The sequence below is a fragment of the Oncorhynchus clarkii genome, chromosome 22 (genome assembly GCF_045791955.1).
Source record: "Oncorhynchus clarkii lewisi isolate Uvic-CL-2024 chromosome 22, UVic_Ocla_1.0, whole genome shotgun sequence".
Taxonomy (NCBI): domain Eukaryota; kingdom Metazoa; phylum Chordata; class Actinopteri; order Salmoniformes; family Salmonidae; genus Oncorhynchus; species Oncorhynchus clarkii.
Window position 1 is genome coordinate 5058636 of NC_092168.1, and position 60948 is coordinate 5119583.

The 60948-nt window shown below is 44.2% G+C and overlaps 1 protein-coding gene and 1 pseudogene across 1 annotated transcript; both read right to left on the reverse strand.

Annotated features, from left to right (window-relative positions):
- Positions 1–41594: 41594 nt before the first annotated feature.
- Positions 41595–60707, reverse strand: LOC139380212 (COP9 signalosome complex subunit 8). Its single transcript, XM_071122705.1, has 7 exons — positions 60423–60707; positions 58447–58517; positions 58293–58341; positions 56631–56763; positions 44243–44350; positions 43950–44012; positions 41595–42333 (listed from the first exon to the last, which is right to left on the reverse strand). Exons 1-7 carry the CDS (start codon positions 60516–60518, stop codon positions 42254–42256), a joined length of 600 nt encoding a protein of 199 aa, XP_070978806.1. The 5' UTR covers positions 60519–60707; the 3' UTR covers positions 41595–42253.
- On the reverse strand, positions 48624–50435 carry LOC139380211 (E3 ubiquitin-protein ligase TRIM63 pseudogene; annotated as a pseudogene).
- Positions 60708–60948: the final 241 nt, after the last annotated feature.

Below are 60948 nucleotides of genomic sequence, written 5' to 3' on the forward strand. Positions count from 1 at the left end.
CCATGTAAGCCGGCCCAAGGAGACGCACTGGGGACCAGCTGCGTAGAGCCGGCTTCATGGCATTAGGCTCGACGCTCAATCTAGCCCGGCAGACACGCGGAGCTGGAATATACCGCACCGGGCTATGCACCCGCACTGGAGACACCGTGCGCACCACTGCATAACACGGTGCCTGTCCGGTCTCTCTAGCCCCCCGGTAAGCACAGGGAGTCTGCCCAGGTCTCCTACCTGACGTAGCCATACTCCCTGTTAGCCCCCCCCCCAAGAAATTTTTGGGGCTGCCTCTCAGGCTTCCATCCGCTACGTCGTGCTGCCTCCTCATATCTGCGCCTCTCAGCTTTCGCCGCCTCCAGTTCTTCTTTGGGGCGGCGATATTCTCCTGGCTGAGCCCAGGGTCCTCTTCCTTCTAATTCGTCCTCCCATGTCCATACCTCCTCTTTGGGCTGCTCCTGTTGCCTCTTCTCCTGCTGCACCTTTGGGCGGCTACACTCCCCTGGTTTAGCCCAGGGTCCTCTCCCGTCGAGGATTTCCTCCCATGTCCAGAAATCCTTATTGCGCGTCTCCTCGCGCTGCTCCTGCCTGTTGACACGCTGCTTGGTCCTTTTGTGGTGGGTGATTCTGTAACGAGTTTCGTCTTCATACGAAGGAGAGTCGGACCAAAATGCAGCGTGTGGTTTACGATCCATGTTTATTAATAATACGAAACACGAATCTCCAATACAATACTACAAAACAAAACGTAACGTAACGAAACCCTAACAGCCTATATAGTGTGAACACAGGGACACATAGGACAGGAACAATCACCCACAAACACACAGTGAAACCCAGGCTACCTAAATATGGTTCCCAATCAGAGACAATGACGAACACCTGCCTCTGACTGAGAACCATATCAGGCTGAACATAGAAATAGACAAACAAGACATGAAACATAGAATACCCACTCAGATCACACCCTGACCAATCAAAACATAGAAAATACAAAGTAAACTATGGTCAGGGCGTGACACATTTTGGATTTAAAGACCCCTCTTTACTAGAACGCATTTGAAAAAAACATTTGTTCCACCCTTGTGCTTTGGATTCTGCCTTTTCTATCTGGAAAAACATAGGCTTGATAGGGTTTATCTCATACATGTACTTGTGTCTTATGTGCTTCAAAATCACCTCCCTTAACAGAACTAGGGAGAAGTGGTGAGAAGTTGAGTTGAACATAGAACTTGCAGAGGATTGGTGGGGAAGCGTTATAAAAAGAGTAAACTCATCCTCTTCCTGTGCTCGATTTAGACCCATCCAGTTTAAGGTGCTCCATAAAGTGCTCCATAAACAAGTCCAGATTAGTAGAGATATACCATGATTTAGACGACACACATGTTCTGGTCTTGCTCCAAACTGATAATCTTCTGGACTTCAATCTTTGAAACCTTGTCACAGGTCTAACCTATTCAACTTCAACCATCACCCAATGTTGCTATTTTTGGAGCTGTAGAAGACTCCCTCTAATATTGTGTAAACACTCTCATATTTTTTGCATTCACAACTCTTCTGGCTCATCACTGGAATCTGGAAATCCGCATCCCCTTCCATCACTGGCTGTGTGTCTCAAAGACATATTATTTCTTAAATTAGAAAATATAAAATTCACTTGAGAGGATCAACAGTCAGGTTCTGCTCCTTTTGGCAACCTTTTCTTTCACTCGCATCTACTACTTTTTCTTCTTTCTTCTTTTCATTATTATAAACTTTTACGGTCTGTTTAATAAATATTTTTGCCTGCAGATGTGTATTTCTACTTATAGACCATATATTCACTCATTTATCACATGAAGATTATTTTTAAACCATGATCCAACATGTAGCACCTTATATACATTTTAAAAAGTATAGCATTATTCCCTGGGATGGAAAGGTGGGTGGGATTGGGGTGCGTGGGGTGGGGGGTTGGAGCTGTTCTTTGTGAGAGAAAAAAAACTAACAATTCTGCAATTGTATATTTGTATTCTATAATAAATATATATATACTGTATATAGAAAAATCTGTGATTTGATATTGAGATAAAAACAACTGCATTGGGACTTTAAATATTGGAAAATTCCTTTCAATTAAACCGAGAGGATCTTTGTCAGGCCGTGGTTGCATGTAATTGCTCTCCTCTGAACTTAAATTAACTCAAGCACACTCCAACTCGAGAGTAGCCCTTGCGGCAAGCATTTCTAAAGCCCCTGTTAAAAAGCTCCTCACTTTAAGCAAATGAGTCAGGTTTACAACAACAACAAAAAAACACGGCCAATGTGGCCAAGTGACGATTTATGTATTCTGTAATTGCCTTCAAATTGTTTCATCATGAAGGTGAATGTTGCCTTCCCACTGTGACTAAAGTCTCTCCGAAATGCATAATGATGTACTTTAATGCAAAGTTAGCACCCTACAATCTCATGGTCCATTCTAAATGCATTAGACCTAGATGTAACCATTTCTGAGGATGTTTCTTTCGATCCACCTGTTACTATGGGGCGGCAGGGTAGCCTAGTGGTTAGAGTGTTGGGCTAGTAACTGAAAGGTTGCAAGTTCAAAACCCCAAGCTGACAAGGTACAAATCTGTCGTTCTGCCCCTGAACCGACAGTTAACCTACTGTTCCTAGGCCGTCACTGAAAATAAGAATTTGTTCTTAACTGACTTGCCTAGTTAAATGAAGGTAAAATAAAAAAATAAAAAAACTATGAATCCATTTAAGTTTGATGAGCTAGTATAGTGAGATTTCAGTCTCAACAACAGTTACAAGATTACATTGGGTGGATTATGAGAGCAGAGAATAGGAGAGGAGAGTGAGACAGTATCATGGCATACAGATCAATGGAAGCATTTAACGACCACCAAGACACCCTGACAATTACAGAGACAGAACATTTGACGATATCAACAACACCACAATGCGTATCCAGACAAACTGTCTGACCATGCAAACATAGACCTCAAATACCTCAAAGAGATGCTGGAATGAATGGATTGGAGTAAAAGTCTGGGTTGGTTTGATCACGTGAGAAGATCACTTACACAGAAATTGGAGCGAAATGAAACACTGCACTCTAAAAGGTGACAAACAAACATTCGCTGGCTTCAGAAGTAGGGGAGGACTACTTTCTTATATAGATATCATGTTTATGTGAGTGCAGAATAACAGCCAAAAGACTATAAAACATTCTGGTCAGTGTCTTGGTCTTCCATCTACTCAAACATCTAGAAAATGTCATAATTCAAAAATTGCAGACAGTGCAAGAACAAGATGTAGGAGTATGTCAGTCCTGGCTTGTTTCAAGCAACAAGGAACTGTTTTGATTAACCCGGCAAGAACAAAGCTAGAAGGTCAAATTTCCTGTGGAAGAAAAACTGACTAGTTCAGGTCTTGTGACAGCCTTTGCACAGTATTACTTCACTTCTTGTGGTCAGCAATATTTGTGTTGGGGTAATTCAGGAGCGTCCAGCAGAGGGTCTATTATTTTTCCACATGAAGCAGACACCCTGAAACAAACAACTGAATACCGCATATACTTCACGCCACGCCTTCTCAAAGACAGTCTCTTGTAATGACTGGTATACACCCAACCAATATTCCAACAAAGAATGATGCTTTCAATATCATTATTTTTTACAAATTGTAGGGGAAAATACTTCACTCACATTCACAGAAATCCGTAAATATTGGGCAGGTATTTGTAGTTGTCCACATATTCTAAGTCAGAACCGTCCAGAGTAGTGATGCTAGTCGGGCGGGAGGGTGCGGCCAGCAATTGGTTGAAGAGCATGCTCTTAGTTTTACTAGCATGGAGGTTTGTTAGCACAGTCTCCAAAGAAGGGCCAGAAGTATACAGAATGGTGTCGTCTGCGTAGAGGTGGATCAGAGAATCACCAGCAGCAAGAGCGACATCAATGATATATACAGAGAAAAGAGTCGGCTCGAGAATTGAACCCTGTGGCACCCCCATAGAGACTGCCAGAGGTCCGGACAACAGGCCCTCCGATTTGACACTGAATTCTATCTGAGAAGTAGTTGGTGAACCAGGCGAGGCAGTCATTTGAGAAACCAAAGCTGTTGAGTTTGCCGATAAGAATGTGCTGAAAGCCTAGGCCATATCGATGAATATGGCTGCACAGTATTGTCTTTTATCGATGGCGGTTATGATATTGTTTTGGACCTTGAGCATGACTGAGGTGCAACCATGACCAGCTCGGAAACCAGATTGCGTAGTGGAGAAGGTACGGTGGGATTCGAAATGGTTGGTGATGTGTTTGTTAACTTGACTTTCGAAGACCTTAGAAAGGCAGGGTAGGATACATATAGGCCTGTAACCATTTGGTTCTACAGTGTATCCCCCTTTGAAGAGGGAGATGACCGCGGCAGCTTTCCAATCTTTGGGGATCTCAGACGATACGAAAGAGAGGTTGAACAGGCTAGTAATAGGGGTTGCAACAATTTCGGCGGATCATTTTAGAAAGAGAGGGTCCAGATTGTCTAGCACAGCTGATTTGTAGGGATACAGATTTTGCAGCTCTTTCATAACATCAGCTATCTTCTGGATTTTGGTGAAGGAGAATCAGGGGGGGGGGGGGGGGGGGCAAGTTGTTGCAGGGGGTGCTGCGATGTTGGCCGGGGTAGGAGTAACCAGGTGGAAAGCATGGCCAGTCATAGAAAAATGCTTATTGAAATTATTGATTATCGTAGATTTATTGGTGGTGACAGTGTTTCCTATCTTCAGTGCAGTGGGCAGCTGGGTGGAGGTGCTCTTATTCTCCATGGACTTTACAGTGTCCCAAAACTTTTGGGAATTAGTGCTACAGGATGCAAATTTTTGTTTGAAAAAGCTAGCCTTAGCTGACTGAGTAAATTGGTTCCTTACTTCCCTGAAATGTTGCATATATCGGGGGCTATTCGATGCTAATTCAGAACACCACAGGATGTATTAGGGCAGTCAAGTCTGGGGTGAACCAAGGGCTATATCTGTTCTTAGTTCTACATTTTTTGAATGGGGAATGCTTATTTAAGATGGTGAGGAAAGCACTTTTAAAGACCACCATGCATTTAGCCTGAAAAAGTACCAAATACACAACAACAACCTATTTGACCACATTTCAGCTGAAGTTTTTTACCACGGCAATGTCCATGAATCAACTTGAGAGCTAGTGATAAGCAAGTTAGTACTCCCATGACTAGTATTACAAATAAAACAAATCATATTTGAACTCAATATTTCTGCTTTAGTGTATCTATCTCTAAGCTCTGCAACACATGGACTGTCCTTAACCTCTCAAAATGTGTCTTGTACACAGTTGTCTGTATGAAAGTGTACATCCTGTGCAGCATCAGATTGTAAGAGGTCCCAAACACAAAGTGTGTCTTGAAGAGCTCATCAAAGGCACCAAGAGTGCTTGTAGAGTTGCATGGCAGAGCTTGCTTGTCCAGGATGATGAAGTAATTATGGATGCTGCTCCTTTTGGTCCCGAGAGCAAGGATGTAGACTGCTTTGGACAATGGCAGAAAGGTGTTCCTGGATACTAGTTCTATCAGGTATGAACACTCAGGAGGTGTCTCACCGTGTACGCTGGATGGGCATTCATGACACAGGGAGGAGAGTTGGTTCTGGAAACAGAAGACAAAGAGCTGTGAGACACGGGCTTAATTCTAGACAAATGGAAAGTAGGGTGAATGCAGAGGGTATGGGGTACAAAAGATGAACAGCAGTGGAGCTAATGTCTCTTCAGATGGGGAACGGGCCGATGAAACTGGGGGAAAGTTTACGGGACGAGCCATACCCTCTGCGAGCCATACCCTCTGCCAGAGCCGATAGCGTGGAGCAGGAGTCCGGTGGCGATCCGCTTGTCGCCTATACCTGGAAGTGGTCTGCAAAAGAGCGGCCCAGGCTCTCTTCCAGGTACGGCGACAGCGGTGGATGAACATCTGGGCAGAGGGATTGCTGACTTCCTCCTCTTGCTCTGGGAAGAGTGGAGTCTGATATCCTATGGAACACTCAAAGGGCGAGAGACCGGAGGCAGAGCAAGGAAGGGTGTTGCGGGTGTACTCAACACATACCAGTTGCTGTGATGACAGATGAAAGGCAAGCCTGGAGGAATGGGCCCACTCCAGGACTGCAGAGCGGACAGCGTCAGGCACAAACACCCGGTTATCTCACTTGCCTGGAGTTGAGGTGCTTGGTTGTGCGGAGATACTTTAGGTTTTTGTGGTCTGTCCACACAATGAATGGATGTTCCACCCCTTCTAGCTAGTGCCTCCATTCCTCCAAAGCCCACATTGTAGTTCCTCTCCGTGGCATTGAGGCGCAGGGATGCAGCTTAACATCACTAGGGTAGGGGGCAGCATTTGGAATTTTGGATGAAAAGCGTGCCCAATTTAAAATGCCTGCAACTCAGTCCCAGAAGATAGGATATGCATATAATGACTAGATTTGGATGGAAAACACTCTAAAGTTTCCAAAGCTGTTAACATAATGTCTGTGAGTATAACAGAACTGATATGGCAGGTGAAAACCCAAGGAAAATACTATTATTTTGAAAGGCTGTTTTTCCATTGAAAGCCTATCCCCAATACAAAGACTTAGGACCCAGTTCACGAGCTCTATGGCTTCCTCAACATGTGACCAGTCTTTAGTTTCAGGCTTTTACTCTGCAAAATGAGGGAGATACAGCACTTTCAATCAGTGGAAATTTCCATTCATCAGCCATGCGCCCTGATCGTGAACGCACCTTTCTTGTTTCTACTTTCCTATTGACGAAGCTTTTGTCCTGTTGAAATATTATTGATTATTTATGACAGAAGGCACTGGAGAACCTGTCGGACGTGGACGTGTTCTTGGGGGAAGCGGGAGAAGACGAGGATGTCATCAATGTAGACGAAGACAAACTGGTTCAACATGTCGTGTAGAACATCATTCACCAGAGACTGGAACACGGCAGAGGCGTTGGTGAGACCAAAGGGTATGACCAGATATTCATAGTGGCCACTGACCATGTTGAAGGCGGTCTTCCACACGTACCCCTCTCGTATCAGCACCAGGTGGTAGGAGTTTCGTTTATCCAGCTTGGAGAAATCAGTGGCCCCCTGGAGCGACTCGAATGCAGAGGAAATGAGTAGTAGCGGATAACGTTTCTTCACAGTAATGTCATTGTCCCCGGTTGTCAATGCACGGGCGCAGGGTCTTGTCCTTTTTCTCCACGAAGAAGAACCCTGTTCCAAGCGGGAGAGGAGAAGAGATAGATAGATCCTGAAGCTAGGGAGTCCCTAATGTAGCCTTGGTCCCGACAGAGAGTACAGACGTCTCCAGGTTGGCGTGGTGCTAGGGAGAAGTCCAAACGCGCAGTCATAGGGGCAGTACGGCGGAAGTGAAATGGCCCGGGACTTGCTGAAAACCTCCCGGGGATTGTGTCGCTGGAGCCACGAGAATCCCAAGACCACAGGAATCTGGCGGGACTTGATGAGCAGGAATTGAATGGTCTCGCTGTGATTCCCTGACACACGTAGGTTGATGGGAGTGCTGTTATGGGTGACCCAACCTATAGAACGCCCGTCCAACTCTCTAACATCAAATGGAATGGAGAGGGACTGAGTGGGGTTGTTCAGCTTGGAAGCCAGTGTGGCGTCCAAAAAGCTCTCATCGGCCCCAGTCAATGAGGACCCAGAGAGATTTGGACTGGTTTCCCCACAGCAATGACATGAAAAGGGGTGCGAGTAATGGAAGCAGAAAACTTCTCCATTTGGCCCACCAGAGTACTCGCTCCTACCGGTGAGCCTGGTCTTTTACCGGGCAAGAGGACACAAAATGTCTCGCAATACAGACAGCTCCTTGTGTTGATCCTGTGTTGCCGTTCCACTGGCAACAGCCCAGCTCTGCCTAGTTGCATAGGCTTGGGAAACAGTGCCTCGGCCGTCATGGGTGACTCTTGAGGAAGGTCAGGAAACCTTGGTCGCTCTTGGCAACGGGACCGTCGGGGATGACTCGGAGGCGAGGTGGAATTGCTGGACGAGCGAACGAAATCGAATTTCCACTCCATCCGTCATTCCCGCAATCGCCCATCGATGCGGATGGTCATAGTAATGAGGGAGTCAAGATTCCTGGGTAACTCCAGCTTCTCTCCCAGAGAATGTGGCATCAAAAACCTTCCTCACCTTTCCCACGAACCCCTCCAGACTCACGCACATGGCCGGCTATTGTTCCCATATGGCAGTAGCCCAGGTGAGAGCCCTCCCAGACATCCGCAATCCGAGGGGAAGGAGGAGGGCTAAAGCTCGAAAATGAGGGCACACAGCTAAAAAACGCCCGACAGGTGCTTGGCTCCCCATTATTAAAGCGTTCCGGGGGAGGTAAACGGGGCTCCTGGGAAGGTGGAATGGCCGGTGGTGCGAGTTACTGAGGGGCGGTGGGGTTACCACCGTGGCAGGCTGCCCCCAGACAACCCGCGGAATTGCTCCAGCAGAATGTCCAATGCCCGGTCATGGCGCTCAGCCAACGTTTGGACTCCCTCCATAAGACCACGAAGCAGGGGCAGGAAGAGTGGGCAGGCAGGTGGGCTCAGAGTTAGGACAGGCAAGGGTCAAAACCAGGAGGGCAAGAAAAAGAGAGACTGGGAAAAACAGGAGCTGAGACAAAACCACTGGTTGACTGGACAAATAACACAAACTGAAACTGGCAACAAACAAACAGAGAACACAGGTATAAATACACAGGGGATAATGGGGAAGAGGGGGGTGGAGACAATCACAAAGACAGGTGAAACAGATCAGCGTGTGACAGGTTCATTTGAGACAAAAACAACAAAATAAACAACCATTATTTCCAATTCACCAATAGTATAGTGGGTTGGATTCAAAAAACCATGACACTGGGTAGTCAGATAAGGAGATCAATGCACCTTGTCAGACACCTTGCCAGGTCTTTTGCAGCCTTGTGATGAAGGGGGGGGGGGATCAAATGGAGCAAGAGGAGGAGGGAGAAGAGGTCACTGTCCCATCTTAAACACATAAAGATACTTAGCCAAATGTAATACAGTAGCACATTTTTTCATTCAAGATAGGATGCTGATAAGGGGATGCTGTTAGAAATGTTGAATTTGAAAAGCTGATCAGGCCCTTCATATCCATGAACCGTAGAAATTCAGTCATTAACTCGCAGCATTTTCTCATCTTCCGTCTCTATTCAAATGTCCAGTGCTGGAAAAAGTATGCAATTGTCATACTTGAGTAACAGTAAAGATACCTTCATAGAAAATGACTCAAGTTAAAGTCACCAAGTAAAATACTACTTGAGTAAAAGTCTAAAAGTATATGGTTTTAAATATACTTAAGTATCAAAAGTAAATGCAATTGCTAAAACATACTTAAGTATCAAAAGTTGAAGTATATATGATTTCAAATTCCATAAATTAAGCAAACCAGATAGCACAATTTTCTTATTTTTTTAAATTTACGGCTAGCCAGGGGCATGCACCCACACTGTTTTGTGAGTCAGTAGGGATGACCAGGGATGTTCTCTTGATTCACCCATGAATTGGACCATTTTCCTGTCCTGCTAAGCATTCAAAATGTAAGGTGTACTTTTAGGTGTCAGGGAAAATGTATGGAGTAAAAAGTTAACCATTTTAAATTCAGGCTGTAACACAATAAAATGTGGAAAAAGTGCTGTGAATACTGTATGTCCTTGAACCGATTACATTTTTAATCACACACAGAAGAAGTTATGAGGATAATTTAGTTGCTAATGGCAGCCTGCAATACCCCTGGTTGGTCTTCAACTTGAGTTACTCAATGAGAGGTGTCAGCACTGAGCTAACCTGCAGTGTCACGTCCTGAAGTAGCTCAAACTGCGAATGTAATGTCTCCATGAGACGCCATCTTAACCAACTTCATTGGCTTCAATGTGCTATTGAGTCTTCACATAGGAATGAATGGTGTCACGTGATCAATGGATTTGTCCATTCATATATACAGTCATTGTGGCATAGCCATGGTAGCCAAATTAATGGCCTGTCAAGCATTTTTCTACATGACCTTAAGCATGATGGGAGGTTAATTGCTTAATCAACTCAGAAACCAAACCTGTGTGGAATCACCTGCTTTCAGTAGACTTTGTTTACATTATTTTGACAGTTACCTGTATGTTGTAATGACAAAAACAATATATAAAAAAATGCCCCTTTAGTGAAAATCACTCTCAAGAGTTTGGAAGTATAACCTGGTATTTCAACGCCCTTTAGCAAGTCCCTCATACTAACTTTTTGTGCTACTACCGGGCTTCTACCCAAGATTGTGCTCCGGTACCCTGTAAACAATGACTACATATGTTAGTAAAACAAATTAACAAGGCATAGCCGTTTTGGCTAAAAACAATTTATTTTAGTTTTGCTTTGTGCAACATCTGCATTGGTTAAAGTGGAACACTTCAAAGATCCTGTTCCACACAGTGCACAAATTTCCCCAGTCAGAACCAACAGCTCCCTCGGATTACAGCCACATAAAACTGACCCAGTTGCAGCTCTGAGGCCAATGAAGTCCTGCTACTCCCACTCCCTCTCTCTCCATTTCTCTTTCCCCTTCCATCATTCCAATCAGTGATGTTCTCCCCTCCCTCTCGCCACTCATCCATCTCTCCCCCTCTTCCACCCACTGCTTTCTCTCTCTCTCTCTCTCGCTCTCTCTCGCTCTCTCTCGCTCCTAACTCTAGCCTTTCTTTTCTCTTACATTCTTTCTTTTTTCTCATCATCTCTCCATTTCCAATCTCCCACATCCTCTTGGACTCTTTGTGGTCCCAGTCTCAGCGTACCCTATGACTCACCATCCCACATGGAAACAGTTTCACTTCGGATGTGCAGGGGCTTTTTTATGATTAACAAAAAATTCAACAAAACCTTCCACTCGGGCAGACCTGGGGGAAACACAAAACTGTGCTTTCAGAGTCTTGCTCCTCTTACAATGGGGTCTGAAATTATTGACAGTGTTGATAAAGGTGCGCAATAATGAATGCAGAAAATAAATCATTCAAATACTGAGCTATATTGTATGCAAAAAAAGGGGGAAATGATGTTATACTAATACAATTCCTCAGAGAAAGAGATTTGGTTTAACAAGTTACAAAAATTATTACATTGCTCGCTTAACCCAGAAGCCAGCTGCACCCATGTGTTGGAGGAAACACTGTACCGGCTGGAGACCGAAGTTTGAGCTTTCAGGTGCTGGCCTGCCACAAGCAATAGCTAGAGTGCAATGGGACAAGGAAATCTCAGGCCCTGACCCGGACGACTCTACGCCAATTGTGTGTCGCCTCATGGGTCTACCAGTCACGGCCAGCTGTGACACAGCCTGGGATCGAACCCAGGTCTGTAGTGATGCCTTAAGCACTGCAATGCTTAGACAGCTGCGCCACTCGGGAGGCCCGGGGGTATGATCTTTTACCCTCATTCAGGATTATCCGTAATCATGGTAGCATCCACATTAGTGTAGAAACATATTCTATTCTGTTTTACTTACCCCAAATGAACATCTTTGTTTACAGCACAATCTTGGGTAGAATCCCGGTAAAAGCAGAAAAGTGAGTATGAGGGACTTGCTAAAGGCTTGAAAATAACAGGTTTTACTCCCAAACATGAAAGCGTTTGAGAACAGAGGGTTTTCCTTAATAGAAGCCTCTCTAATGCAAATTCTGATGAGTGTGTTGTACCCCAGGGTAGCCAGCTGGCTTGGACCATTGTTGTTTTTTGTGTTTACTAAGACCTTCCACTGACCTGTGTGTCCATGTACGCGGATAACTCAACAGTATACACGTCGGCTGCAAAACTAAAATAAATTACTGACACCCTTAATGTGGGGGCGGCAGGGTAGCCTAGTGGTTAGAGCATTGGACTGGTAACCGGAAGGATGCAAGTTCAAACCCCTGAGCTGACAAGGTACAAATCTGTCGTTCTGCCCCTGAACAGGCAGTTAACCCACTGTTCCTAGGCCATCAGTGAAATTAAGAATTTGTTCTTAACTGACTTGCCTGGTTAAATAAAGGTAAAATGAAATTAAAAAATGTAGAGCAGCACATATTGCACTTAAATGTACACAGAGGGCAAATGTCAATGATATGCATGACTGCATCGCTATTGGTCTTTGTGCAAGGTGCGGATGTGTTGAAGCTACCGAACCGTCTGTTCAAGCAGTTGGCACACAGTTTGGACACTCATCAGAGTCTCTTCACAATTCCCAGGTCCAGAACAGAGGCACAGTATTAAATAGAGCCATGACTAAATGGAGCTCTCTGCCACCCCAGGTAACTCAAGCTAGCAATAAAATTTGATTAAATCAACAGATAAAAGAACACAGATCACATATATTTTTATGTTTTTGTATTGTACACTGGACAAAAACATGTTTTGGTCCCATGTTTCAGATGCACAAAAAGCTTATTTCTCTCAAATATGGTGCAAACATTTATTAACACATCCCTGTTAGTGAGCATTTCTCAGTTGTCAAGATAATCCATCCATGCGACAAGTGTGGCATATCAAGAAGCTGATTAAACAGCATGATCATTACACAGATGCACTTTGGGCTGGGGACAATAAAATACCATTTTAAAATATGCAGTTTGTCACACAACACAACACAAACACCACAAATGTCACATGTTTTGAGGGAGCTGTTGCCAGAGATTTTAATGTTAATTTCTCTAACATAAGCCGCCTCCGATGTAATTTTGAAGAATCTGGCGGTACGTCCAACCAGCCTCACAACCGCAGACCACGTGAATGGGGTCATGTGGGCGAGCGGTTTGCTGATGTCAACATTGTGAACAGAGTGCCCCATGGTGGTGGGGGTGTTATGGGGTGTTATGGTATGGGCAGGTATAAGCTACGGACAACAATTTGAATGCACAAAGATACCATGACGAGATCCTGAGGCCCATTATTGTGCCAGTCATCCGCCGCCATCACCTAATGTTTCACCTAATGTTTCAGCATAATGCACGGCCCCATGTCATACGGATCTGTACACAATTCCTGGAAGCTGAAAATGTCCCAGTTCTTCCATCGCCTGCATACTCACCAGACATGTCACCCATTGAACATGTTTGGGATGCTCTGGATCAACGTGTACAACAGTATGTTCCAGTTCCCGCCAATTTCCAGCAACTTCAAACAGCCATTAAAGAGGAGTGGGACAACATTCCACAGGCCACAATCAACAGCCTGATTAACTCTATACGAAGGAGATGTGTCGTGCTGCATGAGGCAAATGGTGGTCATACCATTTTCCGACTGGTTTTCTGATCCACAAATACCTTTTTTTTATGGTATCTGTGACCAACAGTATCTGTATTCCCAGTCATGAGAACTCCATAGAGTTTAGGGCCTAATACATTTATTTCAATTGACTGATTTCCTTTTATGAATTGTATCTCAGTAAAATCTTTGAAATTATTGCATGTTGCGTATATCTTTGTTCAGTATGTTTTGCATTGTATTATGTATGCGATATATGGTTGTCTTAAAATGAATGCACTAGCCATGGGTCGCTCAGGATGGGAGCATCTGCTAATTGGCAAAAATGTAATATAAATGTTGTGCTATGTATATTTATGTATATTATGTTGTTTCGTGTTTGGACCCCAGGAGTAGTAGCCGATCCCTCAACAGCAGCTAATTAATGACCGAATAAATACCAAATCTTAACTTATTTATCCAATTATTCCAAAAATAAATTCTCAACCAAATGAAATTCTCAACCGACTTGAAATTAAATGTTTATCTTAAAGACATTATCAACATAATAAATATCTTATGCATGGACTGTTATCCACATTCTATGGTAGTTGATCTAAGAATATGTAGCCTATTTCCGAAAAAGTTATAATTTTCATTCGCTATAGAAATACATGTAAAAACTTAAATATTGAGGATATGGCTTTTGCAAGCGCCAACATCCCCTCTAAAAAGTTTAGAATTCCAAAATGCATGCATTCATTAACACACATGTAAAGAACAGCGGCGCAGTTTGGTCAAACTAACAGAAAGCATCTCCATAAAAACGGACAAATCCACTGACACCAATATGTTCTTCATATTTTGTAGTAGAGCTGTCAGGATTTGGCCAGGATTGTTCCGGTTTTGGCCACTAGATGCCCCCATTGTGCTTTTTGACCCTTTTGTTTTCCCTTGTTTCCCGTTATTATTTGCACCTGTGCCTCGTTTCCCTTGAATGTATTTAAACCCTTAGTTTTCTTCAGTTATTTGCTCTGTGTTTGAATGTTAGCACCCAGCCTCAGCGATGCTGTAAACATTTGTTGCTCCAGTTGGTACTCTGTTTTTGTTCTCGTATATTTATTTTTGATTATCTTTTGAGGCTTTTATTCTGCTGTACCTTGTGGATTTACCTTTTGACTTATCTTTTTCTCTTGGAATTACGTTGTGGATTATATATTTATTCGCCAAAATAATATATTTTTATATTTTTGCCTGAAGAACTTTCCTTTTTACTTTTTTAAAACACCATCTCAAGTACTGCTGTGTCTGCCTCATCTTCTGGGTTCTGCCAACTATTAGTGGCTCAGTTTGTTAAGTGACTGTATCTCACACCGGAGACCCGAGTTCGCAACTGGGTCTTGACAGAAAAACAGACCCAATATGAACCCAGAGGCAGCCAGTTCCCAGGACCTTTTTGCCACGCTGTCCCACCATGAAGGGACTGTCCAACGCCACGAAGCCGCTCTGGTTTAGCAAGAGGCCTTAATAGCTAGACATTCTCAACTTCTGTTGGAGATGCTGACTTCCATAAAGCAGATATCTGATCAACTTCCCCCGGCAACGCTCCCGCCCCAGTACCTCAGATTCAAGTGCCCGTGGCAGTTAACCCCCTGGCTGAACCTCGTCTTCCGCCTCCTCAACGGTTCTCAGGTGATCCGAGTGCTTGTAAGGGGTTTTTCACCCAATGTTCTCTCTCCTTCGAGCTACAACCCTCGTCGTTTCACACCGACCGGTCCAAGATCGCATATATCATCACCCTGCTGTCGGAAAAAGCCGACTGCGGATTAACCTTTTGTGGTGGAGGTAGACGCATCAGAGGTTGGTGTTGGAGCTGTCCTGTCTCAGAGGGGTGAAGACAAGAAGCTCCACCCTTGCGCCTTCTTCTCACACCGGCTTACCTCGAGAGGAACTACGATGCGGGGGATCGTGAACTCCTAGCGGTTAAGATGGCATTGAAGGAATGGAGACACTGGCTCGAGGGGGCTTCTCAACCGTTTCAAGTGCTTACGGACCACAAAAATCTGGAGTATATCCAGCAGGCGAAGCGGTTAAACTCTAGACAAGCTCGATGGTCTCTTTTCTTCAATCGATTCCAGTTTATCCTCACCTATTTTATATATATATATATTTTTTTTACCTTTATTTAACTAGGCAAGTCAGTTAAGAACAAATTCTTATTTTCAATGACGGCCTAGGAACAGTGGGTTAACTGCCTGTTCAGGGGCAGAACAACAGATTTGTACTGTACCTTGTCAGCTCAGGGGTTTGAACTTGCAACCTTCCGGTTACTAGTCCAACGCTCCAACCACTAGGGTACCCTCACGCCCCTATCAAACCGGGCCGAAGAATACTGAGAAGATCGAGAAGATACTGACAAGCCTGTCCTTCCTGCCGCTAAGATCGTGGCCCCGATCTCGTGGCAAGTTGAGGATGCCGTGAGACAAGCTCAAGCTATCGAACCGGGTCAGAAAGGAGGTCCTGCCAATCGGTTGTTTGTCCCCAAGGCAGCGAGGACCCAGGTCCTTCTGTGGGGGAACTCCGCTCGCCTCACCTGTCACCCGGGCGTAGGTTTCGTCTTTTGTCAAGGCCTGTCCCATGTGCTGCCAGGGCAAATCTTCTCACCTCCGCCCTCAAGGACTCCTTCCTCCTCCACTGATATGTCCCCGCACGAGAGTCAGTTTGGCTATGCCCTTCCATTGTTCTCGGACCAGGAGGCAGAAGTCGGAGTGCCTTCAGCCTTGAAGTTCATCAGACGCTGTCGGCTTAAATGGAGGAAGACCCGTCTTAATCTTCTGCGTTCCTCACAGCGGTACCAACGACAAGCCAACAGACGTCGATGTCCTGGGCCTACCCTGTGCAGGAACTGGATGAAGACATTCACATTGTTCTGGCTTATACTGTGTATTTACAGGCAGTGAACTAGGCAATTGTGTCAAAAAATCATTCTGAGTATTGTAAAACTTAAATTAAACACAGAGCCACCTGTCCCTTTTAATAGCCGAGCAATGGCACACATTTCAGCAAATAAATGACTGTTTTAAATAACCGTTGGGTCTAATTTAGTTGTTTATGAGGTTACCATGAATTACCATGAATTGTTTGAGGTTTAATGTTTGATTTGGTACATTAAATAATTCAGCAATTCAGACCCAAATCCCTGACATTCAAAGGAGGAAGAGGCAGCATTATAGAGACTGGTGTGCAGGATACCTGACGAGACTACTTTGGCTGAGGCTCTACCCTCTGTTCTATTGGTGAATGTGCAATAACTGCAGAACAAACTGGATGAGCTCCATTAAAGTCTATCCTATCAACGTGATCTTAAGAACTGTAATACTCAATGATTCTCTGAGTTGTGGCTGAAAATATAAACCTAGCTGTTTTTTCTATACATTGGCAAGACAGAACGGCAGCATGTGCAGCCTGAAGGGGGTGTTATGTGTCTCTTTGTGCGTAATCTCTAATATTAAGAATGTCTCAAGGTTCTGCTCGCCTGAGTTAGAATACCTCATGAAAAGCTGTAGACCGTACTATTTCATCTATATTTTATGTAGCTGTCTACTGACACCACAAACAGATGCTGGCACTAAGACCGCACTCAACCAGCTTTATAGTGTCATAAGCAAACAAGAAAACTCTCCCCCAGAGGCGGCGATCCTAGTGGCCTGTGATTTTAGTGAAGGAAACTGAAATCTTAATTTCTACCAGCATGTCACCTGTGCAACTAGAGGCGAAAAAACTCTTGATTATCTTTACTCCACACACAGAGACGCATACAAAGCTCTCCCTCGTCCTCCATTTGGCAAATCTAACCATAACTCTATCCTTCTGATTCCTGCTTACAAGCAAAAACTTAAACAGTAAGTACCAGTGACGCGCTCAATACGGAAGTGTTCCAATTAAGTTGTTGCTAAGCTGCAGGATTGTTTCCCTAGAACAGACTGGGAATAGGTTACGGGATTCATCCGATGGCATTTTGGAGTTTACCACATCAGTCACCGGCTTCATTAATAAGTGCATCGATGATGTCCTCCCCACAGTGACTGTACGTACATATCCCAACCAGAACAGGGATTACAAGAAACATCTCCACTGAGCTAAAGGCTCGAGCTGCCGCTTTCAAGGAGTGGGACACTAATCCGGACGCTTATAAGAAATTCTTCTATGCCCTCCGACGAACCATCAAACAAGCAACAGCTGTGCTGAAAGACTGTGTGATCATGCTCTCCATAGCCGATGTGAGTAACACCTTTAAACATGTTAACATTCACAAGGCTCCAGGGCAATTACCAGGACGCGTACTCAGAGCACGCACTGATCAGCTGGCAAGTGTCTTCACTGGTATTGTAAACCTCTCCCTGACCCAGCTTGTCATACCTATAGTGCCTTCAGAATGTATTCACACCCCTTGACTTTTTCCAAATGTTGTTGTGTTACTGCCTGAATTTTAAATGGAAAAAATGGAGATTGTGTCACTGGCCTACACAGAATATCCCATAATGCCAAAGTGGAATTCTGTTTTTACAAATATTTACAAATTAATAAACAATCGCAAGTCAAATGGAACAAGACAAAACAAATGGACATATGAAAAATGGAGCGGTGATGGCTAGAAAGCCTGTGACGCCGCCCGAACAAGGAGGAAGTCGTGACAGTACCCCCCCCCCCCCCTTGACGCACGGCTCCAGAGGCGCGCAGACATCGGCCTCGGGGACGACCTGGAGGGCAAGGCACAGGGCGATCCGGCCGGCGATGGTGAAACTCCCGCAGCAGATCGGGATCCAAAACAACCGGAACCCAACACCTCTCCTCCGGACCGTACCCCTCCCACTCCACGAGGTACTGAAGGCCACCTGCCAGACGCCTCGAATCCAGGATGGAACGAACGATGTACGCTGGGGCTCCCTCGATGTCCAAAAAGAGGGACCTCCCGCACCTCAGATTCCTGGAGCAGACCAGCCACCACCGGCCTGAGGAGAGACACATGGAACTAGGGGTTAATACGATAATCAGAGGGATGCTGTAATCTGTAACACACCTCGTTCACCCTCCTCAGGACTTTGAAGGGCCCCACAGATCGCGTACCCGGCTTCCGGCAGGGCAGGCGGAGGGGCAGGTCTCGGGTCGAGAGCCAGACCCGGTTCCCCGGTGCAAACACCAGGGTCTCACTGCGGTGACGGTCCGCGCTGGTTTTCTGGCGAAGCGCGGCTCGCTGGAGGTGTGCACGGGTGGCCTCCCATGTCTCCTCCGCGCGCCTGAACCAGTCATCCACCGCAGGAGCCTCGGTCTGACCCTGATACCACAGCGCCAGAACTGTCTGGTACCCCAATACGCACTGAAAGGGGCAGAGGTTAGTGGAGGACTGGCGAAGCGAGTTCTGCGCCATCTCGGCCCAGGGCGTGAACGTCACCCACTCCCGCGGCCTGTCCTAGCAATAGGACCGCAGAAACCTGCCCACATCGTTACGCTCCCCTGGGCTGAGCTTCTTGGTGGCGTACCCGAGCACTGTGAAAGCACGGCTCCTATCCCAGCCTCGGATGTGTCCACGCATGAACGCTAAAGAGGGATCCGGATGGGCCAGCACGGGAGCCGAAGTAAACAGAGCTCTTAGCTGCCCAAAAGTCCTGTCCGCCTCAGCCGACCACTGCAACCGTACGGGACCCCCCTTCAGCAGTGAGGTAATGGGAGCAGCCACCTGGCCAAAACCCCAGATAAATCTCCGGTAGTAATTGGCAAACCCTAAAAATTGCTGCACCTCATTTACCATGGTGGGAGTCAGCCAATTACGCAGAGCTGCAATGCGGTCACTCTCCATCTCCACCCCTGATGTGGAAATGCAATACCCTAGGAAGGAGACGGCCTGCTGAAAGAACAGGCATTTCTCAGCATTGACATACAGGTCATGCTCCAAAACTCGTCCAAGTACCCTGCGTACCAAGGACACATGCTCGGCGCGTGTAGCAGAGTATATCAGAATGTAATCGATATACACCACTACACCCTGCCCGTGCAGGTCCCTGAAAATCTTGTCTATAAAGGATTGGAAAACTGATGGAGCATTCATCAACCCGTACGGCATGACTAAGTACTAATAATGCCCTGAGGTGGTACTAAACGCTGTCTTCCACTCGTCTCCCTGAGATTCAGAAACATATGTCTCCATAGCCACCGTCTCCGCTTGTGACAGGGGATACATGTGACTCCTGTGAAGCACAGCGTCTGCCAGGAGATTTATCGCACAATCCCCCCATCGATGATGTGGTAATTGAGTTGCATTCTTTTTACAGAAGGTGAGAGCCAAATCGGCATATTCTGGGGGGATGCGCATGGTGGAGACCTGGTCTGGACTTTCCACTGTGGTAGCACCAACGGAAACCCTTACACACCTCCCCGAGCACTCTCGCGACCACCCCGTGAGAGCCCTCTATTGCCAGGAAATAGTGAGGTTATGAAGAGCTAACCAGGGAAGGCCTAGTTCCACGGGAAACGCAGGACAGTAAATGAGAAAAAGACAGATTTTTCTCCTCGTGACCCCCCCTGCGTCTCCATGGTCAGGGAGATGGTGGCTTCCCTGATTAGCCCGGACCCTAATGGTCGACTATCCAGAGTGTGAACCGGGAAAGGTCTAACTTAAGGAATAATGGGGATCCCTAAACTAAGGGCTAACACTCGGTCGATAAAATTCCCAGCTGCGACTGAATCGACGAGTGCCATATGCTGGGAATGCGGGGAAAAATCAGGGAAACAAACAGATACAAACAGGTGATCAACAGAGACCTCACATCGGGGCGAGCTTCAAGTTCCTCGGTATCCACATTACTAAGGGCCTATCATGGTATGGTAACTGCTTGGCATCCGATCGTAAGGCACTACAAAGGGAAGTGCGTACGGCCCAGTACGTCCCTGGGACCAAGCTCCCTGCCATCTAGGGCCTCTATACTAGGCTGTATCAGAGGAAGGCCCTAAACATTGTCAAAGATTCCAGCCACCCAAGTCATAGACTGTTCTCTCTTTTACTGCTTAGAAAGCGGTACCGTTGCGCCAAGTCTGGGACAAAAAGGCTCCTAAACAGGTTCTACCCCCAAGCCATAACACTGCTGAACAGTTAATCAAATGGCCTCCCTGACTATTTGCATTTACCTTTTCATTTCCACTAACGCTCCAATGCACCAGCTCTCACACACACATAGACACACACTGCTGCTACTCTGTTTATTATCTATCCTGATTGTCTAGTCACTTTTACCCCTACCAATATTACCTCAATTGCCTAATTCCCCTGTACGTTGACTCGGTACCAGTACTGCTTGTATATAGTCTCATTGGTATTTCAACAGATGAGAACTGCTAGCTAACTGGCAAGCATAAAAACAAACAACAACTTCGAGAGTACAGACCCATACACGGAGCACTACCAATCCAACACGACTGCTCTGCCGACGTAACCGTCCGAGGGGGCTTCAACAGACTTCTTCTGTCACGACGTCCCCCCTAAGGCCCTTCTGCTAGCCTGCTAGCCCCGCCCCGCTAGCTGTCTGATTCGCCGTGTCTCCAGCTCACCTAGCCTCCCACTGGTCCTTATGATCACTCGGCTACGCATGCCTCTAACCTAATGTCAATATGCCTTGTCCATTGCTGTTTTGGTTAGGGATTATTGTCTTATTTCACTGCAGAGCTTCCAGCCCTGCTCAAGATGCCTTAGCTAGCCATTTTGTTTCACATCCCACAAATGCGGTGACCTAATCTGGTCTAAATGATGTCTCTAGAGACAAAACCTCTATCATTGTCACTCAATGCCTAGGTTTACCTCCACTGTATTCACATCCTACCATAACCTTGTTTGTACATTATGCCTTGAATCTATTCTTCTGCGCCCAGAAACCTGTTCCTTTTACTCTCTCTTCCGAACGCACTAGACGACCAGTTTCTATAGCCTTTAGCCGTACCCTTATCCTACTCCTCCTCTGTTCCTCTGGTGATGTAGAGGTTAATCCAGGCCCTGCAGCGCCTAGCTCCACCCCCATTCCGCAGGCGTTCTCATTTCTTGATTTCTGTAACCGTAAAAGCCTTGGTTTCCTAGCCGTGCCTGAATCCTGGCTTAGGAAGGCCACCAAAAATCCTGAAATTTTCATCCCTAACTATAACATCTTCCGACAAGATAGGACTGTCAAAGGGGGCGGAGTTCCAATCTACTGCAGAGACAGCCTGCAGAGTTCTGTCATACTATCCAGGTCTGTGTCCAAACAATTCGAGCTTCTACTTCTAAAAATCCACCTTTCCAGAAACAAGTCTCTCACCGTTGCCGCTGTTATAGACCACCTTCTGCCCCCAGCTGTGCCCTGGACACCATATGTGAATTGATTGCCCCCCATCTATCTTCAGAGTTCGTACTGTTAGGTGACCTGAACAGGGCCATCCTACAATCTAAACTAGATTCCCTCAATCTCTCACAAATGATCAAGTAACCTACCAGGTACAACCCTAAATCCGTAACCATGGGCACCCTCTTAAATTTCATTCTGACCAACCTGCCCTCTAAAAAATATCAGCTGTCTTCAACCAGGATCTCAGCGATCACTGCCTCATTCATTGCCTGCGTGCGTAATGGGTCCGTGGTCAAACGACTACCTCTCATCACTGTCATACTCTCACTAAAACACTTCAGCGAGCAGGCCTTTCTAATCGACCTGTCCGGGTATCCTGGAAGGATATTGACTTCATCCCATCAGTAGAGGATGCCTGGTTATTCTTTAAATGTGCTTTCCTCACAATTTTAAATAAGCATGCCCTGTTCAAAAAATGTAGAACAAGAAACAAATATAGCCCTTGGTTCACTCCAGATCTGACTACACTTGACCAGCACAAAAACATCCTGTGGCATAATGCATTAGCATCGAATAGCCCCCACAATATGCAACGTTTCAGGGAAGTTAGGAACCAATATACACAGGCAGTTAGGAAAGCAAAGGTTACTTTTTCAAACAGAAATGTGCATCCTGTAGCACAAACTCCCAAAAATTCTGGGACATTGTAAAGTCCATGGAGAATAAGAGCACCTCCTCCCAGCTGCCCACTGCACTGAGGCTAGGAAAAACTGTCACCACCGAAAAATCCACGATAGTTGAGAATTTCAATAAGTATTTTTCTATGGCTGGCCATGCTTTTCATCTGGCTACCCCTACCCTGGTCAACAGCCCTGCACCCCCTTCAGCAACTTGCCCAAACCTCCCCCATTTCTCTTTCACCCAAATCCAGATAGCTGATGTTCTGAAAGAGTTGCAAAATTTGGACCCCTATACAGGATACATGGTTGCTCTTTAAAAGCGCTTTCCTCACCATCTTAAATAAGCATTCCCCATTCAAAAATGTTTGAACTAAGAACAGATATAGCCCTTGGTTCACCCCAGACTTGACTGCCCTTGAACAGCACAAAAACATCCTGTGGCGTTCTGCATTAGCATTGAATAGCCCCCGCGATATGCAACTTTTCAGGGAAGTTGGGAACCAATATACTCAGTCAGCTAAGGCTAGCTTTTTCAAACAGAAATTTGCATCCTGTAGCACAATTTCAAAAAGTTTTGGGACACTGTAAAGTCCATGGAGAATAAGAGCACCTCCTCCCAGCTGCCCACTGCACTGAAGAAAGGAAACACTGTCACTTCCGATAAATCTACGATAATCTATAATTTCAACAAGCATTTTTCTATGGCTGGCCATGATTTCCACCTGGATATCCCTACAGCGGCCAACATCTTAGCACCCCCTGCAGCAACCTGCCCAAGCTCCCCCTCCCCTGCTTCTCCTTCACCCAAATCCAGAAGATTGCTGATGTTATGAAAGCGCTGCAAAATCTGGATCCCTACAAATCAGCTGGGTTAGACAATCTGGACCCTCTCTTTCCAAAAATTATCAGCTGGAATTGTTGCAACCCTTATTACTTGCCTGTTCAACCTCTCTTTCGTATGGTTTGAGATCCTCAAAGATTGGAAAGCTGTTGGGTCATCTCCCTCTTCAAAGGGGGATACACTGTAGAACCAAACGGTTACAGACCTTTATCTATCCTACCCTGCCTTTCTAAGGTCTTCGATAGTCAAGTTAACAAACACATCACCGACCATTTTGAATCCCACCGTACCTTCTCCACTACGCAATCTGGTTTCCGAGCTGGTCATGGGTGCACAGACACGCTCAGCCACGCTCAAGGTCCTAAACAATATCATAACCGCCATCGATAAAAGACAATACTATGCAGCCGTATTCATCAACCTGGCAAAGGCTTTTGACTCTGTCAATCACCACATTCTTATCGGCAAACTCAACAGCCTTGGTTTCTCAAATGACTGCCTCGCCTGGTTCACCAACTACTTCTCAGACAGAGTTCAGTGTGCCAAATCGGAGGGTCTGTTGTCCAGACCTCTGGCAGTCTCTATGGGGGTGCCGCAAGGTTCAATTCTTGGGCCGACTTTTTTCTCTGTATACATCAATGATGTCGCTCTTGCTGCTGGTGATTCTCTGATCCACCTCTACGCAGACGACACCATTCTGTATACTTCTGGCCCTTCTTTGGACACTGTGTTAACTAACCTCCAGACGATCTTCAATGCCACATAACTCTCCTTCTGTGGCCTCCAACCGCTCTTAAATGCAAGTAAAACTTAATGCATGCTCTTCAACTGATCGCTGCCCGCACCTGCCCACCCCTACTCTGGACGGTTCTGACTTAGAATATGTGGACAACTACAAATACCTAGGTGTCTGGTTAGACTGTAAACTCTCTTTCCAGACTCATATTAAGCATCTCCAATCCAAAATGAAATCTAGAATCGGCTTCCTATTTCGCAACAAAACGTCCTTCACGCTTGCCACCAAACATACCCTCATAAAACTGGCTATCCTACCGATCCTTGACTTTGGCGATGTAATTTATAAAATTGTAATTGGATGCAGTCTATCACAGTGCCATCTGTTTTGTTACCAAAGCCCCATATACTACCCACCACTGCGACCTGTATGCTCTCGTTGGCTGGCCCTTGCTTCCTTTTCGTCGCCAAACCCACTGGCTCCAGGTCATCTATAAGTTTTTTCTAGGTAAAGCCAAACCTAATCTCAGCTCACTGGTCACCATAGCAGCACCCCACCCATAGCACACACTCCAGCAGGTGTATTTCTCTGGTCACCCCCAAAGCCTATTCCTCCTTTGGCCGCTTTTCCTTCCAGTTCTCTGCTGCCAATGACTGGAATGAATTGCAAAAATCTCTGGAGCTGGAGACTCATAACTCTCTCACTAACTTTAATCATAAGCTGTCAGAGCAGCTCACAGATCATTGCACCTGTACATAGCCCATCCAACTACCTCATCCCCATGTTATTATTTTTTTCTCCTTTGCACCCCTGTATCTCTACTTGCACATTCATCTTCTGCACATCTATCACTACAGTGTTTAATTGTTAAATTGTAATTACTTCACCACTAACGCCTATTTATTGCCTTAGCTCCCTAATCTTACCTAATTTGCACACACTGTATATAGATTTTTTCCTATTGTACGTTTGTTTATTCCATGTGTAACTCTGTGTTGTTGTTTGTGTCGCACTGCTTTGCTTTATCTTGGCCAGGTCGCAGTTGTAAATGAGAACTTTTTCTCAACTGGCCTACCTGGTTAAATAAAGGTGAAATAAAAAATCAAAAGTAAGAACAGCCAAAAATGCACAGTTCAAAGAGGAGAATAATTATTCTGTCAAGGAAAATATTTGTATATATTTTTTAAGACAAAGTAAATGTGACAATGTGTAAATAGCTTGGTTTCCATCAAATTGGCCACAGACTTTCATGCAAATATTCTAGAATCTGCTTAAAGAAAATGTTCTAATTTCCCACCAGTGGTACATTTTCAATAAACGTCTAACGGAGACGCTGGGAGTCAGAAGGCAGGTGGTGAATTTAATACTACAAGAACCATGGCATGAACCAAAACAAGAGTAGGGTCTGTACATGAAACCAATACTGCCTGGAGAATGGAACTAAGGGAGTGACAAATATAGGGGAGGTAATCAGTGAAGTGAGTCCAGGTGTGCCTCATAATGAGGCGCAGGTGTGCGTAACGATGGTGCCAGGTGTGCGTAATGATAATTGCCAGGACCAGTGGTTAGTAATCCGGAGATGTCAAACACTGGAGAGGGGGAGTGGAGTTGACGTGACAAAACAGACTTGTTGGGATAAAAATCCGTGCGTGATGACACAAAATGTACTTTTTCACCTATGTTTTCATGTACCAAATAAAAATCTAATGTTCAATGTGTTTCCATCGCATTTTCAACCGATAGTTTTGTCACAAAAACTGTTGGGTTAAATAGCAACTGTGCCTACTATTGTCTTGGCACCTGCGCTCTAGCCAACAGCCCGCAGATACAGTACATGCTGAGATTATGGATATTAGTAAGAATATTTTTATTTATCAAACGGCAGTCAAGCATCGATCATCATTTCACCAGAATAAGACCCATGTTATTTATTTGAAAGCAGCAAGCTCATTATTATCATCATAACTTTAATCTGTAGCCTAATAGACTGCATGGTTTCCCGAGTCATAATGGGAGGACCACACACCATACCATCGTGTGACTTCAAATTTACTTTGTTATGATCGTTATTATATTAACATTTGCACATAAAGATTTTTCCACCACCATTTCCGGCATAATTAATTTTACAGAGACAAAAAGGTCCCACCATGTCAAAGGAACTAATTATCTGTCAGTAATTATAAAATTGCATCGAAACTTCCTGTTTCCATCACAGCTATTGTGCTTTTTTTGTATACAATATTACTTTACTGTGGATGGAAACGTGGTCAATAATAACACATTAGTACAGGAAATGAAGAAATGTTTTAAAATGCTAGATGTGTATGTTGGAATTAAACAATTAACTATGCAAATGAGCAAAAGCTGTGTGTACTAAGGAAATAGACACCTGTGTAACGGCTGTCGGTGGAAGAAAGTGAGGACCAATGCGCAGCGTGGTACGTGTTCATCTTTTTTAATAAAGTAAACTGAACACTGAATAACAAAACAACCGGAACAGTTCTGTCTGGTGTAAGACACACAAAGACTGAAAACAACCACCCACAAAACACAATTGAAAACAGGCTACCTAAATATGGTTCTCAATCAGGGACAACGATTGACAGCTGCCTCTGATTGAGAACCATACCAGGCCAAACACAGAAAATCATAGAAAAACAAACATAGACAACCCACCCAACTCAAGCCCTAACCATACTAAAACAAAAGACAAAACAAAGGAACTAAGGTCAGAACATGACAGTACCTCCCCCCCCCAAAGGTGTGGACTCCGGCCGCAAAACCTAAACCTATAGGGGAGGTCTGAGTGGGTGTCTGTCCACGGTGGCGGCTTTGGCGCGGGACATGGACCCCACCATAGTCCTTCTCCACCTCTCTACCCGCCTCCGTGGCCTCTTTAACGCGGCGACCCTCGCCGCCAACTGAGGACTGAGGACCCAAGCCACGGGTCCCAAAAGGACGGGAGATTCCAGCAGCCCCGGACGGACGGGAGATTCTGGCAGCACCGGACGGACGGGAGATTCCGGCAGCACCGGACGCGCGGGAGACTCCGGCAGCTCAGGAGTGAAGGGCGATTCTGGCAGCTCCTGTCTGTCTGACGGCTCTGGCAGCTCCTGGTTGACTGGCAGCTGACGGGAGACTCTGGCAGCTCCGGACAGACAGGAGACTCTGGCAGCTCCGGACAGACGGGAGACTCTGGCAGCTCCGGACAGACGGGAGACTCTGGCAGCTCCGGACAGACGGGAGACTCTGTAGGAAGGAGACGGAGAGACAGCCTGGTCCGGGGGGCTGCCACCGGAGGGCTGGTGCGTGGAGGTGGCACCGGATAGACCGGACCGTGAAGGAGCACAGGAGGTCTCGAGCACCGAGCCTGCCCAACCTTACCTGGTTGAATGCTCCCCGTAGCCAGGCCAGTGCGGCGAGGTGGAATAGCCCGCACTGGGCTGTGCTGGCGAACCGGGGACACCATGCGTAAGGCTGGTGCCATGTACCCCGGCCCGAGGACACGCACTGGAGACCAGATGCGCTGAGCCGGCTTCATGGCACCTGGCTCGATGCCCATCCTAGCCCAGCCGATACGAGGCGCTGCTATGTACCGCACCGGGCTATGCCTGCGCACCGGGGACACCGTGCGCCTCACGGCATAACACGGTGCCTGCCCGGTCCATCTCTCTCCACGGTAAGCACAGGGAGTTGGCGCAGGTCTCCTACCTGACTTCGCCACACTCCCCGTGTGCCCCCCAAAAACTATTTAGGGGGCTGCCTCTCGGGCTTCCTTGCCAGCCATGTTCCCACATATCGCTGGTTCCTCTCTCCGGCTGCCTCTGCTCTCCTAGCTGCCTCCACCTGTTCCCATGGAAGGCGATCCCTTCCCGCCAGGATCTCCTCCCATGTGTAGACTCCCTTGCCGTCCAGAACGTCCTCCCATGTCCAGAAGTCGACCCTACCATGCTGCTTCCTCCGTTGGTGGTTGGAAGTTCTGTCACGGCTGGCTGAAGGACTGGACCAAGGTGTAGCATGGTAAGCGTACATTTTAACTTTATTTTTTTCAATTTAAAGTTTTATTAAGTTTTCTTGTTTTTCAATCAACCAACAAAACACATTCCACATTCACAGATGTGACAGGCTTAAAAAAATAAAAGTAAAAAGTCAAAATATAATAGTACATTTGAAAAAATAAAAATACAATTAAAATGAAAGATAAAGTAAAATAAAAACACTTATTTTTCTTAATCTATTTATTTTCCTTGGTGCATATATATATATATATATATATGCACCAAGGAAAATAAATCTCCCGAATACTTTTACAGAGTCTCCCGAATACTTTCGCAAGGCACTGTGTATATATATATATATATATATATATATACATATATATATATATATATATATATATAGATACACACATATATATATATATATATATATATATATATATATATATATATATATATATATATATATATACACATATATATATATATATATATATATATATATATATATATATATATACACATTGCCTTGCGAAAGTATTCGGCCCCCTTGAACTTTGCGACCTTTTGCCACATTTCAGGCTTCAACATAAAGATATAAAACTGTATTTTTTTGTGAAGAATCAACAACAAGTGGGACACAATCATGAAGTGGAACGACATTTATTCGATATTTCAAACTTTTTTAACAAATCAAAAACTGAAAAATTGGATTGCTCCGCCCCCCAGAGGCTCCGCCCCCAACAGGTAGAGCAGGGGGGACAGCGAGCACCCTTGTCTTGTGCCCCGTTCCAGAGGGAATCTGTCAGAGTTCAGTCCATTAGTAGTCACCATGGCATTTGGATGAGAGTATAGTGATTTGATCCATTTAATACAATTTGGGCCCATATTGAACTTTTCTAAGACTGAAAACAGAAAGCTCCACTCCATCCTGTCAAACGCCTTCTCAGCATCCAGTGAAGCCAGCAGGACAGGGGTCTTCTGTGCGTTTACTTGATCAATAATATCAAAAAGACGGCAAATGTTATCAGAAGAGTATCTGTCTCTAATAAATCCAGTTTGGTCCGCTTTTATTAATTTGGGAAGAAGAGCGTTTAGTCTTTTGGCGAGCAATTTGGTAATTATTTTATAGTCGAAATCCAACAAGCTTATGGGCCGGAAGGACGAGCAGGATAAGGGGTCCTTGTCCTTTTTTAGCAACACTGTAATGCGGGCTGTGTGCATTGAGTCTGGGAGAACTGCATTGAGTCTGAAAAATCCTCCAGCATTGGCATGAAGATTGGCCCCAGCTCCGCCCTAAAAGCTTTTGTATCCATCTGGTCCTGGGGACTTGCTAGGTGGCATGGAGGTAATTGCCTCCAGGATCTCCTCAGGAGTGAAGGGGGAGTTGAGATCTTCTTGGTCGGTCTCTGATAGTTTAGGTAGCGAGATTCCCTCTAGGAAAGAGTGGAGTTCTGCCTCTGTGTGTTTTCTCTCAGAGGTGTATAGTTTGCAGTAAAAATCATGAAAAGTTAAATTGATATTTTTTGGGTCGTATGTGACCTCGTCCTCTGCTGTTTGGATAGCCATGATTGTACGCTCTGACTGCTCCTTTTTTAATTGGTAAGCAAGCAATCTACTGGGCCTATTGCTATACTCATGGTATTTCTGTTTAGTAAAGAAAACCTTTTTTTTATCTCCCAAGTGTAGTCCAAATTCAGCTTGGCTTTGGCTGCTTTAAGATGACTCCAGGAGGTGCTGTCTGGGGATTGTTTATGTATTCTTTCACAGCATTCCAGCTCCCTCTCAATATCTAGCCTGTGTGCTTCCATTGCTTTTTTCTTAGAGGAAGCATATGCGATAGATGACCTCTTAGTGTGGCTTTAGCAGCGTCCCACATTGTGGCCGGAGAAACAGGAGAATCTTTGTTGTCTTGTGTGTAGTTGTCTATACATGTAGTTACCAATGTATGGAACGCTTCGTTTGATAGCATGGAGGTGTTGAATTTCCAGCTCTTTGACCTCGGGATGTTTTTGCAGAGGTCAAAGCGGAGGTGGACAAAGGCGTGATCTGAAAGTGCTATGGGTCCGATTGTACATGTGGCTGAATTTATGAAACTTTTTGGGATAAAAATGTAATCTATACGGGAGTAGGTGTTATGGACATTAGAGTAGTATGTATAGTCCATAGATGAGCTATTAGTCTCTCTCCAGATATCTATCAGTCCCATCTCTTTAGTAAGAGAGTTCAACATCTTTGCAGATCTAGGATTTGTGTTGGGGACTTGAGATGATTTGTCTAGGGTTGGGTTATGGGTACAATTAAAATCTCCGGCCACCACGCCAAAGGAGACACAATGCTCATTGAACAGGGTTATCATTTTTGACATGAAGGCAGGAGTATCTGTGTTAGGGGCGTATATGTTTAATATAGTAATTGGTTGACCATATAGTGACCCAGTTATCAAAATAAATCTCCCCTCCGGATCAGATATGTTTTTGTCAATTATGAATGCAACATTTTTATGGATAAGTATGGCTGTGCCTCTACTGTTTGATTTTAAAGATGAGAAATACACCTGTCCCACCCAAGCTCTGCAGAGTTTGGCATGTTCAGCATCACAGAGGTGTGTCTCTTGTAATAGTGCAATGTCTGCTTTTTCCTTTTTTAGAGCACATAGTATCTTTTTCCGTTTTATTGCATGCCCTAGACCATGGCAGTTCCATGTCAATAGATTTAGGTACTAGTCATCGTCATCGAACAGTAATCGAACTTTAGTGCAAGTCATCGCTGGGTAAAAGTGGATCGTAGTTACAGCTGCGTTCACATAAAAGGAAAATAAATGGTGTACATAAAATAATAATCTCTGAACACCCCAGCTGAGTTCTCAAACAACTCAACTCCCCCCCCCCCAGCCTACATATACCTCCCCCGAGGGACATAGGGAACCCCAAGTAATAATAGCAACAAAAAAACAGGGAAATAAAAGTAGGCTGAAACATTAGTAGGTCTAGGTTAGGCTATACAGCCCATCCCTCTCAGTTAAAGGAAAATAAATATAAATTGGACGGCTATAATGACATTTAGGGGGTGGGTCTCAATTTTCTTTTTAGCATAAGCTATTGTTTCCATGGCATCTGTCAATAAGTTTTCCATGGATAGGATTCGCCCCTCTGCCTCAACCATAAACGCGGGGCACCTGGACATCTTGTTGTTGATGTCAGGCAAAGCGTTTTCCAGGATTGTCACCTTGCCCCCTATCGCATTGAGCTGAGAGTTAATGGCATCTAATTTGGTGTTTAGTTCTGTACGTTGGGATCTCAACTCAGAAAGGATGTCTTCGACAGAGTGCGAGGTTGGCATTCGTTGTGCCTCGGGGGGAGCGGGTTTTCTTGCTCCTGGCTAATGGCGCTAGTTTTTTCTGAAGCTAGCTTCTTCTTGGAGGCTTTTTCCATCGCTAATACTCGAGTCCGGATAAAAATGTCACCTGTAGTGTCGCCTTTTGTAGGCGCCATGGCTTTTTCTTACTAAAGCTAAATGAGTTTGAACTTGGAGTGGAGGTAAGATTAGGAATTGGAAACTACTTGTGCGGAGCTCTTAGTTCATGCGGCCATCTCGTTCAAGGGTCACGTGATCCCTCCATTTTAACTTTATTTAAAAATGACGCCCACAAAACGAAGAACCAAAAAAATCAACCGTGACGCTTTGGGCTATGTGCCCTGAACAACTACAAAGTTAACTTCCCACAAAACAGGTGGGGGAAAAGGGTACCTAAGTATGGTTCTCAATCAGAGACAACGATAGACAGCTGTCCCTGATTGAGAACCATACCAGGCCAAGACATAGAAATACAAAACATAGAAAAAAGGACATAGAATGCCCACCCTAGTCACACCCTGGCCTAACCAAAATAGAGAATAAAAAGCCTCTCTATGGCCAGGGCGTGACAACCTGGCTCAAATCGAAGCCTTTCGAATAAGTGCCTGTTGTGTTCAGTCATTTAAGCAAATGAATAAACACCCAGGCTATTAATTAACGTTTTCCTGTACCGACGCTCAGTGGTGTAAAGTACTTTGGTAAAAATACTTGAAAGTACTACTTTAAGTAGTTTTTCAGGGTATCTGTGCTTTACTGCACTATTTATACTTTTACTTTTAGTTCACTATATTCATAAAGAAAATTATGTACTTTTTACTCATACATATATTTTCCCTGACACCCAAAATTACTTGTTACATTTTGAATACTTAGCAAGACAGAAAAATGGTCCAATTCACACACTCAAGAGGACATCCCTGTCATCCCTACTGCCTCTTTTCTGGAGGACTCACTAAACACAAATGCTTCCTTTGTAAATTATGTCTGAGTGTTGGAGTGTGCCCCTAGCTATCCGTAAATAATTGTTATTTATTTATAAAAAATAGTGCAGTCTGGTTCGCTAAATAAGGAATTTTTTATTATTTATACTTGTACTTATACTTTTGATACTTAAGTATATTTTAGCAATTATATTTACTTTTAAAACTTAAGTATATTTAAAACCAAATACTTTTACACTTTTACTCAAGTAGTATATTATTGGGTGACTTTCACTTTTACTTGAGTGATTTTCTATTAAGGTATCTTAACTTTTACTCAAGTATGAAAGTTGGGTGCTTTTTCCACCACTGCCGACGCTTTTATGCGCGATTTGTGTAGGCAGAGAAGCGTACCCAAGTTGTTGGGTTGTTATTTTTATAGCGAATGAAAATATGCTAGCCAGTTACGTTCTGAAAATAGTATACATTTCCTCCGCTACATTTTCTGATTAAAAATGCCTATAATATTCCTATCATCTCCATATGCTAAGAACTTCATAGATATTCTCGAAAACCTTCTACGGTAGAAGCATTCTGAGACAGTTTAATGTGTTTTTTTTATTTATTTCAGATGGCTGTCTATCCTGTCTTTCTGTTTATAATCTAATGCTAAATTGCAGGTTTTGCAGAATATATTGTTGACTGTAAAGAGCGTACCAGCGAGGAATTAGCACACGCTTTTTTCAAGCGATATTCAGATTCTGAATTGTTTTTCTTTTTTGGTTGCATTTGTATTTGCCAAGGCAGCAGCTACTCTTCCTGGGTTCCAAACACATTAAGGCACTTAGATCACACACAAAACAAAATATAAAACAGTACATCATATAACATTACACCACTACATATCTACAATGCAAAATGTATAATACCACCTTACAACAATATTACAATGTACGTGTGTGTAGAGTGTGTGTGCTAGTGTTTGTGTGCGTATGCGTTTGTACTAGCTGTGTGCTAGTAGTTTTACATAGACAGCATGATGTATTCAGCTTGTCAACACTTCTTACAAAAACAAGTATTGATGAAGTCAATCTCTCCTCTACTTTGAGTCAGGAGAGATGGACATGCATATGACGGTGGAATTCTGATAACATGGAAGGATCTAACACGTCCTCCACCGGAACCCAGCATGTCTCCTCCGGCCTGTAACCCTCCCAGTCCACGAGGTACTGAAGGCCCCTCGCCCGACATCTCGAATCCAAAAAGGTTTGAAACGAGTACGCCGGGACCCCCTCGATGTCCAGAGGAGGCGGAGGATCATCACGCACTTCAGCCTCCTGGAGCGGGCCAACCACCACCGGCCTGAGGCGAGACACATGGAACGAGGGGTTAATACGGTAATTAGTGGGCAGTTGTAACCTATAACATACCTCGTTCACTCTCCCCAGGACTTTAAACGGCCCCACAAACCGCGGACCTAGCTTCCGGCAGAGCAGGCGGAGGGGCAGGTTTCGGGTCGAGAGCCAGAACCTGTCCCCTGGTGCGAACACTGGGGCCTCACTGCGGCGATGGTCTGCGCCAATTTTCTGGCCCCTTATGGCACGCTGAAGGTGGACTGCCTCCCAGGTTTCCTCAGCGTGCCGAAACCAATTGTCCATCGCAGGAGCCTCGGTCTGGCTCTGATGCCAAGGAGCCAGAACCGGCTGATAACCTTACTCCTTTTCAATGTGTATTAGGGTAGTGGAGAGTGACGTAGCGAGTTCTGAGCCATCTCTGCCCAGGGCACGAACTTCGCCCACTCCCCCGGCCGATCCTGGCAATAAGACCGCAGAAACCTACCCACATCCTGATTAACTCTCCCCACCTGCCCATTACTCTCGGGGTGAAAACCTGAGGTAAGACTAACCGAGATCCCCAGACGCTCCAAGAACGCCTTCCAGACCCTTGATGTGAACTGGGGACCCCGATCAGACACTATATCCTCAGGCACCCCATAGTGCCGGAAAACGTGTGTAAACAGGGCCTCTGCAGTTTGTAAGGCCGTAGGGAGACCGGGCAAAGGGAGGAGACGACAGGACTTCGAAAACCGATCCACAACGACCAGGATCGGGGTGTAACCCTGTGAAGGTGGAAGATCAGTCAAAAAATCCACCGACAGGTGCGACCACGATCGTTGAGGAACGGGTAGAGGTTGTAGCTTACCTCTGGGCAGGTGTCTAGGAGCCTTGCACTGGGCGCACACCGAGCAGGAAGAAACATAAATCCTCACGTCCTTAGCTAAAGTGGGCCACCAGTACCTCCCATCAAGACAGCGCATTGTCCGACCTATCCCAGGATGACCAGAGGAGGGTGATGTGTGAGCCCAATAGATCAATCGGTCGCGGACAGCAGACGGAATGTACATATGACCAGCTGGACACTCAGGGGAGAGGGATCTGCACGTGACGCCCGCTCAATGTCCGCGTCCAGCTCCCACACTACAGGCGCCACCAGACACGAAGCTGGGAGTATGGGAGTGGGTTCCATGGATCGCTCCTCTGTGTCATACAGCCGAGACAATGTGTCTGCCTTAACGTTCTGGGAGCCTGGTCTGTAAGAAAGAGTAAACACAAAACGAGTGAAAAACATGGCCCACCTTGCCTGGCGAGGATTCAGTCTCTTCGCCTGCCGGATGTACTCCAGATTGCGGGGGTCAGTCCAGATGAGAAAAGGGTGTTTAGCCCCTCAAGCCAATGCCTCCACACCTTCAAGGCTTCTACGACAGCTAACAGCTCTCGGTTCCCCACATCATAGTGTCGCTCCGCCGGACTGAGCTTCTTCGAAAAGAAAGCACAGGGGCGAAGCTTCAGTGGCGTACCCGAACGCTGAGAGAGCACTGCTCCTATCCCAGCTTCGGATGCGTCTACCTCCACTCTGAATGGCAAAGAGGGATCCGGATGAGCCAACATAGGCACCGAGGTAAACAGAGTCTTCAGGTGCCCAAAAGCCCTGTTCGCCTCAGCCGACCACTGCAAGCGCACCGGGCCCCCCTTTAGCAGTGAGGTAATGGGAGCAGCCACCTGACCAAAACCCCGGATAAACCTCCGGTAGTAATTGGCAAACCCCAAAAAACGCTGCACCTCCTTTACCGTGGTTGGAGTCGGCCAATTACGCACGGCTGTAATGCGGTCGCTCTCCATCTCCACTCCTGAAGTGGAAATCCGATGCCCTAGGAAGGAGATGGATTGTTGGAACAACAAGCATTTCTCAGCCTTGACATATAGATCATGCTCCAACAGGCGACCAAGCACCCTGCGCACCAGGGACACATGCTCGGCGCGTGTAGCGGAGTATATCAGAATATCATCGATATACACCACTACACCCTGCCCGTGCAGGTCCCTGAAGATCTCATCTACAAATGATTGGAAAACTGATGGAGCATTCATCAACCCATATGTCATGACAAGGTACTCATAATGACCTGAGGTGGTGCTAAATGCTGTCTTCCACTCATCACCCTTCCTAATACGCACCAGATTGTACCCACTCCTGAGATCCAATTTTGTGAAAAAACGTTCCCCGTGCATTAACTCAATAACCGTATTGATCAGAGGTAGCGGGTAACTATATTTCACTGTGATTTTATTAAGACCTCGATAATCAATGCACGGGCGTAAACCGCCATCCTTTTTTTTTCACAAAAAAGAAACTTGAAGAGACGGGTGAAATGGATGGCTGAATGTACCCCTGATGCAGGGATTCAGAGACATATGTCTCCATAGCCTCCGTCTCCGCTTGCGACAGGGGATACACGTGACTCTTGGGATATGCAGCGTCTACCAGGAGATCTATTGCACAATCCCCCCGTCGATGGGGTGGTAATTGAGTCGCCTTCTTTTTACAGAAGGCGAGAGCCAAATCGGCATATTCGGGGGGAATGTGCACGGTGGAGACCTGGTCTGGACTTTCCACCATAGTAGCACCAACGGAAACCCCTAAACACCTACCTGAGCACTCTCGCGACCACCCCGTGAGAGCCCTCTGTGGCCAAGAAACAGTGGGGTTATGGCAAGCTAACCAGGGTAGGCCTAGCACCACAGAATACGCAGGAGAATCAATAAGGAAAAGACTAATCTTCTCCTTGTGACCCTCCTGCGTTATCATACACAAAGGTGCGGTTACCTCCCTGATAAACCCTGACCCTAATGGTCGACTATCTAAGGCATGAATAGGGAAAGGCATATCCACAGGAACAATAGGGATCCCTAAACTATGAGCTAAACTTTTATTAATGAAATTCCCAGGCGCACCTGAATCTACTAGCGCCTTATACTGGGAATGCAGGAGGAAAAAATCAGGAAAAGAGACAGAGACAAACATTAGTGCAACAGAGGGCTCTGGATGAGAATAGTGCCTACTCACCTGGGGTGATGCCAGAATGCCCTGCCTGCCTTCTCTATTCCCAGAGGAACCAACCCGGCACCGACCAGCAGTGTGCCCTCTGCGACCATGAATGGTGCTCGAGCGGGAACCCCCTCCGGTCTCCCTGCGCACCATCCCTCCCAATTCCATAGGTTCGGGAGAGAGGGTGCGGGAGGATGGAACAACCAGACCCCGATCTAGACGTCCACGAGTAGCCAGCATGTTGTCCAGCCTGATGGACATGTCCACCAGCTGGTCGAAGGTGAGGGTGGGGTCTCTACAGGCCAGCTCCCGACGGACGTCCTCGCGTAGACTACAACGGTAATGGTCGATCAGGGCCCTGTCGCTCCATCCAGCGCTGGCAGCCAAGGTCCTAAACTCCAAAGCAAACTCCTGTGCACTCCTTGTCTCCTTGTCTCCTGCCTCAGATGATAGAGGAGCTCACCCGCTGCAAATCTACCAAGACCTGGCCGTCCCTCTAAACTTTCAGCTCATACAAGGAGAAGACTGATCAGAGATGCAGCCAAGAGGCCCATGATCACTCTGGATGAACTGCAGAGATCTACAGCTGGGGTGGGAGACTCTGTCCATAGGACAACAATCTGTCGTATATTGCACAAATCTGGCCTTTATGGAAGAGTGGCAAGAAGAAAGACATTTCTTAAAGATATCCATTAAAAGTGTCGTTTAAAGTTTGCCACAAGCCACCTGGGAGACACACCAAACATGTGGAAGAAGGTGCTCTGGTCAGATGAAACCAAAATTGAACTTTTTTGGCAACAATGGAAAACGTTATGTTTGGCGTAAAAGCAACACAGCTCATCACCCTGAACACACCATCCCCACTATCAAACATGGTGGTGGCAGCATCATGGTTTGGGCCTGCTTTTCTTCAGCAGGGACAGGGAAGATGGTTAAAATTGATGGGAAGATGGATGGAGCCAAATACAGGACCATTCTGGAAGAAAACCTGATGGAGTCTGCAAAAGACCTGAGACTGGGACGGAGATTTGTCTTCCAACAAGACAATGATCCAAAACATAAAGCAAAATCTACAATGGAATGGTTCAAAAATAAACATATCCAGGTGTTAGAATGGCCAAGTCAAAGTCCAGACCTGAATCCAATCGAGAATCTGTGGAAAGAACTGAAAACTGCTGTTGACAAATGCTCTCCATCCAACCTCACTGAGCTCGAGCTGTTTTGCAAGGAGGAATGGGAAAAAATGTCAGTCTCTCGATGTGCAAAACTGATAGAGACGTACCCCAAGCGACTTACAGCTGTAATCGCAGCAAAAGGTGGTGCTACAAAGTATTAACTTAAGGGGGCTGAATAATTTTGCACGCCCAATTTTTCAGTTTTTGATTTGTTAAAAAAGTTTGAAATATCCAATAAATGTCGTTCCACTTCATGATTGTGTCCCACTTGTTGTTGATTCTTCACAAAAAAATACAGTTTTATATCTTTATGTTTGAAGCCTGAAATGTGGCAAAAGGTCGCAAAGTTCAAGGGGGCCGAATACTTTCGCAAGGCACTGTATATTGGTCAGAGATTCTGTCAGATATATGTGTATAGGTGGCAGGGAAGTCAGGCGCAGGAGAGTCAAACGGAGTGTAAAATGGAGTCTTTTAATAAATGTCCAAAGTAACATGCTCCATAACACTAAATAGAAAAATGAATATAAACAAATATGGGTACGAAGACCCGTCACGCACCTATACAAACAACACTACACTGACAATAAACAATCTCTGACAAAGACATGAGGGGAAACAGAGGGTTAAATACACAACAGGTAATGAATGGGATTGAAAACAGGTGTGTGTGAAGACAAGACAAAACCAATGGAAAATGAAAATGGATCAATGATGGCTAGAAGACCGGTGACGTCGAACGCCGAGCACCGCCCGAACAAGGAGAGGCAACGACTTCGGCAGAACTCATATTGTTAATCAGATATAATAAAACAGAGTATAAGTTTACTTAGTTACAGTTCCATTTAAAATGATTTGTTCAGTCATTTAATCATAATTTTACCAACACAAAAAAATGATAAAACATGTAATAAAAAAACCACCTGTCCCTAACCCATGGTGAATCAGAATGCGGACAAGATCTGGAAAAAGGACGTTAGCGCCGTGTTAGCACCAGGTATAAACGGTGCTATAGTATTATGTGAGTAAAGTCATACCATATCAAGATCACGACAGCTGTGATGGAAACAGGAAGTTTTGGTAAAATGTTATAAATGCTGACAAATAATTTGTTTGACATGGTGGGTTCTTTTTGTGTCAATAAAATGTATTAAAATGCGAGAAATGGTGGTGGTAACGAGTCACGGGTCTTATTCTGGCGACATGATGGCGACATGATGATCAATGCTTGACTGCCGTTTTGACAAATAAAAACGTTTTCTTATCCATAATCTCTTGACTAGCCTAAACGCAGAGCTACTTACTGTATCTGCTAGCTGTTGGCTAGAGAGCACGTGCCAAGAACAGAGTAGGCACATTTGCTATTAAAGGCTACAGTTTTTGTGAAAAAATATCAGTAGAGTTGAACATGTGATGAAAACACTTTGAACATTCCATTTTTATTCGGTACATGAAAATGTACGTGAAAAATACATTTTGTATACACTGCGTCATCTGCAAAATGTCAGTTTGTTGGAAACACCACTATTGGGCAAAATCGCATATTTTCCTTATGTAGATTTTTTTATATTCAGGAAACCAGCCAAAAATTAACCTTAGCAACATCATCATGTGTCATATCATCTCATTGTCATCTTTTTCTGACATCTCATGTCAACCTCATTATGACATGAGAGAGATGTCCAGCGCGTCTACAGAGGTGAGTACCTGGTCACTGCTACATTTGTGTACAGAAAAATAAATCAGACTCCTGAGTCTGCACAATAGCCGTGGGAAGTAGGGGTGCTGAGAATGCTGCAGCACCCCCTGTTAAATCACATGGTCTGCAGGTCTGTGATTTCTTGACCTCTGTGTCCTCACTTCAAAGCCTCTCCCTCAGCAGCCTCACAACATCTGCATTATTTTCAGGTTTCCAGTATGTGTTATGGTGCAGTAAACCTGGGTTGGCCCATCCACAATCACATTATATCACAAAGGAGTATCTGACAGGGTTATGATTTGGGAGACGCCCCAGGAATACACTGGGAATAGTGAGTTGAATGGAGGTTAGTGTGTTTTGAGCTTTCTGGTATAAAATGGCTGCCGTGGCATCCCCCAACTGGGTGCTAAGCATTGGTAAGGGATGAGGTGAGTCCCCCCCATAAAATGTAAAGCCTTTTGAGCACCTGGAAAAGGTGCTTGGTATAAATCCAACCCAGTCACATTAGAACAAGTCAGTCTAGACTCCGTTTGTTCGATGTCAATCTTTCAGCTGTTACTGTAAACATACCTGAGGTCAATGTAAATAGGCTAGGCCACAGGCTACATTCACAGGGCATCGGGGAATGGTGTGCGCCTGTGTACACAGATCTCCAAATTCATTACTGTATATTTACAGTGTTGCAAACAACAGCTGTGCCCATTGTAAGCAGCCCAAAAAACAAGTTGGACCTTCCATCAAAAAGAGAGACTCGGCTTGATATTGTCCCCACGCAGCTGTTAGTCTAACATTGACTCTAAAGTCATAAAAAAGGTCCAGGTTGCACCTGTTGATATTGAGTTTCATAAATAATTAATGTTATAAAGCCCCACACTATTTTAACTGTTGTTGAGTCAAGGTGATAATGCAGCTCTATTGCAAATACTTTTCAGCGAGTGTAATGACCATAAGCATAACATTGTCATAGGACTGGGCTTCCCCATGATCACAACAGCTAAACCTCTATATTAGCCCATTAACAAACTAAACAAAAAGGAAGAACATGGATAACAGCAACGCAGGAAATAAGGATCTTTGAATTCGAAGCCAAAAAATGCATGTTCACAAAGGGGAATTTTTTGCATTAATTCCATGTGTGAAGAATTAGTAGTTTACCGTTGTTGATTATTTTCATTTGATGGTGTCCAAAGGCTTTATGTGGGAAGAGTAACAGTAATTACTTTGTCCATCTCCCCTTTTTATCAGTACAAGCATATAAGGCAAGTAATTACTTGCCATTAGCAAAATGTTAAATAGTTCACACATTCATGGTAGTCAACTTTATCTCGAACCGCTCAGAAACGACCCTCACTTTGTCTACCTTCTCAATGTCATCAAGTTCAAATACAGTGAAGCTTCCTTGCTCAATATAACTTTATGGCTTGCCCCCATGTGGATGACGATCGCTGTTGATATGCATATCAGACAGGGAGTAACGGATTCACTGAATAGTGAGTGAGTGATCGGGTCCAGTTACCACCAGCCTGACTGACACACCATAAACAGGACCATAGGGGTATACTACAACACAGGCTCAATGATTCTTAATTCCAGGTTGTAAGGCAACAAAATTGGCATTTTTCCTACGGGGGTGAATACTTTCACAAGCCACTGTATTATGCCCCTAGCCTCTGGAATAGCCTGCCAGATAATCTGAGGGGGTGAAACTGTGTACATACTGTATTTAAAAGAGATCTTAAAACACAGCTATTTAGCTTTGCTTTTCCTTAGGATTCTGTTTTGTTATTATTCTTTTGTTTTTATCCTCTTATGTTGGTTGTGTAGTAAATATTGGGGCGGCAGGGTAGCCTAGTGGTTAGAGTGTTGGACTAGTAACCGTAAAGGTTGCAAGTTCAAATCCCCGAGCTGACAAGGTACAAATCTGTCGTTCTGCCCCTGAACAGGCAGTTAACCCACCTAGGCCGTCATTGAAAATAAGAATTTGTTCTTAACTGACTTACCTAGTTAAATAAATGTATTTTAATTGTTTTTATTTTCTTCTGTGAAGCACATTGCGTTGCAATGTGGGGAGGGAGGAACGTCTTGGCCACCCTTCTTGTGGCATGTTGCTCTCACAGACAACTGACACTAGAGAGTCACAACTTTTCTGGTTTGCAGGGACTGCCCCCCAAAAACCACCAAGTTCAGAATTAGAAACAAACCATAGCATTTATTCACGACTCAAAACACAAACAGTAATTCAAAGGCAAAGTCTATAGATGGAAGGGTGTTGTTGGAGAGAAGGGCCTACATTTTCTAAATAACCTGGAGTCATCTCTTACCTGAAGAATTTCTATTGAGGGATAACTTATAAGTGCTCAGGGAGTCTACATAAATAGGTCTATTTATATATTTGGTATTGGGTAAAATGCAGTTCGGTGTCTTACTATGATCAGGTTCACTCCACTCTTTTGAGAAACCTTATAAATGCATGTAGCGATAAGGTGCATACTCAAAGAGTATACTGAACAAAAATATCAAATGCAACATGCAACAATTTCAAAGATTATACTGAGGTTCATATAAATTCATTAGGTCCTAATCTATGGATTTCACGACTGAGCAGGGGCGTAACCATGTGTTGGCCTCGGAGGGAATATAGGCCCACCCACTGGTGAGTCAGGCCCACCCACTGGGGAGCCAGGCCCAGCCATTCAAAATGAGTTTTACCCCACAAAAGACATGACCACAATCATGCACAAGGGGGGTCAGTTTGAGGTCCTGCGTGTGTGTGTGTCCATCTAAGCTTGGGAAAAGGGGCGTTCTGGTGTCCTCCTCATGGCAGACAAACAGAGCTGAAGAAAATGTATCAGTTCTCAAGAAAAGCCACGTAGTCAGTGAGCCTGGCCAGCTGCTGCTCATTTGGAACCAGCGATACAGGGGGAGGATCTGTTGAAAGAGAGAGGGAGTGAGTAAGAGGGATTCCTCATAGAGCCAAGTCTTGTAGCATCCTCCATCCGTGTGTGTGTCAGAGTTTCCGTTATGAAAATGTGGTGCAGGACATTCGACCAGCAGCATTTCCATTTACCAGACATTTTAGAAATTTACGGGAACCATAGGCCTATGCATTGGGTGCGTAACCTGATTAAGGCATCCACCAACGGTGATCGGAATAACAAAAATCACATAATCACAGATTATAGTGAATTAATCTTAACAGAACGTGCAAGTCGAGGATGCAATGACGTGTCTCTTACTTACAGCGCACTTTGTAGATAGAATAACTGTTGACATTTACTTTTCCTCAGCCAACAAGACGAGTAACGAAAAGTACAATCACTAGCCTAGGCGGTGTGTGAGTTTGAAGTTTGGGGAAGCTAATTTTCACCATAAAAATGCAACTGTATTTGCAGACTTATGTAAAATAGCCTACTATTCGGAATCTGACGAGTAGAGTGTCATAATTTAGGCTAACAATATAACTCAAATCACTGTTCGCAAAAAAGATTGTCCAATGCATGGCTAAGCGCATATAGTAGAGAGGCCTAGGCTATATCAGATGTGTTTTTTCTTTCTTTGCGTAGGAAAAATTACGCTTTTTATTTAGACGTATCATTCAATTCTACTACACTTTACAATACTGCAGACTTTAGCAGAATCTTTTTTAATTAATGGGTAGCCCACTCTGCTGACACTGACAAACAGATCAATAAAAACGACGTTGTCCATATAACAGTTGAGACAAACAGAATATGATATTCATCTAAGCTGGAGGAGGAAATTATTGCCCAAAAACAAACTTAAGTGGCACTGACCCGACCATGATAGAGTGAATATGTGCAGTGAGCACTCACCAAGGATATGGTCAATGCTCTCCGCTGGTGCCAAACAACATGAACATGACAGAAATGGGCAACAGGTTTCAATGGCATATGGAAGTCTTTATAAAAATAGGCTAATTGCCTCCACTGACATGGTCGGATTTTGCCTAAGCTACTTTGAAGCGAGGTAAAATATGCCTCATATGTAGTGATACTTTCAGGTTTCAAACAATTTAGAAGCTATACATTTTCAAAATGCATACTGCCTCTAGCTCATTGCAAAGTGGTGTGTGACGCACTGATGAAGCCCGTCTTCATTTGCCTATGCATTTAAAAAGCAAATGGGAAGCGTGCTTCAATTTCCAGTTGAGAAATAAAAAACAATAGCTGTATGTATGTATGACGTGGGACAAAAATCTATTTTTAACACAAGATTGCATTTAGCATTGTTGCGCAATGATTGGGCTTATGAAAGCGCTGTCTGACAGATTTTCTGCTCAAAGGCTCTGTATGCTGATTCAATGTAAGAAAAATTGAGGTGCGAGAGGATTAATTGAGGGGCTGACGGATCAAGTCAGATGAACATATGTGCCACAGATTCTCAGCATGATGGTCTACTGATTACAGAAAGGGGCTGTTACAAGGTCCCGCAAAATGTTTCCATACAAAGTCGGAGGAAAAAGGCTCAGGCATGACAAATAGCCTACTGACGAGAGAAAAGAGAAGGGCAACAGCTCCACCTACCTGGCTTCTGGGGCATTACCATCCTGGTGGCAGGGTCTGCCTGCCAACCCTGGCTCACCACCCCTGTGGGAGGGAGAAAGTGATAAGAGAGAGGAGGGTTGGGTGGAGAAAAGGAGTGCAAAATAAGCAAAGAGATGAAAGGGGAAAAGTTAGACACACAATTTTTAGGTCTAAACTTGAAAAGTCACATGAAGAGATTAAGGATATACAAAACTATGGTATACGACTGTATTATTGATCCAGTAGCCAGATGGTAGTGAGTATAGATTAGGTTCTGCACTGCTTCTGCTTACCCTTCACGGCGTCCTCCACGGAGTAGCCCACAAAGGCGGCAAAGTCTTCTGCCATGATGGAGGTGTATGCCTGGGCCACCAGGCCATACGCCCTCCGACGAGTGGTCTCTGTGGGAATAAAGATGGGTACACACGTGAGATGTCTGCATTTAAGAGAGGGCCATTTTGTCTTTCAAACATACAAAACAAATTGAATAACACCTCATGTAAACTGCACAACATGGAGCCCAGCCCCATGGTCAAAAAGTTATATTATTGTACTACTTATGTAGCAGTGCTAATAACAATGTCTATACTTGGACTGAGCAATAGCAAGTCAAATAGGCCTACAGTGTAAGGCAGATGTAAGGAAAAGGAGAGCACAAAACAAGGTCAGTGTATGATTTGGTCCCGAGTCAAGAGTGGGTCAACTGCTCCTTATGACGACATTGCAAAACAATTTAGCCTCACAGCTGACGGCAAACCAGACTTTGGCTTACACCTTTGATGGATTTGTATGTTTATTGATGCCCCGAAAGCTTCAATGAACAAGCCCAAAGTTATCGCCTTCTCACTTTATAGCCTAGCAACAGTCTGTGTGTACTAACAATCCCCCATTTGCTACAACAGTGTTACCGGTGGTAACATAACAACTGGGACGAGTGGAGACAGCTGCGAGGACAGACGCAGTGACTGTCCGGGGTTTTTCCCCCTTTCTTCTCCCCAAAGAGCCCCCTGTTATCAATGTTACTTAATTTTCTGAACAAATGCCACATTTGGTTTTAACTACAGGCATTTGCCCGGAAAATCAACCGATATCCTTCCAACCACATTATGTAGCCTACTGTATATGGCACAATTAAGAGCCAGAGCATTATCAACTGGTGTGCTCAAGTAATAAATTAAAACTTCTGGTCCTGCCTTTTTAAGTAGACCTACAAAATGCCCAACCCACCTGAGGATGTCTTTCTCAGCCATCTACAGTGCATTCGGAAAGTATTCAGACCCCTTAACTTTTTCCACATTTTGTTACGTTACAGAATTGCCCCTCATCAATCTACACACACACACACACACACACACACACACACACACACACACACACCCCATAATGACAAAGCAAAAACAAGTTTAGAAATGTTTGGGAAATGTAAAAAAAAATTCTAAACTGAAATATCACATAAGTATTCAGACCCTTTACTCAGTACTTTGTTGAAGCACCTTTGGCAGCGATTACAGTATCAAGTATTCTTAGGTATGGTTCTACAAGCTTGGCACACCTGTATTTGTGGAGTTTCTCCCATTCTTCTTTGCATATTCTCTCAAGTTCTGTCAGGTTGGATGGGGAGCGTAGCTGCACCGTTATCGGGTTCAAGTCCAGGCTCTGGCTGGGACACTCAAGGACATTGAGACTTGTCCTGAAGCCACTACTGCGTTATCTTGGCTGTGTGCTTAGGGTCATTGTCCTATTGGAAGGTGAACCTTCGCCCCAGTCTGAGGTTCTGAGTGCTCTGGAGCAGGTTTTCATCAAGGATCTCTCTGTACTGTGCTCTGTTCATCTTTCTGTCAATCCTGACTAGTCTCCCAGTCCCTGCCTCTGAAAAACATCCCCACCACATGATGCTGCCACCACCATGCTTCACCGTAGTGAAGGTGCCAGGTTCCCTCCAGACGTGACGCTTGGCATTCAAGCCAAAGAGAGAATCTTGTTACTTTAGGTACCATTTGATACTTTCCGAATGCACTGTATTTCCTGTGCTTGAGGAGTATAAAATCAATCTCACTGGATTGATTGCGTTCATTTTATTCTTACTTGTGCCGGTCATGTCTTCCCATTAATGTTACGACCACGGAAACGTTTGTAATGTTACACCCTGGTAATGGCTGAAATGGACTCAAAGGAATACATTGTCTTTCTGTTGAATCTATAAGAACGCTAAAGCTTTGTCAGGGACTTAACGCATAGTCTTGACACATACAAGAAATATAACGTTTTATGGGTGTTCATTTTTTTAAATAGAGTTGAAATGTTTAGAAATTAGATTTTGTATAGATAGGTGTAGCCTCTGCAGAGTCCCCAACAACCAGATTTTTTCAGTTTTTAGGGGAAATTAAAAAGAGCCTGTGACAAAGACTTCCGCTTTTGGACGTATACGAGGCAAAACTCCATCTTAAATCCTCCACATTTACTGAATTGGTTGAACAGTGCAGAAGAGAACCTTTGCCGACCTTTTTTTTTTTTCATTCTCGTCAAGACCAGTATATAGGGGATCAAGTTACAGGCATTTCTATTAAGCCTGCTACCTTACGTTAAGATACAGTGCCTTCAGAAAATATTCACACCCATAGACTTTGTCCACATTTTGTTGTGTTAGAGCCTGATTTTAAAATGGATTAAATGTAGATTTGTGGGCATCGGCCTACACACAATACCCCATAATGTCAAAGTGGAATTAAGTTTAGAAATTTGTACTAATTAATAAAAAATTAAAAGTTTAATTTTCTTGAGTCAATAAGTATTCAACGTTCAGAAGTACAAACGTGCTTACATAATAAGTCACATAATAAGTTGCATGAACTAATAATAGTGTTTAACATTTTCTTATGACTACCTCATCTCCGTACCTCACACATACAGATAATTGTATGGTCCCCTCAGTCAAACACAGATTCAAGCACAAAGACCAGGGAGGTTTTCCAATGCCTTGAAAAGGGCACCCATTGACATGAATATCCCTTTGAGTATGGTGAAGTTATTTGACTTTGGATGGTGTATCAATACACCCAGTCCCTACAAAGTTACAGGGGTCCTTAGTGGCCGGAGAGGAAGGAAACCGCTTAGAGATTTCACAATGAGGCCAATGGTGACTTTAAAACAGTTACAGAGTTTAATGGCTGAGATAGGAGAAAATTGAAGATGGATCAACCTTGTAGTTACTCCACAATACTAACCTAATTGACAGTGAAAATAAGTTAGCCTGTACAGAATAAAAATATTCCAAAACATGCATCCTGTTTGCAACAAGGCACTAAAAGTAATACTGCAAAAAAACGTGGCAAAGCAATTAACTTTTTGTCTTGATTACAAAAAGTAGAATGTTTTGGGGTAAATTCAATACAACACATTACCGAGTACCACTCTCCATATTTTCAAGCACAGTGGTGGCTGCATCATGTCATGGGTATGCTTGTAATCATTAAGGACTGGAGTTTTTCAAGATAAAAAAATATAAACCAAATGGAGCTAAGTACAGGCAAAATCCTAGCTGAGTTAGTTGACTTAAATCTATTTTAAAATCTATGACAAGACCTGAAAATGATTGTCTAGCAATGAAATTTGACAAAGTTTGACAAAGCTTAAAAATTTGAAAATAATAAAACATACCCTGAAAGACAGACAGCTGTAATCGCTGCCAAAGGTGCTTCTACAAAGTTGTGACTCAGGGGTGTGAATACTTTTGTAAATGAGATTGCAGAAATACACATTAAAAAATCTAAATTAGAAAAAAAAACATGTTGCTAATGTTTTGACTTATTGTGTGTAGATGGGTGAAAAAATTGGTATATATTCAAATTAGGCACATCATTTTCTGTATTTTAATAAAATATGTTTAGATTTTCTGATACCATTAGAAAAATGAATACAAATGCATTCTAAGAAAAAAGTGAATTTTGACAATAAATGTAACAATGGAATTCCCACCAAAATCCCTGAACTAAATATTTGTCCGCCCCAGTAAAATGTTTGTGCTCTAATTCAGTTAATATATAAAGTTCAGTGTCTTCATCCATTGTCTGTTGCATTTATTAGAATTGTTCTTAAAACCTTTTAACAATTTTGATGACCGATAAAATTTTACAACTAATTCTAAAGGAATTTGGAGACTACAAGAACAGATGGCAGGAGCCATTGAACCAGCTGACTGGCAGGGTACTATCCAAAGATGACTAGTCATGTGGGCCGGCCCCTCCAAATGCCTCCACTACAGCTCTTCAGAAAGGAGTTGGTCGTTGCTGAGCAAGCCGGTCTATGACATGAGGGGGATGGTACTTAATGGAGGAGAAACAGGACCCCCACCTGACCTTCACTGACACTCTATTCCAGGGCCTCTGTCATTTCTCAACATCTTAACTTTTAAAAATAGCCACCCACTCCCCCCCAAACTTCACCAGCAAAGGCTTGCCACTGAGGACTTCGCAAGGACTTTTATTTTTAAATGCTGGCACATGCCAAGTGAGAGCAACAACATATTAGGACAACACCCAAATTATAGTTATCTTTCAAAACCATTTTTATTTATTTTTTTTTTACTTCAAACTGATTTGCTGGGTATGCATGTGTGTGTTTCTCTGTACCTTGAATAATCGGAATCTGATAAAAGCAAAGAAATATCTGCTTGAGTCATTTGAAGCATTGTTTATTTCAGGTTGCGATGAAAACAGATCTGTCTAAATATTCTGTTGCCAGTTGAGGGCACGCAATCAATTCAAGCATGTATCCGTTTGATACAACCACAGGCATTCTAGATGCAGATGAGAAATCAAAAATCAAAACTTTATTCCCATCTCAATCTCTACACCTGATAAAGTCTTCAAGTGTAAACAACCAGAGTGTATTCAACCTAAAGTACATAACAAATAGATCTGAATAAATCTGATATGTAAATACAAAAGTATAAAAAAACTATATAGTTTACCAAATGGCAAAGTTTAAGAGTACAAAAACCTAAATATTGCACTCAAAACTGGGGTAAGGCATTGTGTATTAAAGTCAATCCACTCCTTACGAAAACATTCTGACACAACCAACTTCTTCCATCCTTCCTTACTCCTAAATTATCTTAATATCTCTGAAACATTGAAACTAGAGTCCCTGCAATGGACATTCAGGTTGAAGAGCCTTCAAAAGTAGTAAATTGTTCATTTGTTCTGTTCATATATTTAAGTTTCATCACTCCTCCTCCTCTTCGTCCCCTTCCGCATCCTCAAACTCGTCATCGTCGACCATTCCAAAGTCCATCTTGGCCAGGACGACCTCCACATGCTCTGTGGACAGTGTGAAGTGGTCCATCTTCTCGAAGCCTGGCTCAGGCCTCTCCTCGCCCAGGGAGCTCTTGGCAGTGTCCTTGGTCTGTGTAATCAGGCCCTTGGAGGCCAGCAGGAACTCGGCAGCACCGCTCTGCTCCAGGGCCTGAACCGCCGTGTCAGTCAGCTCTGAGCCTGCCTGCAGTCGTTCGCCATAGCGCTGGGCCAGCGCCCGCAATGCTGTCACCTTCTCGTCCTGCTCCTTGCCGATCTGTTCCAGCAGCATGCCCTTACGCTCCTCCAGCACAGCGTAGAGCAGGTCGAAGCGCTCACCCAAGCTTTGCTTGGCGCGCTGTGCATTGTCCTGCACCGCCCGGCAGGCGTCCTCCATCTGGTTGAGTAGGGCCTGAAGGCGCCCATTGCCAGCCACCAGGGCGTCGATGGCGTTGCTAAGCTCGCCCTTCTGCACCTGGTAAACACTGGCAAGCGGCGACACCTCACAGTCCTTGTGCTGGCCAAACACTTTGCACATGGAGCAGGTGGGCATCTGGCAGGTAACGCAGTAGATGTTGATCTTCTCCTCCTCGTGCTCCTGGCACATGGGTTCCTTAGAGTCCTTGGGCTTCAGTGGAGTCTCTGTGCTGTCTCCACTGCCACTACCCCCACCGCCCTCCTGCTGTTGCTTGTAGATGTCGATGATGTTCTCCACCAGCAGGTTGCGTTGAAGGCCGTGCACGCCGTGGCGGTCCAGGACCACCTCGAAGCGGCAGGTGGGGCAGCGGAAGACGCCGCCCGAGAAGCGGTAGGGATTGCGTGAGTCGTAGAGGTCGCTGGCACAGCCACGGCACAGGTTGTGCTGGCAGGGCAGGATGACCACGGGCTTAGTGAACATCTCCAGGCAGATGGGGCAGCTCAGCTGCTTCTCCAGGCTCTCCATGGGGCTTGGTGGACGCACCACCGAGGCAGTCCTCTGGACATCCATGCTGAAATAGGCTTCTCCTTAATGTTGGGCTAGAAAAGCTGAGTCTCTTTTTCGACACAGCCTTCTCAAACTTCAGTGTCTTGGACGACTGCTTCTTCTCCTATAGGCTTTAACAAGCCAGTAACTATGGAGGCTGGGGGCTGAACCTTTCTCTTTGGTAGCTGCTTCAGAGTCTGCTGAAGTGCTGACATCTGTTCTGACTGGGGAATAGCAGCCCTGTCCTTTATACCAGCCTGCGACACCCGATATCTCCCACCAACCAGGGTACACATTCCTCCCTGCTTGTTTGCCAGACTCTTTTCTGAGAAAATACCCCCCACCCACTGGCTGCTGCATGTGTCATATGTTACACAAGGAGCGAGATCACCTCCCACAGTGACAGAAATCTGACAGGGCCAGGAGAACATTCAGCAGAGATAAAGCCCCCCATGTGACTGTCCCAGAGCAGTCGCACCTGAGGGAGGTTTCCTTAAGGGTAAACAACATGCCTTGTCACGTCAACACACCCCTGACTTTGTTTACGACAAGCTGGTTTTCCAGGAGTATTACGACAAAGCCAACATAGGCTTCATAAAGCTGACCACCTTTCTCGCTGGTGTAGCCTACTTATAGACTCTGGTCATATCAGAGCACTTCAGTAGATTAAATATTTCTCACTACATACTTTTTTGCCCCTTCTACATATGCCCAATGAATGGTGTTTTGAATCCAACATCTTACTCGATAAACTGCCCCAACAAAACAAGCAAAATAAAATACCTCCCAGTGACATTTCTTTGGATTGATTGCCGTTATATTACACAAGCGGTCAGCTATAGGTTAAACCCCAGATCGTGGAAATTGTCTTGAGTAACTCTCCTGTGAATGTGTAGCACATTCCGTGACGTTGAAAAATGATCAAAATAAAGAACAGTGAGCACCAGGGATGAGCTATTCTTAACCTTGCCGCATGAGTGACTTCATGTATGGGTCTACAAGGGTCCAAAAGTTAGAGGTGGTTACACGTGGGGAGTGTGAGCAGTGAAGGTCATACGTGTTTCCATATGACACTCTTATCTGCAGAGGCAGGAGCTTACTGATGGATATTTTAGTGTAATTTAAGACACCATCTTATCTGTCCATTTCATAACCTTGTGACAATACCTTTGTAATATACTCATCTATATTTACTACTGTCATTTTGAGAATCAAGAAAACAGATCTGTTTTGAACAATTGTGGTAGGCTAAATGGTGTGATGCTGCTTATGGTTTAACCTCACTAGGGTAGGGGGCACTATTTTCACCTCCGGATGAAAAGCGTGCCCAACGTAAACTTGGATAGAAAGATTTGGATAGAAAACACTAGTTTCCAAAACTGTTAAAATAATATCTGTGAGTATAACAAAACTGATATGGCAGGCGAAAACCTGAGAAAAATCCATCTAGGAAGTGGGATTTCTTTATGTTTCTAGTTTTCTATTGAATGCCATTACAGTATCCATTGACTTTGGACTCAAATTGCACGTCCTATGGCTTCCACTAAATTGTTTCAGGCTTGTATTCTGAAAATGAGGGAGTAAGACCACTTTGAGTGAATGGACCCTGGGAAGTCGCAAGACCCATTTCCTGCGCACGACCGAGAGAGCGCATTTCTTGTTTTTCTTTTATATTGACGACGCCATTGTCCGGTTGAAATATTATCGATTATTTAGGCTAAAAACAACTTGGGGATTGATTATAAACATCGTTTGACATGTTTCTACGAACTTTACGGATACTATTTGGATTTTTCGTCTGCCTGTTGTGACTGCCTTTGAGCCATTGGATTACTGAACAAAACGGAGGGTTTTGGATATAAAAAGGGACTTTATCGAACAAAACAAACGTTTATTTTGTAACTGGGAGTCTTGTGAGTGCAACCATACGAAGATCAAAGGTAAGGCATTTTTTATATCGCTATTTCTGACTATTTTTTTGTCGTACTTGCCTGGTTGAAATCTGATTTTCATGCTTTTGTATGCGGGGCACTGTCCGCAGATAATCGCATGGTTTGCTTTCGCCATAAAGCCTTCTTTAAATCTGACACGGCGGCTGGATTAACAAGAAGTTAAGCTTTATTTTGATGTATAACATATTTTTTTACACGCTCTGCAATTTCACTGGATGTTGGCCAAGTGGGATGCTACTGTCCCAGGTACCCATAAGAAATTAAAGGGCTAGATTAAACAAGGTGAACTGTATCATATCCTGCTGTGCATCAATGGGACAATTTGTTTGTGTTCTTATAGAGCCTATTCATTTTCAATTAGGTATTACAAAACCTTTTAAAGATGGAATACGCAGTACTGGAAAACAGCTCCACTGTCCGCATGACAAAGAGGAGCTGGGGAGCATCACATATGGTAAATATACATATGCTGCTGTTCTATCATGAGTGCAATTATGGGAGAAAAAAACTTGTTTGCAGTAACTTTTTGTTGTTCTTATAGAGCAAATGGACATGGCAGTTGCACAATTCAGGATTCCAACTTTAAGCTCCCTTATGTTTGCCCCATATTACCATTTATTATTTATTTGACTAGGCAAGTGAGTTAAGAGCAAATTCTTATTTACAATAACGGCCTGCCTTGTTCAGGGGCAGAATGACAGATTTTTACCTTGTCAGCTCAGGGATTCAATCCAGTAACATTTCCTTTACTGGCCCAACGCTCTAACCACTAGGCTACCTGCCACCCCTTTTGATTATCAAAAACCCTCAATAGGCAGCAGACTACAATGTCAAGTTGAAGTCGGAAGTTGACATACACTTAGGTTGGAGTCATTAAAACTTGTTTTTCAACCACTCCACTAATTTCTTGGTAACTATAGTTTTGGCAAGTCGGTTAGGACATCTACTTTGTGCATGACACAAGTAATTTTACTTGTGAAGTCGGAAGCTTACATACACTAAGTTGACTGTGCCTTTAAACAGCTTGGAAAATTCCAGAAAATGATGTCATGGCTTTAGAAGCTTCTGATAAGCTAATTGACATAATTTGAGTCAATTGAAGGTGTACCTGTGGATGTATTTCAAGGCCTACCTTCAAACTCAGTGACTCTTTGCTTGACATCATGGGAAAATCAAAAGAAATCAGCCAAGACCTCAGGAAAAAAAAATAGAGACCTCCACGTCTGGTTCATCCTTGGGAGCAATTTCCAAACACCTGAAGGTACCACGTTCATCTGTACAAACAATAGTACGCAAGTATAAACACCATGGGACCACGCAGCCGTCATACCGCTCAGGAAGGAGATGTGTTCTGTCTCCTAGAGATGAAGGTACTTCGGTACGAAAAGTGCAAATCAATCCCAGAACAGCAGCAAAGGACCTTGTGAAGATGCTGGAGGAAACAGGTACAAAAGTATCTATATCCCCAGTAAAACAAGTCCTATATCGACATAACCTGAAAGGCCGCACAGCAAGGAAGAAGCCACTGCTCAGAAACCGCCATCAAAAAGCCAGACTACGGTTTGCAACTGCACATGGGGACAAAGATCATACATTTTGGAGAAATGTCCTCTGGTCTGAGTACAAAATAGAACTGTTTGGCCATAATGACCATTGTTATGTTTGGAGGAAAAAGGGGGAGGCTTGCAAGCCAAAGAACATCATCCCAACCGTGAAGCACGGGGATGGCAGCATCATGTTGTGGGAATGCTTTGCTGCGGGAGGGACTGGTACACTTCACAAAATAGATGACAACATGAGGGAAAAATATTATGTGGATATATTGAAGCAACATCAAAACATCAGTTTTGTTAAAGCTTGGTCACAAATGGGTCTTACAAATGGACAACCCCAAGCATACTTGCAAAATGGCTTAAGGACAACAAAGTCAAGGTATTGGAGTGGCCATCACACCAGCTCTGTCAGGAGGAATGGGCCAAAATTCACCCAACTTATTGTGGGAAGCATGTGGACGGCTACCCAAAACGTTTGACCCAAGTTAAACAATTTAAAGGCAATGCTACCAAATACTAATTGAGTGTATGTAAACTTCTGACCCACTGGGAATGTGATGAAAGAAATAAAACATTCTACTATTATTCTGACATTTCACAATCTTAAAATAAGGTGGTTATCCTAACTGACCTAAAACCCGGGAATTTTTACTAGGATTAAATGTCAGGAATTGTGAAAAACTGAGTTTAAATGTATTTGGCTAAACTTCCTACTTCAACTGTAAACGTGGCCAAATGTGTTATATAACAAGTGTGGGGCCACTAGTTTCATAATTTAAGTAAGAACACAAATTCTTACATCAACTACCCAACATATTTAATCCTGCTAAAAATGGTCCAAAGCTAATTCTAACATGAAAAACATGGAGCTGCTGATTGTGTGAACATCTAACAAATCTATCCTTATCCAATGTATTTCTTCTTGTCCAGGTTTAGGCTATGAATATACACTGCTCAAGAAAATAAAGGGAACACTAAAATAACACATCCTAGATCTGAATGAATGAAATATTCTTATTAAATACTTTTTTCTTTACATAGTTGAATGTGCTGACAACAAAATCACACAAAAATGATCAATGGAAATGAAATTTATCAACCCATGAAGGTCTGGAATTTGGAGTCACACTCAAAATTAAAGTGGAAAACCACACTACAGGCTGATCCAACTTTGATGTAATGTCCTTAAAACAAGTCAAATGAGGCTCAGTAGTGTGTGTGGCCTCCACGTGCCTGTATGACCACCCTACAATGCTCCTGATGGGCATGCGCCTGATGAGATGGCGGATGGTCTCCTGAGGGATCTCCTCCCAGACCTGGACTAAAGCATCCGCCAACTCCTGGACAGTCTGTGGTGCAACGTGGCGTTGGTGGATGGAGCGAGACATGATGTCCCAGATGTGCTCAATTGGATTCAGGTCTGGGGAACGGGCAGGCCAGTCCATAGCATCAATCCCTTCCTCTTGCAGGAACTGCTGACACACTCCAGCCACATGAGGTCTAGCATTGTCTTGCATTAGGAAGAACCCAGGGCCAACCGCACCAGCATATGGTCTCACAAGGGGTCTGAGGATCTCATCTCGGTACCTAATGGCAGTCAGGCTACATCTGGCGAGCACATGGAGGGCTGTGCGGCCCCCCAAAGAAATGCCACCCCACACCATGACTGACCCACCGCCAAACCGGTCATGCTGGAGGATGTTGCAGGCAGCAGAACGTTCTCCACGGCGTCTCCAGACTATGTCACGTCTGTCACATGTGCTCAGTGTGAACCTGCTTTCATCTGTGAAGAGCACAGGGCGCCAGTGGCGAATTTGCCAATCTTGGTGTTCTCTGGCAAATGCCAAACGTCCTGCACGGTGTTGGGCTGTAAGCACAACCCCCACCTGTGGACGTCGGGCCCTCATACCACCCTCATGGAGTCTGTTATGACCGTTTGAGCAGACACATGCACATTTGTGGCCTGCTGGAGGTAAATTTGCAGGGCTCTGGCAGTGCTCCTCCTGCTCCTCCTTGCACAAAGGCGGAGGTAGCGGTCCTGCTGCTGGGTTGTTGCCCTCCTACGGCCTCCTCCACGTCTCCTGATGTACTGGCCTGTCTCCTGGTAGCGCCTCCATGCTCTGGACACTACGCTGACAGACACAGCAAACCTTCTTGCCACAGCTCGCATTGATGTCCCATCCTGGATGAGCTGCACTACCTGAGCCACTTGTGTGGGTTGTAGACTCCGTCTCATGCTACCACTAGAGTGAAAGCACCGCCAGCATTCAAAAGTGACCAAAACATCAGCCAGGAAGCATAGGAAATGAGAAGTGGTCTGTGGTCACCACCTGCAGAACCACTCCTTTATTGGGGGTGTCTTGCTAATTGCCTATAATTTCCACCTGTTGTCTATTCCATTTGCACAACAGCATGTGAAATGTATTGTCAATCAGTGTTGCTTCCTAAGTGGACAGTTTGATTTCACTGAAGTGTGATTGACTTGGAGTTACATTGTGTTGTTTAAGTGTTCCCTTTATTGTTTTGAGCAGTGTAGTAAATTGGTGAGAGACAAAGCCTAAGCAAGAGTTCAGTCTGTCTCAACAGGTCAATACAGTGAGCCTCAAACAAATCTGCAGTCAATCAATCACTCACTCAATGTGAATCATTACTCTCTGGAGTGTATTCAATAACACCCAGTAACAGTCTCCAGAATATGTTTTTCTCATCAGAAGACATACAAAAACAAAACAGCATGCATATTCTAAGAGCCCTTGCAGGACTAATGTTATATTTGAAAACCTGGAAACTCAGTCACAAAACCATGTGATCAGTCACATTGTGTTAGCAATGCATTTTGAGCCACAGATGTATATAGGATGTTTTCATTCAGGTCAGGTGTGTGCAATTGGTAACAGAAAAGTGCACGGCCATGACAGTACCTCTCAGGGCCTCCATGACTGGCAGGATGTTCTCAGACCACTGGTGAGCTGCGATGGCCGAGTAGATCCCTGGGAAGTCTCGCTGCCATATACGCTGACCCACGGCCCATACGGCCGTCAGTTCTAGGTTTGCCTGCACACAGCACATGTTTCAACCCACTTCACTGACATTACCATACATTGGGGCCTAGACTATAATGAATGACATGCAGGCTAGGAGGCCTGTTGATAGTGACACATTGGATACACTCATTCTCATGTGTTGAATTAATTCAGCGTGCAGGGCAGGTCCCACTGGTCTACCATCATTTTCAACGTGAGAAATGATATGATGAGTACCTATTCAATAGTTACGGGGTTCCCAGTGTAGCTTTAACATTTTTGTCTAACAACTATGGATGTTAACGGATAATCGTTTAAATCGGTTAGCCGCTGAAAATACATTTGATTGGTCATATGCTCATCAGTCTATAGGTTAAATTGCATAATTTAGGAGTTAAATTGGCACTTGTGTATATTCATTAGTTGTCATGAAGATTATCCCACCTGCACAGCATAGAGCCTAGTTTTAGGAGTGGAATGGCCCATCACGGGTAGGCAACCCTGATCCTGGAGTGCAGCAGGATTTTTAGTTCCAACACTAGGCACCACACCTGACCAACTGAATTAATTGATCAGTTCAGTGATTGCCTAAATTCAACACACCTGGTCTTCCTGCAGCACTCCAGGGCTGCCTGGCCTATCACCTGTCAGACAGTGCAGCTCTTTAAAAATCTGGAGTGAAGCATGTGCTTTTATAAGCCCAGTCATTGCACAACAAATAATTCTAAATGCAATTGCATGTTAACTGTATGGCCACGATTAAGAGCTACTATTTTAAATTCTCAAACTCAACTCGTAATTAAAGAGTCCCTCCCATTCGCCATTCGAGTGCATAGGCTAGTCAACAATAGGCAGGCTATCATCATGTCACCCACCACTTTTCAATGTGAGCTTGAGGCAGTATAATTGTTTGAAATCTGAAAGTTTTACTTTGATTAAAATAATGAGGCATGTCTTACCTTGCTTCCAAACTTGGGAGGTAATTATTTAATACAGACTTAATGTCATTACCACCATTCTCCTGTTCTATTGGGTTTCATATCAACTTTCCTTCGTCGTCCAGAAGCCAAAGGCACAATCCTAGTCATATTAGCAACCCATCCTAGTTGTTGCCATTAGATTACCCTCTTTCTATCTTTGAGATTCACCTGTCACATATGGAACCACTCGCATTTGGTGCACTGTTTAGAACAGTGTTTTCACGTTAATTGCATTTTGGAAAATGTTTGAAAATTGGGTTTTATTAACTGTTTCATTACAGAAGTTGCATGTTCAATAATAGGCTTTAGTCTTTTAACTAAGACAATAGGAAGGCTTGCTATTGTTGCTTGTTTGCATTAAGCTCTTAAAATGTCATGTGCATGCATTATATTTGGTTGGTCAGTCATTTGACTGTTTGAAGAGAGAAAATCTATTTGTTGACCGGTTAATGAGGTTAATGAGGGTCGATCAGGCAGCAGCAAAATTGACCCGAAATGTGCGTACCTACGAACAAAAAGACGCTTATGACACCAAGACATTTACAGCTATCTAAGTATGAGAAATTCAAACCCTTCTCACCGATTTAATGGCTTGAGGAATTCGCTTCCACAAGTACCTTGCGTTATTCCTGTAAAAAGAGAAAAAGTCATCTGACAATTAATTCCAATCATGTCTCAGTGGGCAGAAAATCTTAACTTTAGAAGGGCTTTTGGAAAGGCATAGCCTGACTTGCATGTCATTGTGCAGTAGATAGAGCACCAACAGCTGGGCATACACTTGAGGGGTAGCAATGCCACCTGGAGCCTGGCAATAAAAAGAGCATGAATTAGTTAATGCCTATGGTCAGACCATTCAAGCCAATTACTCATGAAGTTCCAAATTTGGTAGCACCCTCATGACTTGGGATAGCCCAATAATGGAGTAAAGGAGCCTACGTTACTCCTTACAGTCCAAGGACCTTACGTGTTCTGTTTAAAGGCGAATTGGCTCGAAGTCAAAACAGCTAAATACTCCATCTAATCCTGAATCGATTCTCAATTGCGGTACAGTTCTAGAATCAAATCCCTCAACTTTTCATATCAAATCAAATGTCACAAATGCAAAATACACACTTACTGTACATTGGTAAAACAGTTGCAGCCGACAATATATTTCAGTGAGAACATGTTTGGGGCATCAGTCTTCCATTTACACACAGGTGTTAGGAGACGCGGATAGCTAATTAGCACAAGTAGTCAACTGTCTTCAGTCTGTTTTCAGTAAACACGCACTGTAACATGGAGATATGGCCAAGTTGGAAACATGGAGAAACGGCATTACCATGCAGTGGTAAAATAAATCATAAAAGTTCACATGGGAGGAACCATACGGAGGCCAAATTATCACTATTGTGTAGTTAGAGATGAGAAGACTCCCGCTGAACGACTGGAAATGTGTCTCAGGTAAGAATGACACTGGGACAATTCATCATTACTACATTTGGGTATTGCGCCCTAACAGAACTGTTCTGTGCATCATTTTGCATGCCATCATGCAGGACCAGCTACTGATTTGAAATCAGTAATCTATATGGGAACAACCAGTTAAATGTATTGATGTTGCTAAAGATAGGAGACAGAAGAATAGGAACAAACTAGATTAATTGTTATAATGCGCCATTGTGTGAGTCAGGCTGTTGGTAGGTCTGCCCACCTATGAAACCAGTAGGTCGATAGGAAAATAACTTGTCTGTTCTGTATAAGCTTTGGTCAAACAGGGAGAAAATTATCTTCTCCATGCAAACTCCCAAGTGACGCCCCCGAGTTGTGAAGCGGTCTAAGGCAGTGCTTGGGGCGTCACTAGAGACCCTGGTTCGATCACGAGCTGTATCACAACCGGCCGTGATCGGGAGTACCATATTGCGGCGCACAATTGGCCCAGCGTTATCCGGGTTAGGCAGCCATTGTAAAATAAGAATGTTCTAAACTGACTTGCCTAGTTAAAGTTATATATATATATATATATATTGCAGCCTTGCGAAGCAGATGTATCAAATAAGGAAAATGAGGGCTAGACATACGGCAAAACATGTATCTGGTGGACATCTGGCATTAATGTTCCAGTGTCAAGCCTTTAAAGCCACTAGTCTGCATTGTATATACCAAAGAGTAGCATACATTTAGAAGCTTAGTTTAAAACCTTGTCTGTGCATACCATCAGAGTAGGCCACCAACACAAAACGTACGGTTAAACAACGGACAAAATGTAAGCACTAGCCAACTGACGTACGGGTAACAAGATACTTTACGCACAACTCATTCAATGAATTGCGTTAGTCAATTTCATGTTATGAACTAGCTAGTTAGATGTGTTGTTTGCCAACTAACGCTAATGTGTCTGTGTGTGGATGGATAGCTAACTAACAACTGAACTTAGCAGCCAGCTACACCAAACGTAAACAACGGAGCAGATGCAAAAACACTAACGTTAGCAACATAACTAGCTAAATTAGCGAACTACGGGTGGCTAGCTACTTTCACTCACAGCGTTAGCTTTGTTCAACTTAACGGTAATGTTATGATCTAGCTAGCTCAAGACATGTTGTGTTCGCTGACGTTACCTAGTTAGCGTGTGTGGATGGGTAACTTAGCTAGCTACAACACAACCCAAAGCAACTATCTTCGAACAGCGACATTTAAATTATACAACTTTGAAGAAATACATAACTACCTCAAGCTCCTGTGTTTCGCACTGTTCTAAAAGTTTATCATAATTTTCACCCATTATCACTGCGGCAGGCATTTTGTTGCTGCCCAGATCAGTCATTCGACCAGATACTGGGTTTCCATTTGCACTAGTAGTTACCACAGCCACAAAGTCAAATTGGCTTGGTCTTTAAAACATTTATACAAACACACATTTTCTTCTTGGTATTCATATAAGGTTAAGGCCACGGTTTGCAGTGTGATTATGGTTAAAATCACATTTTACGATGAAAACATTGTAGAAATAGGCGGGGTTTATGACAGTGTGGCTGTGGTAACTAGTGAAGACCGAGGTACTGGGTAATTTCTTCTTTAAATGTGAATTGGTTGATCGCAACCAAGTGAAAGCTGCATACACTGCAACCTACTGTATTGGAGTGCTAGGCGCCTGTTAATTAATCTATTTCTCTTATCGAGCCGTGTTTCCTCCTACTGTTCTTGGAAATTAAAAAATATAAAAATTGCCCTACCAACTAACCCTACACAAATTT

Bases quoted from the DNA above. Each gene is read 5' to 3' on its own strand.
- LOC139380212 (XM_071122705.1), bottom strand. From the start codon at position 60,518: ATGACTGATCTGGGCAGCAACAAAATGCCTGCCGCAGTGATAATGGGT. The intron at 56,764-58,292 runs GTGAGAAGGGTT...TGCTGTGTGCAG, and splicing joins TTCCTCAAGCCATTAAATCG to GCAAACCTAGAACTGACGGC. The intron at 42,334-43,949 runs GTAGGTGGAGCT...CTCTTTCAACAG, and splicing joins GGTAATGCCCCAGAAGCCAG to ATCCTCCCCCTGTATCGCTG.